General features: G+C 42.2%; 1 protein-coding gene across 5 annotated transcripts; it reads right to left on the bottom strand.

Moving 5' to 3' along the window:
- Window positions 1-13,065: 13,065 nt before the first annotated feature.
- Window positions 13,066-60,370, bottom strand: WAC (WW domain containing adaptor with coiled-coil). 5 transcript variants are annotated; one of them, XM_083466895.1, is made up of 14 exons: window positions 59,760-60,370; window positions 59,131-59,167; window positions 57,259-57,454; window positions 31,635-31,741; window positions 30,769-30,884; window positions 30,580-30,692; window positions 28,574-28,891; window positions 27,064-27,309; window positions 25,385-25,507; window positions 23,415-23,563; window positions 21,678-21,796; window positions 18,450-18,630; window positions 15,033-15,160; window positions 13,066-14,537 (listed from the first exon to the last, which is right to left on the bottom strand). In XM_083466895.1, the coding sequence occupies exons 1-14, from the start codon at window positions 59,852-59,854 to the stop codon at window positions 14,468-14,470; spliced, it is 1,998 nt and encodes a 665-aa protein (XP_083323021.1). In that variant the 5' UTR covers window positions 59,855-60,370; the 3' UTR covers window positions 13,066-14,467. The 5 variants fall into 5 exon arrangements, with proteins under 5 accessions (XP_083323021.1, XP_083323020.1, XP_083323022.1 ...); XM_083466894.1 differs by having other exon boundaries at window positions 18,450-18,633; XM_083466896.1 differs by having other exon boundaries at window positions 18,450-18,633; window positions 59,316-59,793.
- Between the last annotated feature and the right edge of the window lie 1,713 nt (window positions 60,371-62,083).

Genomic DNA, 62,083 nt, shown 5'->3' on the forward strand with positions numbered 1-62,083 from the left:
ATTGGCAAAAAGCAAGTGATAAATTGGGAGCAGGATGACCAAAAAGAGGGTAGAAGGTAAAGGTTTGCACAAAGCAACAGTAATGACATGTTCAGCAGCCCAAAGGAATGCAAGATAATAACTCTGAGGATGAGGAAGCAACAAGCAGAGGCCTGAAGCGTCATCCTGTGTCTCTGTTACAAGGTCTGTGAGAGCAGCTTGGAGACTTAACTTGGACTGATTGTGTGGCCCAGGCTAAGCACATGCAAGGGCCTCTCTCTCTGCCTGCCTCTCTTTGTTTCGCTCACTCCCCGCCAAGGAACCCACACTCAAAGCAGCAGCCCAAAGTGGATGCTGAGGAAAGAACGCCAAGGCTCTCAAAGGCTCCTGCAGCCTCTCCTCCAGGCCAAATAGCACAGCCCTCCCAATCTCTCCTAGACTTGGGTGAAGAATGCAGCCTCAAGGAATCCCACCCTAAACCTTAGACGCAAACATCCACCTAGCAATTACGGTGGGGGATTTCTGTGTGTTGCGGGGGTGGGGGAACGGCTTAGCCTTGGTCAACAGCAAAAAGGAAAAAGAAAGAACCCAAGCCAATAGCTCACTTGCAGCGCTCTGTAGGTTGATAAATGTGACAGCCTGGTCAGAGACTTAAGGAGGGGGAAGATGGCAGGCATGGCCACCCTCTGGACTGGTGAGAGCTGGCTGGGCTTGGTGGGGCAGTGCTCCATTTGCTCTCATAGGCCAGCCTCTGCTGCCCAGTCCTGTGCAGTTTTTACTTCCAGGGGTAGGTTTGTACAACAGGAATGGGGAACCTCCAGGGGTTGGTTCAGTACAGCTCCCATAATCCTTTGCTATCTGTTGGGAGTGTGGGTCCAAGAATATCTAGAGGCCCACAGGCTCCTCACTTTGGCACTAGCCATCCAAGAAAAACTTTAGCTTCCTGGTCTGAGGGCTCTGGCATTCCCATAGCATCAAAGAAAATGAAATTCTCCCATGCAGTGCTATTTTCTTCTCCATGAACACCTCCCTCATTCTCTTGGAGCCCACCTGAAAGGTACTGAAACTGAATTCCGTTGAGTTCTGGCTGAAAAAAAGCCCTGCTTCCATGTTGACAATGGGTAGCTGATACTTCCTTGCCCCGATGAAGTGGACTGCAACCCATGAGAACTCCTGTCAGAATAAACTTGTTTGTCTTTGAAGGGCCGCAAGTCTCTTTTTGTTGTTGTTGTTGCAAGCGATTCACAAGGCTGAATCTGGAAGGTTTTATATTAAGAATGAATCCATCAGAAGGTCTGCGATGTCAAGATTTGGTCAGAGGGGGACTTTCCTCATCCAACCTTCTTTTAATACGCCCATGAGTTGAATAACATGGCAGAAGGCTCAGGAAAAGTATTGAGAGGGCAGAAATGCTTTAAATGTACAGGGGACACCTAGCCTGAGCCTTACAACCAGGGCTCAAAGTGGTCGTGGGGTGCCACCCCCTTTCTTTCCAGGTGGGCATATTGACCGACGGCATTTATATCCCACTTTTTTCTCAAAGGAACGCAAGGAGGTGTAGCTGGTTATCTCCCTCCTCACAACAACCCTGCGAGGTAAATTGGGCTGTTGAGGCAGTCAGTGACTGTCTGAAGGTCACCCAGTGAGCTTCATGGCCATGTGGGGATTTGAACCCTGGTCTCCCAGGGCCTAGTCAAACACTCTAACCACTACGCCACACTGGCTCTCATAACTGAGGCAGGCCTAACCAGCCCAAATCCTGTCTCTCCTCCCCTTTGAGAACTGTGAGGAATGTTAGGCCAAGTCGCCCAGTGGCCGCCATAGCTGACTGTGGGAGGGGAGGGGGGTTCTTGGTTGTTTAGTTTATTTTTATTCTGTACCTCATTTTGTATTTTGCGAGCTGCCCTGTGGCTCTTCAGATGAAGGGCACTATACAAATTAAATAATTAAATAACGAATAAATAATTTCGATAACTGCTAGGCCTGTGCGGGATCAGGTATCAGACCTGTGGGGTGTGGGTGCTGCTTCTCTTTCCTGCAGGAAAACTGCTTGCGGGAGGATACAATCATGCACACTCACGGCCCTTTCTTCAAACCCTATTTTCACTTTATGTTAAAATAGGGTTTTTTTTTTTAAAAAAAAAATCATTTAAGAACACTTAGCCTCATTCCCAAATTGCTTTGGAGACTGATCCAGAGTGGGATGGATGGCTCAGAGGAAATCTGCTTGAGAGATCCGTGCGCATCCCTACTGCCGCACAACATTGAAAGGCTGGAGGGCTTTTCAGTGGCACCATTAATATACAATGACTGAGTGCCAGGATCAGCTGCGAGATGCAAGGGGGAATTTCCTGGCTTGCTCACTGAGGACACTCAAGGCCACTTCTGTCCCCTGCCTGACAAAAGGACCTGTGTCTTCTGACTGGAGCTGGAGACAGATCCAAACAAATGGTGGCGTTTATCTGTTTTCAAGGGGACAACAGCCATTGTTTCCTTGTCCCAGTGACCCTTCAGGCCACCTGAAATCTGCTCCCCCACGCAGTCTAACCTCATTTTCCGCAGAACGCCTCCTCTCCTCTAAAGCTGTGGTTCTTAACCATTGTAGGATCACAGACCGCTTTGAGAATGTGGTGAAAGCTATGGGCCTCCTCCCCAGAAAAATGCCCATAAGCACATCCAAACAAATCCCTGAATACAATTTATTTTATTCCGTTTGATTTTTGTTTTTCTGTGCCTGGTTCATGGGCTCCGTGAAGCCTGCCCAGGAACTCCAGGTAAAGAAAACCTGCTCTGAAGACTGCTGCAACCTTTTCTTTTACAGCATTTCTCTCCCCCTCTCTTCCCTCCTCATTTTTGCTTTGCTTTGCTTAACATACAGCCTCGAGAAGCATCCTGAGGAACTGGGAAATTGGCTCACGGTGGCATTTTATTTGGTCCTGATCAAATGCGCCTGCATCAGTTGTTGCGCATGAAAGCGAAAGGGGACTGGAGTCTGCAGCCACACCATACAATTTAAGCACATTTCTGCCCAAAGATTCATGGGAACTGTAGTTTGCCCCCCACAGGGTTCCAGTTCTTCACGCTTTCACAAACTACAGTTCCTGGGATCCTTTGGAGCAGGTGGTGGAATATGCACGTTGTGTGTGCAGCCATAGTGGAGCAGCAGGAGAGACAATGTGCACTGACACCTGCTCCTTAGAGATGAAAATGTAATAGCAATAACACCCACTTTTCCTTAAAATTGCAGAATAATATTACTGTGTTATTATTAATAGCTAATACGGAGGGGAGACATCCTATTTGCTGTGCCTTTTCATGGAGCTCAGACTGCAGAGCCCCCAAATATTGCAGAAAGGAGAGAGGGGGGGAAACACCTTCACCCTGCAGATGTCTAAGTGGCTCTAAGTGCCTATAAATGTTCCTCAGCCAGGTGATCAATAACAGGGCGGCCCAAGCAGCAGAGCTCCCATCCCTGGCTCGCCAGTGAGCCAGAGAGACAGAGAGAGACAGAGAGACACGTTTGCATTTGCTGCTGGGATCTGGGCCAGGGGGAATCGATAGAGCAAGTCAAGGTGGAAAAGAGGCAGATATTCACCCCCAGGGAGAATTGGGAGGGAGGGTGGAAGCTACACACAAGAAAGAGGCAACTATTATGGTAATTGGAGGTAATGAGGCCTAGGCGCCAGCTCCAGGTCTGCTTAACATCACTAAAGGGAGGCATGCAAAAGAGAGAGAAAAGGGGAGGGGAAGACTCCTGACCCAGACCCAGCTCACCTTCTGGCTCCCTGCTTCCAGCCTAGCTCAGTCCCAACTCTGGTCCCATTTGCCCTCCAGCTGAGTCCCAGGCAGTCACCTGCTCAACCAGTCGCAGGGCAGGGTTTGCAACACATTTGCACTGATTGAAGAGCAGGCTGCCCCATGCAGGGGTTTCACCTGCTGCTTTAAAGCAGCTGCAGGGAGAGGTCATAGAGTTGTCCAACTCCCTGCAATGCAGGAATCTCAGCTAAAGCATCCATCTCGGTTCAAGGCAAAATCATATTTCTTAATGAAGATTGACACCATCGCCTGCACCCTTCTTCCAAAGAGCAGGAGAAATTCCCCTGTTATCCTCACAACGGCTCTGTGAGGTAGGGCAAGGCTGATAGTGACTGGAAGGAGGCCACTTTTGCTATCACAAGATTGCAGACGAGTGCAAGCGTTAAGCCTGGGAGAACAGTGGCATGGCCATCGCCTCAGAAATACAAATGAGAAATTTGAATGCATGGCTTTCCAGTTCACAATCCCTACAAGTTACCAACCAGCTTGTTACCACCAGCTTTGCCATAGATTTCAACTATAGTTAATCAAGCATTTATTCATTTACCACCATGTAAGTGAAATGGCACAGCCTTTTTTAATATAATACTGAAGCATATTTATTATCTGCACTTCCGAAGATTAAATTTCCTGCACATTTACGTATACATGCTGAATTTCCACGCACTTAGATCTAATTTAGGACTCATTCTGGATACTGTGCCATTTTGGTCCGTTCCTTTTACATTGCATTGGCCTCCTTGATGAAGGAACCACAAGTCACCAAGAATTACTTAAGGCAGTTGCCCCATAAACATTGGAGGTTTTCAGAATATGTGGGTAAAAAAAAAACCCTACTAGATTTAAACTCTTGGTTTTTTAAAAAAACAATAAACCCTTACCATCTGATTTTCTGATCTCCTTATACAAGAAGCAATAATTCCCTGCATTTAGACTTGCACTTTTTGGTATTGCAGAAGTCAACACAATTGATGAATTGAACTATATTTCCCCATGCTGAATTCGGAAATGCTTCAAAAATTCTAGTATTCAGAAGCCAAATTTGTAGGACACCAAACACTTAGCTCTATGATATCTACATGTTGACATCTTCAGTTATCTTTAGGGCATCAGGCTTTGCATAAGTTAGAATTTGCAGTCGGTAGCTTTGCAAAGTATTGCTTCCTAATCCCTTATATGTACACACAAACAAGTGGGCTGGTTAATACAGTTGAACCTGTCCTACAAGGCCAGGCAAAGGGCATTTCAAAGCCCCGAGTGCCTCCTAAAGGTCAGTGCTTTATCTTGAGTATGAGCATCATCATCAACAAAAAGCAAGAGAAGAAGCCTCCAGGTTATATTTCAAAATGTTAATTTTGCCTGACATAGGTGCTATTTAGTAATGCCTGAGCAATTAGTTTTTATTCATTTTAATGAAAAAGACTTAAGGCCGCAGTACAGGACTTGCCCTGCCTTGGAGTGTGGGGCCATCTGCCTTCAAGGGGCTGGTGCTTTTGTAGCTTTTGCACAATCCAGTTGAGGACCAGAGGTGTTTCAGTGTGAAGTTCTTTGGAGGGTGTTTTCTCACGGGAGCTTCTACTGCACCTTTTTTGCTTCACTCCTGAAATCTGTGACACCCAGGCAGATTGCTCATCGTAGAAATGTAGGATTTGGAAGGGACCACAAGGATTGTCTTCAGTGTGGGATGATGGGTGGGAGAGGAATCAAAAATAGATTGTAGCCAAGAGCCATCACAGATACGATACGATGCAAATCTTTATTGACATTGTCCCATACAGAACAACGAAATTGAAAAAAAATCTACAGTGGTGCCTCGCAAGACGAAATTAATTCGTTCCGCAAATCTCTTCGTCTTGCGGTTTTTTCGTCTTGCGATGCACGGTTTCCCATAGGAATGCATTGAAAATCAATTAATGCGTTCCTAGGGAAACCGCTTGCCAGGCTGGCGGTGCGGAGAAGGGCTTTTCTCCGCACCGCAAGCCTTCAGGACAGGTACGGGAACAGAGGGGAAGGGGCGCAGCGCTTTCCCTCTGTTCCCGGGGCTTGCGTGGGAGGAGGGTTTTTCCTCCCCACCGCCAACATTCAGAACAGCATTCTGAATGTTGGCGGTGGGAAGGAAAACCCTCCTCCCACCCCAAGTCTTCAGGAAAGCCATCCGATGCCGGGCGGCGGGAGAAGGCTTCGTCCCGATGCCGCGCGGCGGGGGGAGACGTTCCCCCTCCGCCGCCCGGCATCGGGGCTTCGTCCCGATGCCGCGCGGCGGCGGGAGGCTTTCCCCCTCCGCCGCCCGGCATCGGGGCTTCGTCCCGATGCCGCGCGGCGGCGGGAGACGTTCCCCCTCCGCCGCCCGGCATCGGGGCTTCGTCCCGATGCCGCGCGGCGGCGGGAGGCTTTCCCCCTCCGCCGCCCGGCATCGGGGCTTCGTCCCGATGCCGCGCGGCGGCGGGAGACGTTCCCCCTCCGCCGCCCGGCATCGGGGCTTCGTCCCGATGCCGCGCGGCGGCGGGAGGCTTTCCCCCTCCGCCGCCCGGCATCGGGGCTTCGTCCCGATGCCGCGTGGCGGCGGGAGGCTTTCCCCCTCCGCCGCCCGGCATCGGGGCTTCGTCCCGATGCCGCGCGGCGGCGGGAGGCTTTCCCCCTCCGCCGCCCGGCATCGGGGCTTCGTTCCGAAGCCGGCGGCGGGAGGAGGTCCGAGGACAGTGGGGAAGACGCGCTGCGCTTCCCCGCTGTCCCTGAGATTTCCCTATGGGCTGTCGTCTTGCGAAGCAAGCCCATAGGGAAATTCGTTTTGCGAAGCGCCTCCAAAACGGAAAACCCTTTCGTCTAGCGGGTTTTCCGTCTTGCGAGGCGTTCGTCTTGCGGGGTACCACTGTACATCAGACATTCAAAACCAACAAGCCTGCTATCCCAGCTGTTCCAGCCTGGTTAGCCCCCTAAAAACTCTGATCCCCCATTTTTAAAAATACAATATACTCCCATAGATTCCTTACGGTAAAGGTAAAGGGACCCCTGACCATTAGGTCCAGTCGCGGCAGACTCTGGGGTTGCGGCGCTCATCTCGCTTTATTGGCCAAGGGAGCCAGAATACAGCTTCCGGGTCATGTGGCCAGCATGATTAAGCCACTTCTGGCGAACCAGAGCAGCGCACGGAAATGCTGTTTACTTTCCCATCGGAGCGGTACCTATTTATCTACTCGCACTTTGACATGCTTTCGAACTGCTAGGTTGGCAGGAGCAGGGACCAAGCAACGGGAGCTCACCCTGTCACGGGGATTCGAACCGCCGACCTTCTGATCGGCAAGTCCTAGGCTCTGTGGTTTAACCACAGCACCACCTGCGTCCCTATAGATTCCTTACACTGCATTTAAAACCAAAATCGCATTTAGATAGAAACTGTTTCTCAGGCGGCTAGTCCTAGTCTTTATAACCCTGTACCAGAAAGCTGAAAGAGATCATTTCTGGGGTGTGCACTATCCTGCACTATCTCTGCAGCTTTCTTATAGCACCTGGAAGCATAGATTTGATCCAAGGTGGGAAGAGTGCACCCAATTATTCTCTCTTCAGTCTTTACAACCCTGGACAGCATTGTTTTTTCCCTGACCATGCAGCTCCCAAAACACACAGAGAGACCATAAGTTAATACACTCTCAATGTCGGACGGGTGAGATACAGACATAAATAATAAAAGAAAAGAAGTGGTCCCACAAAGCAAAGGATGTGACCAGTCACCAGAGGAGGAAAAAAGATGGAAGGTATTTTGCTTCATTCCCTCCCAGTGCCCAGCATTTCCAGATAAGGCTTGGAGACCCGAGTCTGAAATCTGGGCAAGCCCCCTGCAAAGTCAGCATAGGCAATGGGATCTTTTCCCATTTCTTTTCTATTTATTCCAAAGTGGAGGATCCAAGAGGTATTCTTGCCACCTCTTTCTGCTTAGCGCTACACTTGCGGAAGAAGTTGCCATTTGCACTTAACGCCAGAGGGAGCGCAGAAATCTCTGCACAACCTGCTGCAGTCTGTTGTTCTGAAAAGGAACAGTAGGTTGAGCATGTACGTGTTTCTTGCCCTCTAGCGATGGGAAGCGAGTTAGCACTTAAGTAGTTGTCTTTTCCTTGTAAGGATGTTAAAGCTGTGAGCACACAGCCGTTGAAAGCAGATTTGGGGCATCCCATGTTTACAAGACTTCTTGTTTTGCCCTCATCCAAGTGGCAGCTTACACTCTTTCCTCCCCACCCCAATTTAATTCTGATTTCCCCAGTCCACAGTGAGGCAGCGGGGTGGGGGTGGGGAGAGAAATCCAGTGTAAAATTGTATGTTATCTGACAATGACATTGCATTGAGCTTTTTTTTTTTGTGTGTGTGTGGGTTTCCCCCCCTGTGAACTTTTATTTTTTTCTCACAGATCGATAAGGATGAGTTTGCTTAGGTTCCCCTCCAGCTGCTATTATAATCCCATTTGAAATGGTTTGTTGCATGAGTTGCTGGAGCTGTTCTTAATCTGGCAGCTGCCCTGAACTCTTAAAGTGCTTTGTGTGGATTTATTTTATCCATTCTGGGCTCCACTGTTACCTTGCGCTTACTCCTAACTACTTGGTTTCTAAGGCAACTTCTGATTTTTTATTTTGAATTATGGAGGCTGAAGGCTGTGGTGCAAAAACTCACCTCAATAGGTTTGACACCCTTCTGCCTATTAACTATGGATTTAAAGGGCACCAAACCACAAAAAGACACTTTGGAGATTGATTTGCAAGAGCTGCAAGGACCTTGAAGTCAACTATACTCTAGCAGGGACTCCATATGTTCTTGGACTACAACCCTGATGTACAAGCTTAAAAAAGGATCACAAAGAAAGGGGCTGGGGGAAAAAACACTGCAATCTAATGCGTCATTTAGAGGAAACACTGGCAAGGGATAAGCATTCAAATATGGTTTAGGTTTTTGTTTTATTTTACATGTTCTGAAATAAAAACAGAAGTCCAGGAACACTTCCCCAGGAAAATCTCCTCTTTACTGTTGAATCAGAACAAACTGCAGCTCCTATCCCTATAAATGAGGCACCAAATGAAGTCTGGATGAGTCCTAAGATTCAACTGGAAATTCCATCTGACCTTCTGTTGGCAAGGAGTTCCACAGGGCAGGTCCTGCCACACTAAAGGTTTGCTCTCTGGGGAAGATGGACTGAACCTCAGAGGACCAACAAACCTGCCCCGTCAAAGGATCTCAGTGATCAAGCATAAGGAGCATAAGGAATCGGATGCGCCTTGAGGTACCTTTGGCCTAGGTTGCTCAGGGCTTTGTGAATTAATGCAATAACCTATTTTACATTTAAGAACACTTGGATTTTTGGCTGGCTGGCAGACAGAGGGGTCTCTACCCTGTAAAGGAGAGATGGGAAGAAACACGTTAAAAACTGAAAGCTGTAAGAGCAAGGGGAGAAAAGGAATGAGGAATGGGGTTTGCTCTCCAAACACATACCAATGAAGATCTCCAGTGTGTTGCTGCCATCTAGTGGGGTCTGCTAGTTCTCCCAAAATTAACAGCTATATTGCCCTGTCGGGGATAAGCTTCTGAATGTGCAAGTACCCACTACCTCCTCTCCAGGTAGCAGCTCCTTGAATTGGCACCTGTTAGAGCCAGTGACATCACCCTTGGGATTGCGTCCTGCATCTATATCCCCCTGGAAAACTGGTGCTGCCTTATCAGTGGTCACAGTAAGCTGGCAAAATTAAGAGGGGACAGACAATAGGAGGAAGTACTGGACCTGGTGGTGCACGTAACATAGGTCCGTGGATGACAAATGCAAGGAGATAAGGTCTCTGCAGCCATAGCTGCAGTTCAATGGTAGACCAAATGCATGACCCACGTTCCACATCTGACATCTCCAGTTTGCTCTTAAAGAACCAAGTAGTGGAAGATCGTGGCATGAGGCCATAGGAAGCCACTGCCAATCGGAATTAATGCCAGGCTAAAGGGACAAATAGTCTGGGTAGAAGCCTTGTTCCAGAGCAAGCCCATGGGAAGCATTTCGCCTCTCATTCCTGCCATCTGCAAACACTGCACAACAAAAGCAAGCATAGAAACCAGAATCGCAGTAGCCGGTGCATGGAATTGGTGAACTCCAGGACAGGCTGTCCTACATGGCAATTTGAGTGTCAGTGTTTAGAGCAGAGCAGCTTTCACCCAAGTCCTGCCAGCTGGGAATGGTGGGAGTTCAAAACTGCGAACCGTCTTGCGACCTCTGGGCATAGAGTGGTATATAAATTCAATTCAATTCAATTCAATAAAATAAAATGTATGGAAGGCACCAGATTGGTTACGACTGGCTTAGAGGAATGCTAAAACCTGAGTAATTACTGATCACAATTGTTGAAACAAATGCTTTATTGTGTTTCATTTCTCTTGGTCTTCCTGTATCAATTAATATGCCACTGCAAATTATACTGAAGTTTACCAAAATTGTAATGATGCTCTAATAAAGTGCCTCAAAATTGTGTGGGCTCTCCTCTCCCACCCTCACTATGAGAAAGGGGCAGGGAGCCCTTCTGTAGAGGGAGGCATTCTGGGAAAGTTGGCCAGCAGCTTGAAGTTCTGTTTAAAGTAACTTCCCAGTTTTCAACAGAACTTCCAGCCATTGTAGCAAAGCTGCTGTGCCCAAAATGCTTCACTCTGAGGAAGAGATCCTCTCCCTTGACAAAAGTAAAACAGGGGGAAACTGTGGGGCAATGATGACGAGAGCTGCCATCACCTGACTGAGGCAGTGCATTTTCTTCCTCCATTTGGGTATCAGGAGAGAAATTATTGCAGAGCGCAGACAGGACAGGATAATGTCTTATCCAGGATTCACACCTTACTTTTCAAACTAACCTCCAGTGCAGGAACGTAAGTGGGAACAGCTAAACCAAGTGCCTTTGCAGACTGGCAAAAGTACACCTAACTGAAGTTTAATGCTACTCATTTGAATACATAGGAAGGAAGCATCCACTCTGACTGGCTAAGAGTCTCCACCAGCGGCAGCCAATGTTCAGCATTCTAGCTGTTCTGCACTACAACTCACACCAGCCCCATGCATAGCCAATGGTCAAGGATGATGGGATTTTGTAGTCACCAACCTCTGGAGAATATCACATTGTGCAGACCAGGGAATCCAGGATAATCTCCAGTCATCTCATTTCTACTACACAGATGGCTGGAAAGGTAGTGAAACGAATTTCCATCTTGTGGGCTTCCTATTTGGAATCCCACTTCACTGACCATTGAATCCTTATGGGATATCTTGCTGTGACGGCCAGTAGATGGCGCAACAACACACACAATCTGCTGTTTAGGCAGAGACCTCATTCATGGATCTGCAACTGAATCACCTCCAACAGGCTTCTGTTTACCAAACTTCCATCCATAGCCAGCTAAGTGGTTTCCAAGACTGAAATGTCTCCCAGGTCAAAAGGTCACAATTCCCCTAAAAATATGACTTTGCCTCTCAATGACCAGGGCGCACTAACAAAAAAAACTGAAGCGTCCCATTCATTTGTAGGATGAAAATGGGAAATAAAATGAATACTTCATTTATTTGATTTGCTTTCCATTAATTTCTGTTGGAATGAGAAACTGAAAGTGAAATTGCATCAACAGGTTCTGGGGTTGGAAGCCGGGGAGCACACAAGGAAATTGACAAGCTGGAAAGCTCAGCTGAGTAATAGCTATCCATTTGCTTTTTCGCGGGGATTCAAACCACCGACCTTCTGATCAGCAAGCCCTAGGCTCTGTGGTTACCCTCATAGCCCTTATCCTCTAGGAACAGCAGATGAGAGAGAATGTTACATTAGACTCTCCCCCCTTCCAGTTAAGAGAAAGACAAGGAGATATTTCCAATGTTTTCTACACAAACATCTAGAATGCTTGCTTTCCCCCCAAAACACACACACATTCAAAACAGGTTATCTGGACAATGTTACTGTCAGTGATGATTCAGTGCTTGCACAGCAAATGTGTGTTTACACAGAATCAGCAAGCGTGCATACACAGACATAGCTCTGCTGACTACTTTGACATGCATATAACTGCTCTCACATACAGCTTTTTTTGTTAAATTTCCTCCCAACGGTATATAAAAAGCTCTAGCGAACTTTTAAGCTGCTGATTTGACAAAGCTCATTTCTTCAAGAAACTAATTCAGTGCATCAAAATAAAGTATTGAGTGGCTTACAAGCAGCTCGGAAGCTTTTTAGTACAAGAATAGTATCCATGGGTCATGCCAAAGATTCATATAGTCCATGAACACCTGGTATCAGATATTATACAAAGATAGCAGGGAACAACAAGTTAGACCAGCAATGAGAAAAGCACTGTTAGGTGGGGTACTGTATAAATTCATAGTATTTCTTGGGGGTGAATACTGTGTATTTTAAATGTCAATTGCTTTTTAAAAAATGTTTCACCTACAAAACTGAGTTTGTTCAGAGAAAGTGGACAGGTTGGTGAAATGAGTAACAGAAGGCAAGTCATCAAGCCTTGTGGATGTGTAGCCAGCAGTTACTGAAACCAGTGAAAGGAAGTTCAACTTCATTTCCTTTGAAACACATGGAGGTTGAGTAGATGCAAAGTGAGGTCTTACACAAATTAAAAATTCCTCACCAATTTCTCAATACAAAACTCTTTTATTATAGGCAAGTTAACAGCATTTAAACAAGTCACTTACCTGGTTGCCAATGGACAAGTAGTCAAATAGCCAGACAAAATAATTTGGCAGAGTTGGTTCTTTTTTTCCAGGCTCGCAATGTGTCACAAATGATTCAACGTAATGAACTTCCACAATACTAGGCTTATGCTGTAATCTTACTATGTAATGCTAGTATACCACCTTTACCATACAATGCTAAAACTTAGAGGGTGGACATGATTCCTGCATATGGCAGACAACACAAACAAGAATGGGCAGTCCCTAGTTTATTCAGAGGCCCCCAAAAGAAAAAACAAAATTGAAATTTCTTATAAAATGACAAAAGCAAAAATGTAAGCAGAGATTACTGAAGATAAAAGGCAACAGCATCACAAATCAGGAGGCAAACATATGTATCAAAGCCAAGATTCTACCGAATCTATTAATGAGGTTTCAGCACCTTTGAAGGAGTTTAAAGCAACACATGAACATTAGCCAACTTTGCAATTCCTTCATCTTTCAGCATTAACAAGAATTCTAAACAGACAAGTTTGGGAATGTACAAAGACTTGTGGCAGTATATTATGACTAACAGTTTTTTGCAAAGAAAACCCAAGTTTATTTTGTAGTAGCAATAGTTTCTTTTTTATTTTTAATATACTTTAGGAAACAATATACAAAGCTGAGCCTTCCCACCATTTTCAAATAGTGAGAAACTCCAATTACACAAAGTCAGCGTTTTGTGATGGCTAAGAACAGCAGTCAGCACCAGACTTGAACAGTTAGCTACAACACAAACATCCTTCGAAATGAAATGTCATAATAGCAAGACAGGTAAAACCAGGAGTTAACATATGACAACTGTTGGGGAGGTGTCAATGATCCTTGTTGAATGTCATTAAATATTTTATACACAATTTTCTGTTTACAATTTTTAAAATAAAGCCTCCCTTGAGGACTTATTTTCAGATAAGTAAAAAAGTATTCAACAAGAATAGCTTCGGTAAACAAATCCCCAAAGAGGCCAAATTCGAATGTTTCGACCAAAGGAAATGAAAACCAGTGTTTCTTTGTTTTAAACATGTTTATTACAACAGATACAATTCACATCTGACTAGTTTTTTTTTCCTTCTTTCCCTCCCACAACCATGTTGACATGTTCATTGGGCTGTTTCCTTATAATTTGAAAAAGGGATGTACTTTCAGCACACATGCCCAGCAGTACTACCAGTCCATTCTTACAGGGTGCAAATGGAAATACATTTCAATAATTTATACAAACAAGTGGGTTATGCTCAATCACTGCAATTTTAAGCTACTGTACACAGGAATGAAAAGATTATAGAAAAGTGCCATAGCAACAGTGCTTTAGGAAAGGAGGAAATTAGAATTTAAAAAAAAAAGCTGATAAAATCAGATCTAGGATTTTAAGGGGGAAATGAACACAGAAAATGAAAAACACTGCTCTGTAAAACAGAAATGGAGAAGCACTGCTCTTGATTCGGTGCAAGTGTGGAAACAGTTGTTTCATGATATTTTGTACATTACCCAAACTGTTTCAAACTGTTGCAGCCTTGAGACACAGATCGCCTGGCGCTTGCATTGAATTTTAGGAAATGCAAGATTTCAGAATGATAAATTAACTAAAAAAGAGAGAGAGCTAATTTTGCAGACAGGTTTACATGTAAAGGCTAGGTATTTAGCCACCTCAGCATTGATTAGTTTTGGATGTCTAAGCTCTGATACACATGGCTTCCCATGGCTTCACTCTACAAAACATATTTACAACGTGAAGAATACATCTACAAGAAATCTACATTTCAAGGGTTTTACAAATCATCCTCGTTTCCTTCCCCTGAATGACACCCCTCCTGTCCCCTTTCCCATGTTATCTTTTTTTATTTTTGCCCAACTCAACGGTCCAAAGTCTACTCAAATGCAGCTCAAAAATGTTAAGACTGGGCAATCAGTTTTACAGTTCCTGTACTCAAAACCCATGTGCAATTATTCACAACTTTTTCACACCATGAAGGAATTCTGATTCTTTAGTTTTTCAAGTTCTTTAATTTGTTGTCTCAAAAATAGTATCCTACAAAGGGAAAAGAAAGCAATTAGTACTGGCATGTCAAATCCATTCTTAGATGAGTAATTTACTCCATGAATTAGTACTTTAATAATGACATGCACATTCTTAAAGTTAGTTATTCAATCTACAATAGGTTGAAGGGATAATACTGTGATTAACACAGTTTTGTATGCATTTTATTTTTTATTTTTAAAAAGGACAAAATTGCTGGGCCTAGAAATAGTTGACCTACCTTAATGGTACACATAATGGACTAAATAATTGTTCAAGATCCAGGAACACACAAGGGCACCTTCAGTAGTTCAATGGCTGTGGAGGGAGGTATTATTCCTGTTTAAGTCAATGTCATCCTATATGTTAAGCTGTAACAGTTTTTAGCCCCTGACTGTACGCTAGGGAAAGTTGCTCAGTAGCTCTTAAGTTTATAAAACATTATGAAACAAAAACACTGATGAAAAAGGATTTGGGAAATCAAGATGAGAAACCCAGAATTCTTACCTTTGCTCGCGCAAAGTTGCTTGAATTTCACATACTCGAACTAAAGATCTTAAGTTTTTTAATTCAGTACAAATTTCTGACATGTGGACACTTCCCATGTTATGAGCTTCTTCACGTAATCTCGATGCCTAAAAGAGTTAAGAGGAGGAGTTGGAAAGTGTGTTGCAGCTTTTTGAGTAACTTCTGGACGTAAACACAAAGTATGGTATTGGTGTCAAAAGAATCTCAGAACCCTCAGTTTCTTGCCATTCATTCAAAATGGTAAAATCCCAGTCCTGTTATATGCCAGCAACATGGTGCTTCACCTACTTAATTCAAATGGGTATTTAAAGTGTGGTGCTGTCTGTCAGCAAGAACCCAGAACTGTCCATTACAGCAAGTAGTCTGAATGTAAGAAGAGCCCAACAGATCAGGCCAAACAGTCTGTTTGTCCAACACTGTTCTCAAAGTGGCCAACCATATACACATGGGAAGCCCATGGCAGAACCCAAGTTCAACAGCATGTTCCCCACCTGCACTTAAGACATTTAAGACATCTTTTTAAAATACCTAGGTATTTAATGAATTTGTCTGTCTAGGCAGAGTAGCTATACGAAATGTTGTGTCTAAAACTGACTTTTCATAGGGAATCGGTAAAAATTTACTGGCCTCAACCATTGTAATTTTTATTTATCAGATCTTTGCCCAAATACAGTGTGAGGTAAAAATTTGGAGTTAAAATGCCTTGGAGTAATCCAAAACCAATTCTTAAAAGTCCACCTGTGCCTACCAAATGGTACACTGGCTGCAATGTTGCATGTGGAAGTTGGGTTTCCTTCCATCAGAGTGCATAAAGCACTTCTCCTGTACTGGTTACAACTGCAAAAGATGGGCGAGAATCGGTACCCTAAAAGTAGAGCCATCAAATGTGGATTAGGCAACATGAAGAACTGCTATCCTACTAAGATTTAACAGAGTACACTGACTGAAATTGATTCTGGGATTGGAAAGAGATTGACTGAAAACTCAAGGATCTGGGCAAGCATTTTCCCGAATATGGAAACTAGAAGAATGACGTGGGAGCTGCCACAAAACACTACAGCATGGAGTGCTCCTGTGATCAAGATCCCAGCCAGCGATGGTCTCTTCTGAACCTCTGCTGCCTTGTGGCTGCCTTCTCACTCATCAGTGAGAAAGGCTTCGGCCGTAAACCTGAGGAAAACCCAGTGCCTTGTGGAACATCCTCAGGAGAAGAAAAGGCTAAGCATCAAATCCTACACAATCTGGAGTGCAGTCCCTAAAATGGTTGTATGGTGTATTGGCTGAGAAGAGAGTGGGTGTTGTTGTCTGGGCAGCCCAGGACCTCCAAACATACTGCCCAGGCTTGGGAGGCAGCAGTTATGAGTTACCAGTCTTTGCAGCCACAGCAGGCACTGTGATTCTCCAATGGTTTGACTTCACTCCTAGAGGCACATTCCATTGTCTCTCAAGACAGACTGATACCAACAATGCTCTCTTTCAGCATACGCCATTCCATATTCCACCACACTGACAAAAAACACTCATTAGCATTCTTACCCCCCTGAGCATACTCAGTCCTCACTGGATTGTTTTTAGAACGCTTCCCTATCCCCTTTCATGGTGTTTTCATCATGTTTTCATACTAACTTTTGCACAAAGCATCTAGATCAGAGATGTCAAACCTGTGGCCCTTCCAGTTGTTGTTGGATTATTAACTTCATTACCCCCGACTATTGGCCATGTTGTCTGATGCTGATGGGAGTTGGAGTCCAAACAGCATCTGGGGTTCCCTATCCCTTATCTAGGTAAGATATTCGTGTTGTATGGCTTTTTGTGAAGTTCATGTGCTCTGGTAAAATTTGTTGTCTGACCAGAACAAATTATAAACTGACAGTACTACATTATATATACACTGTAATGAAGTTTCAGTCCTCTCTGCTACAGGATGTTTCTGTTACACTGACTAGAGTTCATGTTAAAACTGTAATATTTAAAACACTGCATCTGTGCTGCAATGCCTTATCTTACAACATTATCAAGAATTACTATGAAGTCTGAAAGGTCAAAACAGAAAGGCCCAGTTAGCTAAAATTTAAAAACCACAACTAAAAAGAAATTTTATTCTTTTATACTTTACAGTTAACTGGTTATTTTTTCATTCAACGTTATAAAACTGACTTGGAGAAAAGGGTTATTGGTTTTGAGAATTACAGAAAACAACGTTTAACTTTTAATTTGTACAGCATTGGATTGAAAAGTAAGTATTTTTCTGTAAGCCTTTCTAAACCTCAACAATGATTTCTAACACCACTGTAATCTTCTCAGCTTCTTTTCTGCTTCAACAGGCATGCAAGTTTGCCTGAAAACAAATGACTGAATCTGAATAGCTAAGGCAGCCTCAAATCTTATTAAGCCATGAAACAAAGGGGGCCATGTCTATATAACTCTCAACTTAAACTTCCTTCACAAGGTAAGGTTGCTGGATAATAGAGGAATATATTTTAAACCTGCAAATACACTCACTCATCCTCTGCTCTACTTGCTGTGAATAGGAAGGCTCCTTGCTTCAAATGACAAAAACAGTGACTAGTCCTATTCTCTGCTCGCCATCTACCCTCCCAAAAAGGGAGAACAGAACCATAAACCTGGCAGTAACAGTGCATTGCTATGTAGCCTGGTACATAGAACTCTCCCCTCCCACATTTTTGCCTTAAAGGGCAAGTAATCTTTTAAAGCAGGAGTGAAAGTGTCACTGAATTTCCAGGTCAGACAGTCCCCGGTCACCAAGGTCAATTGTTGCAGACAACCATGAACCAGGTAACTGACAAATTATAAAAGCTTATCTAATGTAACACTGCCCTAAATCACGGGATTAAAATGAGGAAAATCTAAATAAAACAACATGTTTCTTGGCTAACAATTTTAAGGTACTTCAATCTCCCAGTATATAAAAAATCACTATACCTATTCTACAACATGTTTCCCCCACCAAACTGTTGGGATACCCCAACACAAACTACCTACAACACTATTACACCCATGCATAAGAACAATTCCAGTGCTTCCAACCTCCATGGAAATGGAAATGCAAGCTGTGAAATATTCACTAGCATTAAATTATTTGCTTTAAAGATCATTGGTGTTCACAAGAATTTGAACAGAGGAAATTTAAAACACATTCAAAAGGAAGCTAAAGTGCTGTAATCCAAAGGGTTGCAAGCAAAAAAGTATTTCATCTCCACCTCCTCCTTACTGAAGCCCCCTTATGTACTGTCAAAATCTGCTTCCAAAAGTCTAGATAAGGCAGATTTTGGAGGTGTGCAGGGGATAGGAGAGGAAAGTGAAATCCTATTGTGCAAGCAGAAATCTACTCAAACAACACTGGATTCTGCCCAACACTACAAAATGTACACTCACCTGCTTTTCTGCATGATCTGCAGGCCACCCTTGGACATGCTTTATAAGGTTTTCATTGAAATGTGCCGCTAACGTGGGTGTTAATGAACACGTAGGTCGTGCGGATGCATTCTGTGGTGCTGTCGTATTAGAAGCACTTGTATTGGAGGTATGATTTGGACCAGGAGATGGACTTCTCTGACTACTAAAAGAAAAAGAATGAATGAATGTTTGTTGAGTTAGCTTGTCAGGGATGCTTAATCTGCACCCTGCACAGTAGATTCGGCATAGATTGGATTATGTCCAAGGTCCCTTCCAACTCTATGAAGACTATATAGAATAGTTCCAATCTCTTCCATGGGAAAATGCCCACCTGAAAGTTGCATAGCCAGTAATCGTGAGATTAAAGGTAAAGGGACCCCTGACCATTAGGTCCAGTCGCGGCAGACTCTGGGGTTGCGGTGTTCATCTCACTTTATTGGCCGAGGGAGCCGGCGTACAGCTTCCAGGTCATGTGGCCAGCATGACTAAGCCGCTTCTGGCGAACCAGAGCAGCGCACGGAAATGCCGTTTACCTTCCCGCCTATTTATCTACTTGTACTTTGAGGTGCTTTCTAACTGCTAGGTTGGCAGGAGCAGGGACTGAGCAACGGGAGCTCACCCCGTCACGGGGATTCAAACCGCCGACCTTCTGATCGGCAAGTCCTAGGCTCTGTGGTTTAACCCACAGCGCCACCCGCGTCCCCTAAATCATGAGATTATCATTTTGCAAATTGTCTGTGAGAAGACAATAACTAAGTCATTAGTGAGGAGTGTTTTCTTCATGGCTTCAATGGATTTCAAACTAATTCTGTCTCAATTGACATGGGTATGGGGGGGAGAAACCAAACTCTCCTGAAGTTTATTTAAAAAGGAAGTTTATTTAATGTCTTCTATGTGCCTCCCAGATGTCATTAGTCCCAACAGCAGGTAACCCCATTCTTTCCCAAGAACACACCAGTAACTTTCTTCCTATGACAAGCAGGTGCCACAGGTTTTATAAATCACTTCCACAGGCCCACATATTAAGTGTATGTGCCTAGCACCTTTTGTCTTTTACAACCAGTTTCACAATCCACATCACACTGCCTGTCAATTCCACAAAAGGCATCCTAACAGTTCTGTAAACCAGGATATTATACTAGTATACTGATAGTGGCACCACCTGCATTAGTTCTGATTGCAGAACCCACACCATCTTAAACACAAGAATTTTCTTCATATTGGCTAGAGTGGCAAATAGGAACAGCAAACATGGAATGTTATATTAAGCAACAATTCTTTTGATAGAATTGTTCTCTTTTACTAGTCTCCCAGACTCTTGTTTCAGGGATTTGCCCAAAGTCCCACTTGCCCCAAATTGGGAAATGCCTGAAGTGAAATGAAAGGACACCATGCCTAGTATCTATGCTTCTCCAGTGCTCAGTGGTTGAACATTTTTGTACTGAAGACACTTGACTAGTCACCTCTGCGAGTAACAATTACTCCAGGCAACTGGGTTATGCTCTGATTCAGAACAGAGCTGTACATGTGGCCAGTGGCCTGGGGATCACATGTCACACTAAGTCAATTATGGCTTAGCACACACATGTATTCTACACCAACCAGAAGCCAATCCAACAGTAGGCACAGAGCAGAAAATAATCCTGAGAAGCCACTTGCATAAGATTAGGAGTTGACATTATGCATCAATAGTGAGCCTTAATTCAGACCAAAGCACAATATTGGGTATACTAGGACAATTTAATGAATAGCATATTCATCAAGTATGCATAATTATTTCTGTCAGTTGCAGTCAGTGTATTTGTGCACGAGTGTACTTTTGTTCACATTAAGCACTTCCTGACCCTATGATGGCTGTTGAAACCTTGCCCTGCACACATAAAAACTGTTTTGCTCCTAGTATTTCTTTGGCAACCCTTTCCCAGGGGGTGGGAAAAAACACCACCTAGAAACCAAACAACTTTGAAGCAAAGCACTGCCAGAATTTGACTGCCTTAATCTTAACCAACAATGCCAATAATAATTTTATCCCTATTTTTATTTTTAAACATGATATTTATGTCATGTAAACATTTCCTTTTAGTCTCCAAGCTCTAATTTTTTTTAAAAAGCACCTTTTTTCAAGATATGATGCATTCTACTGGACAAAATGTAGCTCAAACCTGAAGATCAAAGCTACGTAAAGAACAATTCAGAACTACCATTATTAAAAATCTGAGCTGATTCATCTCAATGAAATCATACACTTAAAAGGAGGGCTCAACAATGACAGATTTCCTTTAATTCAAAATTTTAGTGTGCCTTCATAAGCTTATCTGCTACTATCACACAACCAAAAAAGCCACAACTGTTTAAAAAGCACCAAGCAAATTTCTGAAATGCAACTGTATTCAAATTGTTTACTTGAAATGGTAACATACAGGTTTTAAAACAATACTAGGAATTTCATATGGAAATTCTGTCCCCGTACCACCTTCTAATAATGGGACTAAGAATTTATCTTTACATTCACCAACAGCAGAGATGTGTTTAAGCACTGCCACATTTCTATCTGTTAACATGAATAGCTTATGCTGGCTTCAAAGACAATACACAAAAAGCCCCCAAGATTTCCATTCATGTCTCAAAACTGAATACACACATTTGTGGTGAAGAAGCAGGTTGTGAAGTCCTTCCTGTTTTTCCTGCATAACTTAAGGCAACAGAATTCCAGGATGTACAGGTGTTAGCTCACCTGTACAAACATAAAACTGAAATCTAGACACTACAGTTAATAGGCCACGAACTCCAATAACTGGCCATGTGTAAATAATCTATCCTGCAATTGCACTGAGACTGTAATGTTCTCCCCAACTTTGAATGCAAGAATACTGTACAGTGGTACCTCGGGTTAAGTACTTAATTCGTTCTGGAGGTCCGTTCTTAACCTGAAACTGTTATTAACCTAAGGTACCACTTCAGCTAATGGGGCCTCCCGCTGTCGCCACGCGATTTCTGTTCTCATCCTGAAGCAAAGTTCTTAACCTGAGGTACTATTTCTGGGTTAGCGGAGTCTGTAACCTGAAGCGTATGAAACCTGAAGTGTATGTAACCCGAGGTACCACTTTACAGGCAGTATTTGCAGATGAGAGCATGCAGCTCCAAAAAGCAACACTTGGTAGAATAGGATATGGTGAAGTCAAAAGCCAATACCAATGTAATATATACCTTGAACGCTGAAGACTTCGAGGAGAAGCAGGTTCATGACCTTGTTGTTTGTCAGCAATCACTTGCTGCTGAGATGCTGACTGTGAAACTGGTCCTTGCTTAACACCTGAAGTAGTAACCTGAAAGTTCAAAATTTGACCACATTTCAGTATTACTTCAAATAACCTTAAACTGAAGAGCTATCAATCAGGATTAGAAGTGGGATACCTCCTGCAACTTATTTCAGGCATAGTACACAGAAATGGAAGGAAGGATGTCTTCTAATTTAATTTAACTCAAATTGCATGAACAAAGATACTCAAAACTGTACACACACAATCCCCATACAAAGAAGGTATCAGAAGACTGAGGCTAATCCTAAGGTTAGCAGAAGTACCCCTACAAAAACAAAAACTTTATTACAATATTTAAGGGACCAAGACACAGTTCAGTACAGACTAAGCATGTTCAGTGTTGACGGAATGCTGACCAAATGTTGGGAGGATAAATCTGAAAACTGGAATGGAATAGAGCTGCTTTAAAAGGAGGACAGAGGAAGAGACAGATATATAACAAGGACAGCGGGTACTTTGCTATTGTTATTGGTAACTTCCTAGTTGAATTACAGCAGGGACCGCCAATAGACACCTTTGCAAACCCCAGAAACTGTTGTGGGCAGCACACACCCCACAACTGAGCACACACCTCAACCTAGTCTATTGGCTACAGCAGAATGCTTCTTTTAAGTCTAATTTCAGCAGGAGGAGGGAGCCGTATAGGCACCACGTTAGTGCATTATACAAGACTCCAACTTTCAAAACAGCCCATGATCTTCAATTATCCTGCAAACAAGGCTGGCAACATCAATCCTGCCATGTGGGAATCCCTTGCAGACTACTTCAGTGCCTGGAGACAGACCATGGTGCATCTGAAGCACCACAACCACACACATCTGCCCTAGCTGCAACAAAACATGTCTCTTCTTTATTGGTCTCTACAGTCACAGCAGATGCTGTAACTCTCCAAAATTTGACTTTACCCCCAAAGGTGCACTCCTCCATTGTTTCCCAAGATAGATGGATGCCAACAAGGACAGCTAGATTAACTGGGACTGGCTGATATGATAAAATTTATGCTAGACTTTGTCAAACTGCTCAGAGAACTGTGGGTGGTATGGAAAGGACAGAAGTGAAAGCTGTCTATTAAAATTATTGTAGAGAACTAATAATGTAATAGATGGACACCAGTTTGTCTAAACCTCCTCCCACAAAGCCCGATAAGGACTGTGCTAAGTAAGCACAGAATATTGACTAATTTTTTTTGGAAAAGAAATCCTGCTAACATTTAAAGTAAGCCACTATTATTATGCCCATGTTGAAGGTAGAAGAAGATGAGAGTGGTTTGCTTGAGGCTGCCTACCAATAAAACGAAGGCAAGATCTGTACTGGGAATTCCTAGCTCACTCTTAGCCACTTTGTTACCAAGTCCAACCAGTGACAGTTATAGACTAAAATAATAATAATTAAAGCAACTTGTTTTTTTCCACCAGAAACTAGAGCATCCATTAAAGGTCATCTAATGAAAACTGTTGAAGTACTAAACATTGAGATTCTTATCCTTTGGGTTTCTTGTTTAATACAAGAAACAGCCAAAAATATTTTTTAAAAAATATTTAAAGCATTACAATGTTGGAGTCTTGTGTCTGCTTTAACAACAGAAGCAGAGTTTTACTCCTGCTGTAACTCATTAAAATCTTACCTTTGGCTGTGAGGATACAGGGGGTGTATTTATCAAAGGTTTCAGAGGAACTGTGTTAGTCTGAGGCGTGCTTATCCTTGGAGATACGTATGACCTTGGTGATGAGGCATCCGATGTTAAAGACATTGGGGATTGATTAGATGGCTGAGCTGTAAATAAGACCATGACAATTTTTTAAAATCTTACTCAATCTAAGTATTATTTTTTTTAAGTATTCTTAGGAAATAAAGCTTGGAAGACTTAAGCAATGGAAGGGGGAAGAGGAGCTGTGACCAAATGAGAAAGCCAAGAGACATAAAACAGTTGCTCCATGAAGGACTAAAAATTACAAACTCAGCAACTTTTTATGCTGTAACAGGAGTCATATCCAGATGATGCCGTTGTATTGTTTGCTGAAACTAGGTGCTGAAGGGTTTAAAAGCTTTGGACTATCTTTTGCTACTTCAGCACCTAAATCTGTATGGAATTTTCACTGCTGAAATGGCTTTACTTAAAGTTAACTATTTAAAGCCTCACACACCAATTTATATAATCGAGTGTAAATCCTGTACTTACATACACAGATGCTTCAGCCTCAGACTGACCAAACTATTAAACAAGCAAATTAAGTACATACTGTCCTTGTTCTTTTTCACTCCTGTGCCACACTAAGCTAAGTCATGGAACAAACCTTAGCTATAGTTTGTGGTTAGCAAGGAGAGCACTTGACCACAAGCACTGGTTTCGATGCCACGCTAAGCCAAATCTTGATTTAGCTTAGCATGGGAATAAAAAGGGTTGGGGAGGAGCAAAACAACTGAACTCCTCTTTAGGAGACCACATATTCATGTGGTCCCAGCGAGCCATAGTCTGGCTTATCACATGGCATGCATAGTCAAATATATTTGCCCATGAAGAGTCTGAAAATATACTGTATATCATGTGGAACTACACAAAAAAGCTTACTTTAAAGTAGCAGGCAGTCAAGTTGCATATGAATAATAATTGATGGGCATAAGAATTCCCACTTCACACACTGAGCCAGTTTTAGACTGGGGGGGCAAAGGGATCTTTTAAATGGCAAACAAAATATTTATATACCTGCAAATGCAAAGTGTATTTTCCAATATATATTATTAATTATTCAATTTGTTAGTTGCAGCCTCTAGGCCATGCACTACTTAATTTTTGACATCTACCACTGACCACAGAGCTCTCTTTAAGAAGTTCTAATTTCAGCTCTCAATTTTTTTCAGTGAGGGCATTTTGTCCCTAGATAGACCCAGAAGACCAAACAACAAAAACTAAAGAAAGTTAATTTTAGTCAGGATCATTTTCTGCTTATGATTATTAGCTTTTAATAGAACTAACCGAACTCCCAATGCTTCCACTAAGTTCAAAGTAATATAGCGCATAGCAGGAGTTTTCTAGATAACCTATTTTAGGTATTCATAGTAAGTACCGCATAGTAAGAACTTGAACTAGATCACTACAGTATTAGCTTTCTTATAGTTGGAATAGATTTGGTCTCCCCTTCCGGAATCTGAATAAGCAATAAAACTTGTTAAGAGAAATAACAACATCTTCACACATGCAGCTCAGTCCAACAGAATGTATGCAGTGTCAATTTTGTTGGCTTTAGTAAATGCTGATTATTTTTAATGTTATTATGCTTGACTGGTCCAGAAACATTTGGACTGAATGCACCAAACAATTGAATCTCATCCTCCATAAATATGTTCAGAATAACAGAACAAAAAATTGTTGCTGCAGTGGAAGCTACCAGCTTTTCTGAACACCCTTTAGGAATCTGACTTTAAAGGTTATATCTATATAAGTTAGTTATGTCCATTATTTTAATTGGTCTACTCTGACTAGGACTAACACTTGATACATTTTTCCTAACTGAATCCCTCTACAGTAAAATGAACCGAAGTCTCATAGCGTACAAGGCAATTTTACACGGAGACAAAAAGAAGCTTCCAAAATACCTTGTGTGGAAAGCTGTGCTGCTTGAGAAATCAGGGAAGTTATATTAAAAGCAGATGGTCCAGCAGTGAGAATTTTATGAAGTATAGATTGTAGAGAAGCTTGTGTCACAGCAGCTGTAAGAACTAACAGACAAATTAAGATTACCACTTTCATTCCCTGAAAAGAAGCAACAGTGTATCTACAGTACTTATTTTTGAAAGAAAATACTACAGTGGGGCCTCGCAAGACGAAATTAATCCGTTCCGCGAGTCTCTTCGTCTTGCGGTTTTTTTGTCTTGCGAAGCACGGCTATTAGCGGCTTAGCGGCTATTAACGGCTTAGCGGCTTTAAGAAAAAGGAAACAAACTCGCAAGAACTCGCAAGACGTTTCGTCTTGCGAAGCAAGCCCATAGGGAAATTCGTCTTGTGGAACGACTCAAAAAACGGAAAATTCTTTCGTCTAGCGAGTTTTTCGTCTTGCGAGACATTCGTCTTGCGGGGCACCACTGTATTCCCTAAAACTAAGTTCCTGATCCAGTTTCTCATAAGAACCTAAGAGCACCCCTGCTGCAGCAGACCAAAGGTCCCTCTAGTAAAAATCCTGTTCTCTCTGTGGCCAACAAGATGTTTAAGGAAAGCCCAAAAGCAGCACATGAGAGCAGCAGTACTCTCCCCGTTTCTGTTCTCTATCAACTGGTATTCAGATGTATACTGGCATAAACAATAGAGGCAGAAAGTAGACATTGTGACTAATAGCCACTGATAGTTAAATGACAAAGTAATGGAGGATAAGACTATGTATTATGCAAAGTGACACTGTGTATTATGCAAAGTGGCACTGTTGTTTTTTTGGTCCTGAATCTTCCAACATTTCGTTTCATTGAATGTTAAGTGAGAAAAACTTCTCTCTATCCACTTTCTCCAGTCTACACATTTTTATTCTCCTCTATCATGACTCCTCTATCATGACTTCTACTTTCCATTTCCCCAAAACTAAAAAGTCCTGAATATCCCGTTTTCCAGATCTATCTTTTGAGCTGCAGTGACCAGAATTGTACACATTATTCCTGTAAGTGCAGCAGCAATTGTAGGAATCTGCAGGGATCTGCAGTAGTGCAATCCTGTGTATGTTCTACTAAGATGTATGTCACGCTGGGTTCAATGGTTAAGTTCAGCACTGCAGTTTAAAATGCACTGTACTAAAATCAAATTTAAGATGTTAATCAACTTTCACTGGCTGAAATGCAAGTAGTTCCATTTGTTGCCCCCACTTTCCCCTAAGCTCAATGCAAATAGTACATTGAAAATAATTTCCAATGCATTAATACAGCCAGTATTGGCTTCATGCAAGATAAAAGGCAGAAAAACATGGAGGTTCCCAACCCCATTTGTCATGTTACACGAATACAGTGGCAGGCATTTATAGCAGGGAATCACCAGCTGGATTCTCCCCTACAAATGCCACTCCCTCATATTTTTCCAAGTCAGTCTCTATGTCTCTAATTCATCCCTGTAAATCTTTCCTTCCTGCCCATCACCTTAGTAAATGTTCGCTTGGACACATATTTGCAAAGTGCACAATACAGTCATTGCATTAAACTAACACTTTAAATCTACCTTATGTAGAAGTGTAACTTCTAGATATGTAGTCACTTTGTTCAATACAGTATTAGGACAAACTATTAAAAATCTGTCTTACCTTCATTTATTTTGGATATATCTACACTTGAATTGTTAAGCTGCAATGTGGCTTGAAGAGCAGGTAGTAACTGTCGAAGGAGATTTGGGTCCTGAAGTAATGGAGGAATTGGGGATTGTGAGACAGGTGAAACAGGAACTGTTGAAGCCGATGAAGTTGGTGCAGAAGCTGGATTCAGCCCAGAAGCAGATGATGTGGAAGGAGTTGTGCACGAGTGGGATAGAGACTTGTCCATTGACATAGATTCTGAAGAAACAGAGATATTTATGTTTCTTCCCATCATGACCCATATTCTTTCACATACTCTAAATACAGTAATAAATCAAACTTGCCAAAATTATACAAAATTTTGTGGCTGGTTTTAAATTTCTCCCATTATATAGGGTTTTGTTTTTTTAAAAAAAAATGCATTACAGAACACTTGAATTTCCAAAGTGGTTAATGAGATAAAAACAATGCTACAAAGTAAAAGCAAAGGGTGATATTTGTGGCAGCCCACTCATGCAACAGCCATTCTACTTCTCAGCACATAGGAAATTCAATGGGTGTGTTGTGCTTGTGAAAGATATTGTGCACACCCTAGGGCATCTGCTAAACTTTGTGCACTGTCAGAAAAAAATATCTATCAAACTCTCAAACATCCTGTGCTCAAACTATTAATATTTAACATAAAAATCTAATAATGCCTGTAGACAGTATAACTGATACAGTTCCTGAATTTAGACCCAAAGCCTGTTTCGAATGTCTTTATATCACTCCTGAAAGGGCAAAGCACCACCAATGTTACCTGCAGAAGTGAAACTTACTGGATTTGGTGGCACCTGCAAAACCTTAATGTATAGGTTTGTACAGTATTGTAAGCATACATAATTTGGATGGTACCAGCAAGGAACAGGACACACAGTTGTCAAACAGGTTCAAAATTAGTTTATTTGGTCAGGTATCCTGATGTTGGAGAATATCAGAGACTTCAGAATACACAAATGAAATTATGTACATACAGGTGGAGGGGGGAAGGGCCTAGACAAAAAGCTCTCGTTCTCCCCCATTATTGGACACCTGCTGCTGGATCAGACCTTGTGCTTACACAAGAGCACCAATCATATACATCCCACAGTATTCTAAAGTTTCAATGCCAGGTGTCAAGATCTCTTAACACAGTGGCTTCAGAGAGGCTGTGTAGGAATACTAATCACACAAATATGTCAAACAAGCTAGTTATACCACTTATGCTTTCCTGAAAAGGCTTGAAGCAATTTGATGTTTAAGCATACTTTTCAGATATAAGAAAATGAGTAAATCGCTGAAAATGTCATGTCAAAAAAAATAAAAATAGCAACACATGTCATTAGGTGACAACCAAATATATGAGCTGGAGCTCTAGGTTTAAAATTCGTGGTTAATGTACACCTCAACTCCTCGGCATAGGGTAAGCAGGCTACAGCTCTAAAGGTTGTGTATTCTATAGTCATCTGACGCAACAACATGGAGAAGCCAAAAACGTTTTTACCTGACAAACTTTTTCTCTCTGTTTTCTGTGAAGGGATGGAAGAGGTGGGTGTAGGCAGTTTTGATAAGGAAGATGCTCCATTTGCATCAAACGATTTCTTTGGCTGGTGGTCAGACTGTAGAGAAAATGGACTCGGTGGAACAGAACTTGGGGTAGTAGATGGGTGAACCACTGTTTTGATGGGATGCTGTACTGGGGTCGAACTACTGTGAGTCTCTGTTCTTGGCAGTCTGTAGTCTCTGTCGTTGTGTCTGCTTGTCTGAGACAAAATATTCTGTGGGAGCATATTAGCGGCATCACTGGAATGCTTCTCTTCCACTTTTGTTTATCATTCACAATGTTGCAATGAGAAACGGAAAAGACCAAATTAGAGCTCCAATACTGACCAAGTAAATATATCTGCATTTACTGAACTTTAATCCTATTCTAGCTGCGATTGTGAAGAATGAACATTATTTCATAAAATACTCAATGCTGTGATGTACTTATCAAATTTAACTTTTCTAATATTCATATTATATCTACAAATGCCGCACTACAAAGGTTTGAGTGCTTCAGTACCAAATTCCATTATTTGTTGTTGTTGCTGTTGTTAAATTTATTAGCAGTAGGTCCCAGGGAGGGTTACAACAATATAAAATTAAAAATAGTTAAAACAGATTCCAATCACAGGAATTGAGTGGGCCAAAAACACACTTCTTAGGTGTCAAAGGCACCGCCAAAACAGAAACAGCCAGCGACAAGAAACAAAGACCAGTAGTAAAGAATTAAACAGAAGTAAAACACTGAGCATAGAATAGCAAAAGATATTTAGCAAGGAGACAAAGGTTGTTGTTTTTACCTCAGTGGAGGACAAATAAAAGGACAGAAACCAAACAGTAAAAAAAATGGACAGACACCAAACAGTAACAAAGACAGGAAAAAGTATCCTACAACTAAAGAAGAGGAAGATTACTAAGTAACAAAGAATAACAAAGCAAGGAGTTAAAGAGGACTCAGCTGACTAACAGCCAACAAAATAGTGAGAGCTCTGTCCTAGGCAGGAGGAAAAAACTGAGAAGCAGTCTACCTCACACAATTATGTGCTCCTGCCTGAGTCTTTTGCAAGAGGAACAGCCCAATCTGAACAATTCGTAATAAATTTTAAAAGTTAAAACAGATTCCAATTACAGGAAACGCACATCTCAGGTGTCAAAAGGCTAGGGTAGTGAGATGTATCTTCAACATTTGCAAAAAGCTACATAGTGAAGAAACCAAATGCAACTGTGGGGAGGAAAGAGGGGCTGCCACAAAGATTGCCCTCTCCCAGGCCCCCCTCATCTTCTGAGGGAGGTGGAACTACCAGTTCTGGGGACAAGCTGCTAAAATATTCTTGAGAAGCAATGACATTACTGCCTTCAAGGGTTATAGGGAGCTAAACACACTTGCATCTCGTATTCCAGCATGAAATAATAAAAACTAATGACACATCTCTAAATTAATTACTCCAAGGCTGAAAACTCAGAAGCATTTGTATTCAAACCTACACAACATTGAAGTTGTAAAGGGACATAGGAGAATATTTTTAATATAAAAACGAAAGGTTTCATCTTCAGTATGCTTTAATACTGACATTACAATTGTGCTTGAAATTCATGAGAAAGGTGGAATGTGCAATATTTATAACAATTCCTAAACTGACCCATTTTTGAAATTAATAAATGCACAAAGCAACCTTGATTCTCAACCGAAACAGAGAACTTTAGACATGCTGGTGAACTTGTCATTGAAGAAAAGGGGGAAAGCACCAGTTTATGGTGCTTTGTGCAAGGGCTGTGAGTACAATTCATGCTCATAAAATAAATCACAGGAACCATTTCAGTGTCTATGCAAGAATCAGGCACAAGTACATCAAGAAAACACATATAAAGTCTAGCATATCTGTAAAATTTGTTTTGATGTGAAATTACTGACAAAGCATAGAAAATGGATAGGCAGATTTTTTTATTGTATTAAAACATACATACTTCCACTAGCAAACCCACTAGCAGCAGTTGCCTGCATCACCTCTCTCCTGTAATCTCTGTCTTTTGGGAAACTGTTGACAGATATTTTGCTTGCTTCTTTTTGTCTCTGCTCTCTGGAGAGGAAAAAGCAAACAGTTAAATCATATCAAGTGTACAACACTGCATTTCACCTATTATATTAGTACTTACCTTTCAAGCCATTCTTTTGGTTTTTCCCACTGGGAAACTTCTGTTCGGCAGTTATAGTAGTACTTTTTGCCAGAAGAACTAATGTGCTCAGACCAGTCATCTGCAGAATCATAGGACTTGGGGAAGGGAGGGCAAAAGTGATGGAATCAGCTTAATATATTATACCCACACACACACAAAAACACCACCCCTCTTTCCAGTTTATCCTTTAACATATACTTTAATTTAGTAAGAGGAACCCTTGTGTTCATAGAGATTTAAGGTCAGTGCAGACAATGCCAACTAGGCTTCCAGCACTGGATCATGTTTTTGTGCATGCCTTCCCAGCTACCTTGGTTTTAAGTCTGATCATAATTACTTCTAGCTCAATCTGAGGACAATCCAAATTCCGTTTCCAAACTGGGTTGTATCAATGTTGTGAAAAGGAATCTGGGATTGTCCAAATTTCTTTAAATTGGAACTGAACATTCAATCAGACAAACCAAGGGACAGAATGCACAATCCCACAGTCTACTCCCTAAACACACGCCAATGTTACATCTGCAATGGGTATAAATATTTCCAACAGTACACCTACATCTTCCTTCATGGCTCTTAGAAATGTTCTATTTGCCAGAGTTTTGAAACCTACTGCCATACCAGACTTGAAGAAACAATGGGTTCAAAACAATATGCAAGAGAATAGCTTTCTGAAATATGTATTTATCACTCAATTCACATGCTATGAACTCAAATACTGAATGTGTAACACAGTCTGACCAGTCTTGCTCTAATAATTTGCATTAATTGAAAATTAGCCAGAGAAAGCACTGTCTGTGGGTTAAATAAAGTAAAACAAAGTTGCATAATTCACCGTAGATACTTACTGCATCTGATGTTTTACTTGGATTATTGCTAGGATTAGAAGAGTGTGAATTTGAGCTATGAAGAGCACTATGGTTATGAGAATTTTCTTGTGGAGAGTAACTGGTCCCTAAAAAAATAAAATTAAAGGTTTATATTAATTTTCAGATACAAGTAAAAATGCTTACTATATCATGTAGCAGATGACAGACCAATATAAAATTATAATCCTGATATGTATTGATTTGAAGTGTTTCCTGTTCCCTTAAAAATTATGCATGGCTCTGTTAGCTCAGCTAAATAGGATTAGCCTGTAAAGTTGCTATATAACCAATGAAAAGAAAGGATTTTACCTAAATATGACTCAAACTTCTACAAAACACAAAGAGAAACTTATTGTTCAACCTATATCTATATTAAGGCATTTAAAATCCATTTAAGTCTGTTTTTCATACATAATAATATCTGAGACTACCTATTTACAGAGATTTCAAAGTAGGGCATTTTCACATGATCCAGAGTGCTGAAGTATATACATCATTATCCAAAAACCCCGCAATTACTATAAAAGTAGGAAATGTGCATTTTCCTCACTCAAAATGGGAGCACCTAATTCAAAAGTAATCCTAGTACCACATTGACAGCTAAATTACAACAATCCATGAAATACTACTAGGCAACCTATTTGCACAAAAATCCTTCCAAATGAGAAAATACTATGTGTACTTCAAAATGGCCAGGCCATTTCTATTCTGACAGCTAAAAGTTAGCATAAATGTAGGTCAACACATTCACCACTAGAACAATCTAAAATCGGAGCATTATAAAATCTGGGAGTCAAATGTAGAATATTAAGTATGCCTTAAAGACCACCACTGCAATATAAGTTCAAAGACACACTCACAAATGCTGGGCTGTAAGAATTAGGGTGGATAAAAATGGTGTGTGTTGCTTTTTAAGTATATATACGAAGGGTGATATTCAGTTGTGTATCTGCCAACGTTACAGACTTCTGCTTGAACAACACAAATTTCCTTTTCTCTCTTCCCTCTGCAGCTAACCCTTGACACTATGCCTTGTTCAAAACTCTGGAGCAGGTGGGTGGGGGACTGCAGGCAGACAGAAGAGGAAGGGGTAGTCAGATTGCAGATGCCAACTCACATTGTGTTGGATTTCAGCCAACGTTTCTTTTAAATAAGTTAATATTAAATATCTAGATATAAGCACTACAGTTAATCTCTAAGCCAAATCAAGACCCTCTATCAGATACATTTGAGCCAAAGGACTTTTATGCAAAAGAGCCAATTTGATCATTTCTCACATATGAATACTTAGGATTGTATTCAATTTAGTGCTAAGTAGTTTCATCAGCACAAAGCTGTCTGCTTGCACAGAAGAACTCTCCCCCTTCTCGTACACCACCCCTTTAAATCTGTTCTAGATTTTCCCCAACCCCCCAGAACAGATTCAGGGAAATGGTAGGGTGGTGGGGTGTGCATAGAGGGGGATGGGCAAAGTCTCATTGTGCTAGTGGCAATTCTTATGCTGATGGAGAAGTTGGTAGAATACTGCCCTTACACTGTACCAGCTAAACATAACCACCATCACCTTGTGAATATAAACTGCTCTAGTCTGCCAGTAATTATCAGTCACTGGAATTTCATTTTTGGTTGCTACTTTGCAACCAAAGGGTTGCAAAGCCAAGGCAAAGTGAAATATAAAGGAGCATAACTGGAAAGAAAATAAAAATAAAAATAATCTGATGTACTTAATCAATTGTCATGGCTGCCAGTCATAGGAGAGACTTGTACAGCAATATTTTGAACTATATAGGGGTTGTTGCTGTTTTTTATTTAAAAACAAAGTCTGTAAGATGTATAACATGAAATAAATAGATGAAAGGCTGGTTGTAAGAAAATGTATAAGATGTATAAGATGCCCCCATGTATAAGACAACCCCTATTTTTTTGAACCCAAAATTAAGAAATCAATATTTTAACTTCAAACAGAGCAACTTCGCTTTTTTAATTAAATATTCAAAGCACCAATATATTTACTGCATCCAAACTTGTTGAGCTTTTTTGGGAAGATTGACGGTCTTATACACAGATAAATACAGTAACTACTGTTAGTTGTAAAATAAAACACCATTGTTTTAATAAATATTTGCCGTATCAGTGGGAACTCCAACTTTTTCTCTTGCTGATTTAAATCATTATTTAATTTACATCAATTCACCCTGGTAGAATTCAAGCACTTATCTCTAGATTTGAATCAAGACTTGGATTTGGGAAACCTCTGCTCATATTAGCAAAATGGAAGTTTCATTTGCTAGCATATAAAGATGACAAGGTGTCACGCACTCACTGAATCAAAAAGATATCAAATTTGATCTTGACATAAAAAGTTCAAGTTTGATACCTACTTTTAACAAACATTTTATGAATAAATTTATAAATAAATATATAATAGGAATGTGAAGCTCTAGGGGTGGGGAAGAAGAAAAACAGGGCAATTCCACCCTGTAATTTAATTCTGGGTTTCTCAAAGCAGTTTATATTGACCTCCTGGGGTAAATGGGACGATGCAGGATGTGAATAAAGACCATGAGGTCATAAAGGGCTATAAGAACATAACAAAACTGCTGGATCAGGGAAATGATCCATGTAGTCCAGCATCCTGTTCTCACAGTGGCCAAGCAGATGCTTGTGGGAAGCATGCAAGCAGGACCTGAGTCTAACAGCACTCTCAGGGGTGCAACGTAAGTTTACATAGTACAGAGCAAAAAAATAGAAACTATGAAGCTCAGAAATAAAGGGCATGTACAGAATGGCATGGTTTCATCGTTCTTTTCACTTCTTCTATTTCCTTTTCTTACATTTGATATTCCTAGTCATAGTGATGGGTAACTAATAAAAGTTGTATATATACTGTTATTCCTTTGGTTTATTTCCTTTACATTCCTAGTAATTGAAGTGTGGGTTGATGGCAACTTTAAAAGTTCAACAAGGAGACAATGAACTCAGAAGTTCAGAAACCCTGATTTAAATCAATGTAAGAAACGCTCCACTAGACAAAACAGGAGAAAAAGAGGCAACAGTCCAGAAGCTCTTCAACAGGAAAGTCTTTCTACAGGAAGCTTGCCTATTAACAGGTTCACGCCACCAGTCTCTACTTTTGCTAACATACAACATGGATTTAAGAAGCTCACAATACTAAGATGACGTAATCAAGGCATGAAGACCCAGAAAACAGGCTGGACACTGTGAATTCCAGATTTCATTTACCAAGCACATTCCTTAATATTGAGGAAAATATTAAGAGAATACCAACTGCTATCTGATAAGGTACAATAGAAAACACTCTGTGCTCTTTGCAAGCAACAAACATAATCCCCGCCCCCCTTGGTGTACACACCTGATACAGTCAAGCCCATTTGCTAACAGGAGTGGGTTTTCTCATTCCTTCTTAGGATTTCAGCATAATATATAATTAAAAGGTGTATTACACATACAATACAGAGAATTAAGCCCTATACCAAGCTATGATTTCACGGTTTTAAAATTGAATTTAAAATTGTTCGAACTCACCCTGGAACCTGATGATGAAGGGCAGGTAATAAATTGAATTATTATTATTATTGTTATTATTATTCCAGGAGTTCCTTTAGCCAGGGAACTGAAACTCTGGTAAAAAGAGAGGTGATTATGCCACTGAAATGGATAAGACAGAAGCCTCATGAAAGTTGGGATAAAAACAAGCTCATCTTTAATTTTTACTTAGCAAGGTAACTGCAAGGCTGTTCTTTAGGGAAACCCTTCAAACTCCTCAATAATTCACAATGTAAATTTATTCATTCACTCATTTTGGACTGCAGCTATTCAGAAGAGCAAACTGGAAATCTATTTTGCTACACTTAAAAAATGCTTCCAAATATAAATATCACAGAGACATTAAAAGAAACCTTACATCCTCATGAAAACCCATGAGGCAATTCAAATTTGACTGGAGCTCTCTAGAGGAACCAATGGGTTCTTTTGCTGTTGCGTTTGGAAACATCCCACTGGCTTTTGAGGCCCTGGAGGATAGACCATCATTGCTCTAATAATACGGATCCTAAAACTCTAGTGCCTTCATTAAAAAAAAAGCAAGCAAGAAACTCTTCATCTAGAAGACTATACAATCTTTCTGCCAAAAGTGTTCTTAACCCTGTCTGTTCTGATAGGGAAAACATCTAACACTCTCCACAGCAACTGAAGGGGAACGAGGTGGCACAGTTATCCTCTAGTGCAGAGGTTTTCAACCTTTTTGAGTCCACGGCTCCTTTGACCAACTACAGTGGTGCCTCGCAAGAAGAAATTAATCCATTCCGCGAGTCTCTTCGTCTAGCGGTTTTTTCGTCTTGCGAAGCAACCCTATTAGCGGCTTAGCAGATTAGCGCTATTAGCGGTTTAGCGGCTATTAAAGGCTTAGCGGATTAGCGGCTAAAAGGCTATTAGCGGCTTAGGGGCTTAGAAAAAGGGGGGAAGCGGGGGGAAAGCGGAACACTTGCAAGACGTTTTCGTCTTGCAAAGCAAGCCCATAGGGAAAATCGTCTAGCGAAGCAGCTCAAAAACGGAAAACCCTTTCGTCTAGCGGGTTTTCCGTCTTGCGAGGCATTCGTCTTGCGGGGCACCCCTTTCTGCGGCACCCCTGTGGCACCCCTGTGGGGCTCAAGTGCTCAGTTATGTCACCCCTTGCCTGCAGAGCTAGCAGCCTCTCACCCTTTTTAGAACACCCTCCCTTGTAGAGTATTCCCTCAGCCTCTGCTCCTCTTCCCTCTCCATGGGAGTCCTCCGGGCAGCTGCTGCTACCGTCCCTGGTCTCTGCCCCAAAGAAAGACGTCTCCTCACATTGCCCCACAGGGGCCTGGGACTTGTCTGTCCACTTGCTTGCTTACTCCTGACAACCAGCACCCCTGGCCAGCCCCCAAGGCACCGTTTGCCTGGGGAGCTTGTAGCCAGAGCTGCTGCAACAAACAGCTGTGCAAGCCTTTGGAAGGCAGAGATGCGAGATCACAAGGGGGGGGGACAGGCTAGTGTTGGCCGTGGCACCCCTGACCATCATTCAAGGCACCCCAGGGTGCCATGGCACACTGGTTGAAAATCATTGCTCTAGTGTGAGAAAGTTTGAGGGAACCCTTTATAATCTCTCAAGACAGCAGGAAAACACCAGATAGCACCAATCTCACAGTGTCTATGCTACAGAACTCAGTTGCCTCACTCTTTGATCTAGATCATGGGTAGGCAAACTAAGGCCCAGGGGCCAGATTCAGCCCAATCGCCTTCTAAATCCGCCCTGGGAACAGTCCAGGAACCAGCATGCTGAAAAAGGTTGCTGACCCCTGAAATTTTAGGTTTGCAAAGTGAAAAGGGTGGGGGTCTTATGCATCACACCAGATTGATTGATTGATTGATTGATTGATTTAATGTCACCCAAACCCTGATTAACACCCATTTCATCCAGCTATTGGATTCTGGGTAAAAGGATTAACAATAGCCACCAAAGCAGGAACAATGGCTGTTCTAGAACAGAAATCTCATTTGCATATACCACTGGACACACCTTCTGTAAAGGTGCAGACATAGTTTCTGGAACAGAAATAACTCCTCTTTTAAGCTTTATTTTAGGAAGCCAAACACCTCCATGATGTAGATGCAGCAGGCTTCACACCTAAGACTGAGAACCAGGAGTGTCATAGCCTTACAAAATGAGAGTATGCAATATTTTACCTGAAAAATGCCTATTTCTTTCTTTATACGAAACCATCAACTTCCAGCATTTCTAATGTTGTACTGAGCTGCAAAGCCCCCTGATTGTCTAGCGGCAAACTGTCCAGTATCGGACATACTGGAAAAATTATGCATTTGCAAGACTAGGACAAAATAGCAATGCCTAAGAAGCAATAGAATTCCAGGAAAAGCATTTTAAAGCAGCAAACCATAGATTAAGATCCATTATGAAGTAGAAGCTCTACTGCTACTCAAAATATAAGCGTGGTTTGCATAAAATGCTAAACCATGGTTCAGCATTATATGCATGAACCTCCACCAACCAAGGGGAAACAATCAGGTCCATGGACTTATCTGCTCCTTCTGCAGGGTCAGGAAGTCTTCTGCAGAACTTAGTTTCACTTTCAAAGAATCTTGGCTTTAGTATGAAAGTATGAGCTAAGCACCACAGTTTACATCAAATAGTATGTCCTCTATCCGAGAATTTCAGGGCAGGCTACACCAATCTTGTAATAAAGCCAACAATGAACCGGGAGTTGATAAAATAAATAATCTGAACATACAATTAACAGTCAATACAAATTAATCAGCGAGATTAACAATTACTAAAAGCTTAAGCAAATAACCAAGTTTAACCTGGTGCCGAAATGAAAACAAGACTAATGCCAGTCAAATATAAGTGAAGCAGACGTTCTACAAGCAGGGTGCCACAAGAGAAGGCTCTCTCCCACATCACACTATGTGCAACACACAAAGATGGGATGCTAACAAGGGTCAGAAGCTCTCCATCAATGCTTCCAGGGTGCTTCTTCAGGTATAAACGCCCCAAGTCATTTATGGTTTTGTAGCTCATTGCCAGAACACTGGTAATCACTGTTAGCTGAAAACCACAATCCTCAATTCATATGTAACACAAAACCAAATTTCTTTGAAAGTGAATCAAAACTTAACAGAAGACCTACCTTTCAGCTATATGAAAGAACGAGAAGAACAAGCAAGCCCAAGCTATGGTTTAATACCACATACATAAGCTGTGATTTATTAGCTACAAAGCAGCATGTTCAAATAGGAAAAGGAAATTGTTCCTCTTTGTACACTGCACTGAAATATATTTCAAGCAAACCTCTTTCTGGTTCTGTATTATCTTTAATCTGCACGCACAGTATTCAAATTCTTGTTAGAAAATAAATCCAGTATCACTCCCCTATCACAGCCTTAGCTGCAAGAGATTTATTGGTGCTAATAAAATGGATAAGGACTACTATCATATATAATAATTAAGCTCAATGTCTGTATTATGTTTCTGTGGCCTTAAAAGGTACAACAGTATTAATTCTAACCAATGTGAATGGTTGGATGAGGGAGGAAGTGATGTTTTACAATACTATCACATCTTAAACTATGTAAAGCAGACGTGGAGAACCTTTGACCCTTAAGATGTTGTGAAACTACAATTCCCATCAACTCCAACCCCTGGACATGCTTGTTGTGGCAGATGGGGGTTGGAGTCCAACATTTGGAGGGCTACAGATTAGCCACCCCTGGTGTAAAGAGCAACTGGATCTTTTAGAGTTTAGACTTCCCAATTAGTATCAAACTTCATCACTAACAACTCAAATAACTAATGTTGAAAACGTTTTGCTTAATTTAAACTTTCAACCACAGATGCTATACAGCGGTACCTCCGGTTACGAATTTAATTCGTTCCAGAGGTCTGTTCTTAACCTGAAACTGTTCTTAACATGATGCACACTTTCACTAATGGGGCCTCCCGCTGCCGCCGCACGACTTCTGCTCGCATCCCGGGGCAAAGTTTGCAACTAGGAGACCTACTTCCAGGTTAGCGGAGCTTGTTACCCGAAGCATTCATAAGGAGGATGGTAGGTAACCCAAGGTTCCACTGTAATAAAATGTCAATCATTTTAAGTGCAATATTTCTTTTTCTTTCAACAGTAAAGATCTGAATAAAGGCTTCTTCAAATGGTTAAATGTGTTCTGAAGCATCTTCATATGAAGACACGATGCATAGCAGAACACCGTGCATAAGTAAACCCAACTGTGTTGCACAAGCTTACTTGTAAGTGTGCAGATGATTGCAGTCTTAAATTACTTTAAGCTGATTTCTATACACACTTCTATAGGTTTAATATTGCAGTCCCATAAAATATCAGAATACTTAAATGATAAAACCTGGAAAATCATTAAAAATAGTACAGAAGTAAAAAGGTACATGTGCCTGCTTTTGTACAGAAGGTATATAAAGAGTTTTATGAAACATAGCAACCACTAGATAAAAGTCCAGAGAGCACAACGTTGTATTAACTAGCGTTCCCACTGATTCCAAGAAAAAGACACAAGAGTTAGTAGAAGCTTTTGGTGAGGCTTCTAGGCCAGAGCCAAGTCAGGTGATCTGTTCAAGCCACATTTTCAAGACTACCAGTTTTTCTTTATTATTTGTAAGCATGTCTAAACAAACTAGTATTTTTAAAATGTTAAGGTATCGTGTTCAAAAACAGAAGTTATAAAAATGAATTTCAGGTAGGTAGCTTTTATATTTCTTCTCCAATAATTACTGGAAATGCTGAATATTAAACCTGCTAATTGCTAAACAACATTACAACACACTGTTACTGAAGCAATTGCTGAGTCATCAAAACAAAAACACTACAGAAGCACTATCATCATTTCTCAACTCTGCTACATTAACTGAATACAAAGGGAAAACAATACTTTATGCTCTACTCCAATTTTTTGCGGCTGACGGAGCCTCCCACATCCCCTCTGCATTGAAGGTATACCACGCAAAAGTGGTTTCCACCCTCTGCTATGCTGCCCCGCTCTGGGCCCCTGGGTCCAATTTAACATCGCTGGAGACATTGCAGAATCAGTTTCTCCGTCGCCTCCTGAAACTCCCCATGTGTGTGAGCAACGCAGCCATACGTCTGGAGTTAAGGATTGCAACATTGGAGACTGTCATCTGGAAGCGAGTCTTTGGCTATTGGCTGTCCAGCTGGCATAGGCTTCCCGACCATTACCTTTTTCAGTGCCTCTGGCGGGACGAATTTGTTAATCCGTGGGTAGGAAAAATCCATGCCAAACTTCTGAGCATCGGAATTTCCCCAGCGGACTCCCTAAAGATGAACTTACGCTCAGCTAAAAGCCTCATTGAGCAAAGATTAGCAGACATTGAAAATCAACACAACCTTGCCAGAGGTGGGGGTGTCTGCTCCCCCAGGTATCACGGAATAACCCCACCACTTGACCTTCCATCATACATGTCATCTCTTTCATCAGTACCACACCGACTTGCATTTATTCGTGCAAGGTTCAATGTCCTTCCATCGAACCTGCTGAGCCACAGATTTTCCAAGGGTTTGGTGTCTCCGCTATGCGTGTGTGATGGGAAAACTGTTGAATCTCTTCCACATATAATGTTCAACTGTCCCCTACATACCATAGCCAGGACTAAATTCCTGGGCCCTGCTTTACTGCGCTTGGTTAGCAGGCCTGTTGAGTCACACGCCGCACTGCTTTTGCAGGATACAGATCCTTCTGTTACTCTGCAGGTGGTGAGATTCCTGAATGCGGTTATCTCACACGCAAAAACCACCAAAAAACAACAACAACATCAAAATCTAATCGGACAGTTATGATGAGAGTGCATGTCGGATCTCGTCTTCAGTTTTCCTTTTCTGTGAACCGTCCCTTGGAGCTCTCCGGGCCACATCCTGTTACTTGGCTCTGCCCAATGACCCACCCTTGCATCGCAGTGCTCACCTTCTGTTGTCAGATATTTCGGTTTTTAAGCCTTTGTGCTTTTTTATGTTTGTACATATTTTATGGGCTAATAGCCGTAAATAAATAAATAAATGAAAATAAAAATGAAACTGAATACAAGTCAACCATATTTGCTTGCATCTTATTTTCTGTGTTCCTACACAACTTTCATCACATACTTATAGCGGTATTTTTTAATCAAATAACTTAATTAGTCTTGTAATCACCAATATAAAGAACCCAGTTATATGACAAGCCTATCAAATAATCAATTCAATCTCAGTGTAGTGCAAAGGGCTTCACAAGACCCAACGATCAGCAGACTATCAAGTCTTGTGAAGTCTTGCAAAGCTCTCCTCAAGACCAGACAATCAGCAAGCACCTCTGATCAGCAGTGCCTTCAAATCTCATTTTGGCTGAGCCAGACTGTTACTTGCTGCACACCTGATTTGATTGCTGATTCATTGTATTTCTATGCCACTTTCCATTCAAATGAATCCCAAAGCGGCTTAGAAACAGTAAGTAACAGTAACATCCTAGAACATCACAATTACAGCATAAATCATATAATTAACAAATCATCAGTAATACAATTGCAATTTGTATTATATTTACATTATATATATATATATATATATATATATATATATATATATATATATATTATATAAATAAGCAAAACATCAGAATTACAGCATAAGTCGTATTATATGTTTAACAAATCAATAAGACATTTATAATTGATAAAACATTAACAAAACTGAAAAAATAAGCGAATGAACATACCTCACGTTGCTTATGTTTTCTAATTTTGAATGCCTATCACATGTAAACTACAATTTTGTATTATTTTAGTAAATAGTGTTTGTATTGCAAGCATACATTTCCTAAGATGTGACATCAGGTATAGGCCAAATAGGCATGGCTTGCCCAAAATGGCATTGCAAGTGAAACAGAAAAACCTGGCAGGCCTAATGAGGCCCATAGGCCAGACGTTCCCTACCCCTGCATTAAATTATCCAAACTTCTAATTTTATTTTTTACCACCTTATGTAGTATCCAGAAATGCTTTTATGCTATAAATACAATGGTACCTCTAGATGTGAACGGGATCCGTTCCGGAGCCCCGTTCGCATCCTGAAGCAAACGCACCCCGCATCTGCGCGCGCGTGGGTCGCAATTCGCCACTTCCGCACATGACGTCATTTTGAGCTTCTGCGCATGTGCAAGCGGCAAAACCCGGAAGTAACACATTCCGTTACTTCCAGGTCGCCACGGAGCATAACCTGAAAACGCTCAACCTGAAGCATATTTAACCCGAGGTATGACTGTAAAACAAATGCTGTCTGTTGAAAGAATGAGAGCAGCATCTTGAGTTCTCTCAAAGTAAGCCAATGCCAAGAACTAGGAGAAAAAACAAAAGCATCCTCTCCAAAAGTTTTGTACCTCATCAAATATGGCCTTCGAATGTAATAGCCAACTTTCACCCTGCATGGCATTTAACTTCCACAATCACAGCTTTACACACTTGGTGGCTGGCCAGTTAATATTGCACATATTAAATGCACAAATGTGCGGACAGTTTAAAAGCTCTCCACCTTGCATGGAAGGGCAAAGGCCTGTTCATACCGCCAGCTTCAGAAAGGTAGGGATGCTTGGGTGGGGGCAGATTCAGGGTTATTTCAGTTTACATGCCATACACGGAAAGTAACTCCCACAGAAGTTGCGAGTCAACTATATATTAGTAATCCAAACCTAAAACAAAGCACTTATTTTAATACTTAGCTTAATAAGCATCCCCTTCAGATGATCACAGCAGTTCTGTCACTGTTGCACAAGTAAACTTTCTCTTGGTAGAAAAATAGTGAAAGGATACCACTATGTTTTATCAGTGGCTGTAAAGACACCATTTACAGGGCTCGAAATTTGCATTGCTCTGGAAATGTGGGAGCCATAGTAGCACTATGTTTTCCTGTACTGCTGACTTTTACAAAAATGCATGAACCATAAATGTCACCTCACCCCGTGAACGCTAACCCAGTTTCCCCAAGAGTTGACACCAACATGGAAAGAGGGCACAGCAAGAGCTCTTAACACTATTCTATACTGAGGGGGTGGGGAGGGAGAATATAGCTCCTACACTACCATAGGAGTGAGAGGAGAGAGACTTTCTGCAGGCAATGGATTTTCCATCTGCCTTGCCCCACCCTCCAGCCCTGGAAGTCTATCAGACCATGACTTTTGAGAGCAGAAGAAGCAGCTGGGAAAAGAGGACTTCAGGGATATTTTTAAAAAATAATTTTGTAAGTTGTGTGTCCTTGTTTCTCAATTTGATCATTTTACACCGTTTTGTATGTTTTGTTATTTTATGCATTGTGATTCGCTGTTATTTTTTAATGATTATAGATTAGTAATTCTTTATTGTAATCGGTATATTGTATTGTATATTTATTGTATATTCGGTAGGTGTAAACTGTTTAATTATTATGTGCTGATGTTTAATTTTACTGTTTACTATTGGATTCTATTGGATTACTGAATATTGCTTTATTTGATATAAACTGATTATTTTAAAGTTACTGTGACTTTTTATATTGGATTAGATTGTTACTATTCATGTTTGATGTTTTATTATTATTTTTATGTGTGTTGGAAGCTGCCTACAGTGGCTGGGACAACCCAGCCAGATGGGCGGGGTATATATGCATGTATGTATGTATGTATGTATGTATGCATGCATAATTAAATAATTGTAATGCTTCTCTTCAGGATGGAGAGACTCCACCTAAACAGTTGTTTAGAAAACACAGTATATTTCTCACAGCAGCATGGGCTTGTTCTTCCCTCTGGCTGTGTACATACATGCTTATAAGAAGTGCAGGGTAAAGATTAAGGTTGGGAGGAGCTTCAACAGAGAACAGGCAAGGAAACAAAAAGATTCCCCTGAATTATATATAAGAGTTATGCTTGGTACAGGTACCCTTGGTAAAGCAAAGGCTACAAATTTTTGCCAAGCATAAAGGTAAGAAATACAAGAATGGAAGAATGCAAGTGGCCCAGTTTCTTTCCCAAGCAGTACTACATCTAGTCAAGTAGAAAAATAAGTGACATTTTAGTATTGTGCTACCACTTCCTACTTTCAACCATCTTACTCTGTACCAAGTTCTGCCTCACATGCATCTGCTGAAGCATTTCACCTTACCAGAACCCAGTAACATAACTTCCAATTCATGAATGGGATGATTTCACCAACTTCTTAATACTGGTCGCATGGCTCACTGATAAATGTACAAGGCAGGAAAACATTCTCAGAATGCTTATTATTTATATTACTGAACCATGCACACAAGGCTGCTTAAACATAACACAGAGATAAAATATTCACTGGCAGCCACAATAAATTATAGCAAAACCACAGTAGAGCATTTAAAAATAGCAGCAAAACACTAGATAAAGTCAGAATCTTACAAAAACTTGCTTAAAATAATCTTCACTGCCCACTGAAAGGGGTGCGGTGAGGCTTTTTGCCAACACCACATTTTCCTGGGTCCTCATGTAACCTATTTCAGACAGCAGCAGAACCAAAAGAAATCTATGAAGTGGTGTTAAAGTCCCAAGCAGGTTCATATGGAGGAATGTGATTCCCAATAGTTGGTCCCACATTATTTAGGGATTTTTAAAAGATCAAAGTCAGCACCTTAAATTGAACCTGAAAGCAATATAAACAAGCACTCTGTCAGGATCTGGGCAGCCACATTGTGAACCAACAGTAGCTTTCAGACTGTACTCAATGGCAGCTCCATGTAGACTGCATTGTAATAATAATTCAACAGGGTGCTGACAAGAGCATGAATGATTGACACTAGATCTAATTTCTCCTGGAAATGACACAGTCTGCATTCAAGACAGAATCACTCGTGGTCATTGCCTGCTCCTTAGCATCCAGCACATATCTGAGCCTAAGAGAACTCTTAAACTTCAAACGTGATGCTTCAGTGGGACTGCAAGCACCTCCAGAACAGACAGAATACCTAATCCATGATTATTTCATCTTGTCCAGATTGTCAGTTTGTTTACCCTCATCTAGGCCAAAACAGCTGCCTGTCTACAATTCAGTATTTCCATTGCTGCCCTGAGATTAGAAAGCATCTTCCATCTGTTTCATGTAGATGTTAAAACACGGAAGACAGGCTGAAATACCATCCCACAGGCCAATGGTCATGTTAGCAGTCTCCCAGCATGATGTTCTGGAGCACACACTTCAGAACAGGGCTCCCCACTCCTAACCTGGAGAAATAACCCAGAAGGATACAATGGCTGATGGCATCAAAAGCTACCAAGAGGACTAAGGGAATTAACAGGGATACACTTCCCAGAGGTTTGGGGGAAGGGTATATAGGGCATTAAGTGAGAGATAATACCTATTGTAGGGGACAGGTCATGCTCCTTCTGGGGTGTCTACCTTTGGTTCCCACCTGGCACTCTACTCTCACCTCTGGCTCCTAGAAGCTGTCAGCATGTGGCAGTGGCCACACCCCAGGAAACTGCTTCAACAGGCCGGCTAAACCAGGTGAACTAGGGACTTCCCCTGCATGCAAAGATAGGCTCCAGTGGATTGAGCGGATGAGACCAATAGTGGGTCCTACAGTCAAGAAGGAGGTTTCTGCAAGTGCTGCAGAGGGAAGTGAGGGGCAGATGGGACTTGTCAACCTGGGAAGGTAGTCCACCCAGGAGAAGGAAAACTCTGATCCTAAACCTCTACTGCTTTGTGAGATATCTTTGAAAGAAAAGGCTATGGAATAAATCATACACAAATCTGGAGTGAAGTCCCTAAAGCAGCTGGATTGCACCTTGTACACCACCTCCTAGCAACCCCTGTAGCTAAGCTGGTGCCAAGCGTATTACTTTAATTCCTTTAGACCACATCAGAGGTTCTGTCTTCTGGATAGCCCAGGACCTCCTCCATACACACTGCCCAGGCTTGTGCCCCTAGGTCACTTCTGTGTGGTTTGACATCAACCCTGGAGGTACACTCCATTGTCTCCAGACAGACGAATGCCAACTCCCCACCCCCCATTTTATCACCCAGTAAACAACCACTACCAAGGCAACCAAGCAGTTTCAGTTCCAAAACGAAGCCTGGAAACCAGATTGGAAAGGATCCCAATTATCAGTTTCATCCAAGAAAACCTAGCGCAATATTGTCATCGCATGTTCATCACCTTAACCAGGTAAGAAAAATTCAATACACAATGGACCAAAGGTAGATAGGAATTTACTGGTAGATTTCTGGCAATCTGAAGTAGACAATTAGGAGTCAAATCACTGCTAAGCAATGGCAACAAAATGACACACACACCACAATTATACTGATAACATGAAGAAAAAGCATGTGGAGGGGAGTAAATTATGTGTTAGATGGTTTTTCACTGCAGCCTCCTTCAGGGTCATTAGAACTTCTCCCTCCCACAATAAAGGATTTACTATCTTATCTGAACCAACTGCCTGACAGATTTAATAAGCCAGGAAGGTTAAGGATCAAGAGTGCATGTGGTAGCTCTCATCTTTCCAAATAACTTGTCCATTTCCTCAGGTTGCACAAGCTGAAAAGTCCCCAACAAGACCAACCAGAGAAACCTTTTGGGACCACCACTCCTGAAATAGCCACTGAATCAAAGTGTGATTATTTGTACTGTTTATTGCAAACTTGGCACAGCCAGACTTCTTCGCCCTGCTGGCAAGATTGCAACAGATCTTTTGCCACACAGGACAACTCCTCTAGACAACATAAAGCAAACACAATAGTGTCAGAGATACAGCATGTTATTTGCCATCAGTTTCTTACAGATTTAATCTGTTCTCCATAATTGCTCTCTAGCCAACAACGTGCTTATTTCTTCACTTTCAAATCCTCAGAATACCGAGATGAATAGGGTTTATAATACAAAAGAGGGCATCTACAAACCATGATTTCCTATGGTCTAACCAAGAGCACCAAGAACATTAGGAAAATCCCAAAATATGTCAGAAAGCAACCAGATCCGTAAAACTCATGGGGAAGGCCATCTTAATAGCCCCCACCGCCATCAGCAGAAGGTAGGGGCTTAAACTTAATCAAGTTCACGAGAAAGGAATGAACTGCAGCTCCAGATTTTGCTCATCTGTGTTCTACTTCTAAAACAGGCAAGGCCCTTGCTTTAAAAATTATTCTAGTTTAGACAGCAAAAATTGTAGATCTGTCTAGCTGTATATTTATTTATTGTTTATGTCCAACTATTCTACTATTAAAGGCTCACTCTCATGCAAATTTACCTTGAATTAGTACATTCAACATGGTGTGACTTACTTTAAGGTAAACATGCATAGGATTGTACTGTTGAATCTGCATGTCTATGCACATTTACATTAATGTATACTCCTAACTCAGCAGGTATTGTTTTTATGAAAACCAACACAAAGGAGATATAGAACCCAAGCCAATTAAAATGTCTTTATTCAATATCTGGATTTTAATCATAACTTAATTTGTTTAAATGCAAAACTAAGCAAAATTATTACAGGCACAGCAAGCAACATGTTCTGCCAATATTTTGTTAATTTTATTCCCCCAATCCATGGCCAAACACCCATGCTTCTGAATGGAATGGTGGGAAGATGGCCACAGGTGCCAACAGTATAGTTTTTAGGCATGCCTCTTGTTAGGCTGGTGAATGTTGCACCACACCCCTATGTTTCAGGTCCTCTTTAATACCTACCTCTGTACTGCCATTCCCTTTCTCTTGCACAAGCTCCCTCCCAAACACAGAAAGATGTCTGTTTTTAGGTTCTTTCTTTTGCCACTGCTAGGGCTCAGCTAAATGGCACAACCTCCAAATAGGCTGTTGACAATGAATGACATGTTTTGGACACAACATTAAATGATGGCTTGTTGAAACAAATCAGAATCAAACTGTGGTTTATGATTTGTAACAAAACCATGTTTAATCAGTGTTTCCCCAGTTCAGACATGATGTAGTGCAGTTAGCTTAAAACAGGAAACAGATGCTTCCAATCTCCTTCTCATAGCAATGCTGGAAGAGGGGTGAATTTGTGAGCTTGCATTTTGCTTCTGCTAGTTTATGTAGCACTTTGCATTATGTGCAAAACAACTGTTTTGAGGGCCTGTCTCTTGCTGTCCAGTTAAAATGTCCGGTATCCCCTCCTCCTACACCCTAGATTCAATGTATGGGCTACTAACTGCTTCTGTCTACTAAGAGAAGGGTAAAGCTCCCTCCTGACCCAACACAAATGCACACATTGCTAACAGCCTCCATCACCTGGCGGTGCTAGCAATCCAATCCTATGCAGATTAGGTGCACCTAAAACCACGGTTCCCAACACAATTAAAAGCATAATAAAATACCAAACATTAAAAACCTCCCTAAACAGGGCTGCCTTCAGATGTCTTCTAAAAGTCAGACAGTTGTTTATTTCCTTGACATCTGATGGAAGGGCATTCCACAGGATGGGCGTCACTACCAAGAAGGCCCTCTGCCTGGTTCCCTGCAACCTCGCAGGGAGGGAACCGCCAGAAGGCCCTCAGAGCTGGACTTCAGTGTCCGGGCTGAAGGGTGGGGATGGAGATGCTCCTTCACGTATAGTAGGCTGAGGCCGTTTAGGGCTTTAAAGGTCAGTACCAACACTCCGGACCATAAAGAAGGCTGATCGCCGAAGAATTGATGCTTTTGAATTCTGGTGCTGGAGGAGACTCTTGAGAGTCCCATGGACTGCAAGAAGATCAAACGCATCCATTCTTAAGGAAATCAGCCATGAGTGCTCACTGGAAGGACAGATCATGAAGCTGAGGCTCCAATACTTTGGCCACCTCATGAGAAGAGAAGATTCCCTGGAAAAAAAACCTGATGTTGGGAAAGATGGAGGGCACAAGGAGAATGGGACGGCAGAGGACGAGATGGTTCTTGAAGCTACCAGCATGAGTTTGACCAAACTGCGGGAGGCAGTGGAAGACAAGTGCCTGGCGTGCTCTGGTCCACGGGGTCACGAAGAGTCGGACACGACTAAACGACTAAACAACAACCACCAACACTTTAAATTGTTCTCAGAAACGTACTGGGAGCCAATCTAGGTCTTTCAAGACCAGTGTGATATGGTCTTGGTAGCCACTCCCAGTCATCAGTATTGCTGCCGCATTCTGGATTAGCTGCAGTTTCCGAGTCACCTTCAAAGGTAGCCCAACGTAGAGCACATTGCAGTAGTCCAAGTGGGAGATAACTAAAGCATGCACCACTCTGGCAAGACATTCTGTCTAATTCTGCATGGAATCAGGCTGCAAGCATTGTTTCCTAGTTAAGGAGATGTGGAGAGTTCTAATTTACCAAACCGAAAATGTTGCTGGCAAGTGCCTTAGTTCAAGCCTGGATAGATCTCACAACTAAATACCAGTAAGAAGTCACACGTGGGAACTTAACCTTCCTGCCTGCCCAACTGTATTCCCAAATAACCATCTATTCCATTCCATTTTCTCCAAGGGGGGGGGGGAGTGAGTCTGGCAGCTGTATTTTGTTCTAAGTGAAGTCTCTGGTTTTCAAAGGCAACTCCACATAGACAGCATTACAGTAATCTAGTCCGGAAGTAACCAAACTATGCTATGAGTAACTAATACCAGGCCAACCATCTTTAGGAAATCACGCTAGTGAACAAGCTGTAGCTAGGGAAAGGCACCCCTGATAGAGTTTTCCTTGGATGCACAGGTAGCAGTGGCTATGTTAGAGAGTATCCCAAATTTGTACATGAGCTGCTTCAGAGGGACCACAACTCTGCCCAGAACAAGCTGCATATTCTGACACTGCAGGAACCCATGATCACCAGCATCCTGTCTTCCCTGTGTTTAATTAAAATAATACACACTCTACTCTACAGCTGTTCAGCAACTCAAGTGCTAGACACAAGTATTTTTATAAGCAGAAGTTTTGATTGCACAGGCAAACCTTGTCTGTTTTTAAGTTATTCTTCAATATAACAATTGAAAGAGTTAGTGAAAATCAATAAAAATTGGGGGGGGGACATTTCAGAAAACGATAATTTCAAGACCACTTCTGTAGTAGAGCACAAAATGCTTCTGCTCTTGCACTGGGATGGGTCAAAGTTTTTGGAAAGGGTCTAGATGTCTACTTGCAGGACAAAGAATATTATGTCCTTTTTATTGTAAGTCAAATATGTTCTCCATTATATTGAGATGCACATTATAGATCATTGCAAAATGGCAGCTAGCACCAGAGGTAATAAAACATATGCTATATGAAATACTGAGGAAAAAACAGAACCGCAATGGAACCACTCTGCAAATCTGCTAGGCATAGTAATACACTGGATTAGTTGAAGAATAAGTGACAGAAGTTTTGGAAATTGAGGCCATGATTTACCAGATACAGATGAGATTTCATTGAACCATTTCCAACATATATAGAAGCGATTTTACTACGAGTAATTAAAGAACTGTGAGATGGCAAATTTCTTAATTAAAATCAAACCAACCATCTTCATTTTCAGAAACATCAGACAAACCAACACGAACTTTTTACTACCAAGACTAAGCAAAATAAACACAGAGTTTTTATACAGTTACAGTCTACTATGATCCTATTACTTTAAACATATGGAGACAGTCCTGGAAGCCAATTAGTTGAATTTCAATTTGGTTTTGAGCCTTAAAATCCACACGAGATGGTCCAGGAAAGCTTAGGGAACACCTTTTCTAATATGAGACTTCTCCGGGATCAAGCCTGTAAACATCCTCACCAGATTCCTATTTTATACATATTGATCTCTCTGTGTGTTTAATAACTGGTAGCTTTAATGATGGTTTGGACATTATAATAGTTTTTAATATATTACATGTTTAATCTCTGGAAGCTATTTTAATTTTATAGAAAAGCAATACATCCCTACTTCTATCTTGTATAACCTTCTGGAGTTGGGGGGAAAATGGCACAGATCAATGTTTTGCCAAAGCAACAAATTGGCAGCTCTTCTTTTAGGGAATGCTTTGTAAGGGATATTATTTGAAATTGTCCTTAAGTGTATTTAATACTCATACTCTTTTTGCATTGGAGAAGAAAATATTGCTGCTGATCCAAAAACCTTGAAGAATGTGCAGCTATATCCACTGCTGTACTTGCCTATACAACCTAAAATGTGATTAGCAGCAGCCACTCTAAAAGTTCTCATCATAAGAATGCTTTTCTCTAAACAAGTGCTCTTTCCTTGCTTTTCTCTCTAAACAAGTGATCAGTCATCATCATATTTGATGGACCAATAACAATCATTAGTTAGTGCAACAACACTGTATCAAACACATGTGCCTGCCAGATACAAGGTTTGCACATAGAAGCTTGTTTTTACTCGTGGATCAATACACACACACACACACACACACACACACACACACACCCCTTTACAATATTCAACAGCTATGCATCATTTTTAATATAAATGATAAGAGTTTGAAAACATGAGATTAAAAACCAAACTTGGCATGAGCAAAACTGCTTCTGCTCTTGCATTGGGGTGAGGGTCAAAACCACATTCCAATAACAGCCCTCCATACATTTTGGGCTGTGGCTCTAGGATGGGCCTCTGAACTTTGTTAGAGGCTTTTTATGCGTATGGATAGCTGCTGCTTGAAAGGAGTCCTAAATTTCCCATGCATATACAGTGGTACCTCGGGTTAAGAATTTAATTCATTCCGGAGGCCCGTTCTTAACCTGAAACTGTTCTTAACCTGAAGCACCACTTTAGCTAATGGGGCCTCTCGCTGCCACCGCGCCGAGGGAGCACGATTTCTGTTCTCATCCTGAAGCAAAGTTCTTAACCCGAGGTACTATTTCTGGGTCAGCGGAGTCTGTGACCTGAAGCACCTGTAACCTGAAGCGTCTGTAACCCAAGGTACCACAGTACAGACAACTTGAACCTGGAATCTTGCCTTGGGACAAATTATAAAGATTTTCAAGAGGTCTACATCATTTCCCAAGATTAAGCAAAAATGTTAAGTTCAATGGCACAAAAAGGCATTGAGGCTTAATATTTCCACATTAATAATTTGTGCAGTAAGAGTGGGAGGGAAGCTAGGCTGAGAATATTAGCTGTGTCATAAACTGAATCTTGAGTTTGAGAACTCTCTAATTCTAAAAGTTTAGCTTACAGAAGGGCAATCTCTATGATTCAAACTTTTTAGTCACTAAGTGACAATAGCTACAAAACTAAATTTGCCCAGCAGAATTAACTTACCTGATTTACAGAAAGCAAATGCTACATCTATTTTCCTGACAGAATAATAAAAATACAAATAGCCCAACAAGTGTTAATTTGTCTATTTTGTTTGGTCTGTGCTTATTGGCAATTATGTCAATATGAATTTATGAAGATTACATTTGTCTTTGTTTTATAATTTTATTAATACTTTATATTTAGTTTTCAATAATATTTAAAGGATGGAGTTAACTGAAGACAATATATTTTTCTTTATATGTTTATATAATCCATTTTAAAAATTAATTCAGCTAAAGCCAAAATCGAAAAATGTCTGACAGCTAAATCCTAAACATGTCTACTCTTACAATTAAGTTCTAACAAGTTCAATGGATATAAAATTAGACTTAATTCATTAAAGTGCAAACGAAGACCAGAACAGCCATTTTAAACAACTTAACATTTCAAAGGATGACCTCCAGATTTATCAAACTTTCCTGCCTACTATTATACCTACCATTCTGTTCTAAATTAATTGTGTTAGGAATTATGAAAAATTAAATCTAGCATTCAGCCTGGACACTGAGATTGAGCTCTGAGGGCCTTCTGGCAGTTCCCTCACTGCAAAAAGTGAGGTAACAGGGAACCAGGAAGAGGGCCTTCTCAATAGTCGCACCAGCCGTGGGGAACACCCTCCCATCAGATGCCAAGGAAATAAACAACTATCTTACTTTTAGAAGACATCTGAAGGTAGCACTGTACATGTATAGGGAAGTTTTTAATGTTTAATGTCTTAGTGTGTTGTAATTTGTTGGAAGCTGCAGAGTGGCTGGGGTAACCCAGTCAGGTGGGTGGTAAGCAAGCAGACAGACAAACAAATTAAATAATTATTATCATCATCATCAGAAAGCTAATCCACTAGGAAACCGCCCCATGATCAGGCATTCAATTAGTGTCTCTCGTGGTTTTTATATCACACAGAACTTTCAGGGACCCCACAAAGGTCTCCAAGAGGCAGTAACATCAAAGTCCTGCTTTTTTACACCCAACATGGTCACATACAAAGCTTCACACTCATTCCTGTCAACGAGGAAACATGCAAGAGCCCACTTGGGTACTACTGCACAACCAAATGGATCAATATACTTCTGGAGTGGCTGTTCAGCCTAACAGCTTCTGCTACCTTCCCCCAATTTTCATATTTTCAAGTTTATACCCACCTACCCAGTACAGTACGTTCCTTCCAAGTTCTAGCCAAGGAAAGGCATTTTCAAGAAGGACGTGCCCCTGCTCCAGGTACAAAGTGATCATACCAGTATCTCAGTTTCAAAACGGGGTTCAACATTAAGAGCAAGATCTTTAAATTGTAAGCAACTGAAGTTTAGGCCTTACGTTATTTTCTCGAAAGGATGAATACCTCCAAGATTAAATTTATTCTACAATTTTTAAAATGACAAGCACACATTTACTACCTTTGAGTTTACTTCCAAGCAAATTGGTCAAGATGATCTGTATTAATTTCTACATGGACTATGGGAGCAAGATGATTCCCACGGTGGTACTATATACAATGGTGACTGCCCACTGATTGAAGGGATCCATCGGCAGAACAGGGAGGGAAGTAATTTTGGGTGATCTTCCTAAATTTGCTCCAGAGAGTTACTCAACTCCCTAAAAATTGTCTCCCTGCCCATTCTACTGATGCTAGTAAAGTCACAATTGCATACCATCCTTTAAAAATGAAGCTCCCCGCAGAAACATTCTTGACGTACGGTACTAAGATATTGGCAAATATAACACATTACCTTATATTTTAATACTGCTACCCCTATTTTCTAACCAAAGATGAACAAGTCACTGATACTGTGAATGAAGAATCCATGCAAGTCTAAACATCTAATACCCTGAAGCATGGATCTGTGACACAGGTGCATTTAAAAGGTAAATACTGGAGATGTGCATCATCTCTGTGTACCTCCAAAATTATGAGTCCAAAAGAGGTGATTTGTGTGAGCTTTTCATAGTCCCAAGTCAAATTGAACTGTTAATGCACTTTGAGTCAGATGACAGACTCCCTAAAGTCTCAACTCACTTTGTGGACTCAGTTGCCCTTAAAGCACTGCATTTTTAAAGTGCATGTTGTTGTTGTTGTTGTTGTTATTTTAAGTACAGCGGTACCTCGAGTTACAAACGCTTCAGGTTACAAACTCCGCTAACCTGGAAGTTACCTCGAGTTGAGAACTTTGCCCTAGGATGAGAATGGAACTCGTGTGCCAGTGGTGCAGCAGCAGCAAGAGGCCCCATTAGCAAAAGCACGCCTCTAGTAAAGAACAGTTTCAGGTTAAGAACGGACCTCTGGAATGAATTAAGTTCATAACTAGAGGTACCACTGTAAAGCCAAGCTGACTAGAGAAACACTAAGCTCTGATGGGGAGGGAGCAGGAGGGCAAGGAGAATCTTTCAGTTTGATGAAGAGGTCTAGATTTTAATCACAATTAATTGTTTTCCAGAGCACACCAATTTGGGGGGGAAATGTTCAAGAAAACATTAAAAATTGCTGCTCATTTCAATCTATGCTGTTTATTTTAACCTATGCTATTTTCCCCCCAATGCCAACACCCCTTCTCTATGCAAGTCAATGGTGGTATGTCACAAAAAGAAAAGGCTATATCCCAAAAAATCATTGATGGGGGCAGAAGCCCACCCCAAATCTACCAATGACCCTAGGTGTAATAAAATCCTTTCAGGGTGATATTTTACCCACTCCAGTCTTTCCTGGGGGTGTTTCTCCTCCACAGCTACCATGTTATGATTCCTACCACAACCACCCCAAAATAGTAAAAATCATGGCTTTGAAGGGGAATTACTGCAGCTGAAATTTGGCAATTTCACCCCCACTAAAGTGGGGAGCATGCCTGCAAATTGCAACCACACTTGGCAGAAAATAACAGGATTTTTTTCTTTTAACAAACTTTTAAAATTCCCGGATGCATCTGCCTCTAAATTGGCAGGCTTAATCCACTCTGGATCCACTCTTCAAAGTGTTTTAGAGAGTATCTTAGAGGGTATAATAGTCAATTCAACTTACAAGTAGGAATGAACATATGAGCAGCAGATAACATTAAATAAAGGAAGATTTGAGAAGAAATTGGGTGGAATAATAGATTATGCAGCCGACAAAAGACTACCTAGAATGCCATGGAGAGATGGACTGGGAAGTCCAAGGACAAGAGAATGATGAGTATTGTATGATGTATTTATAAGTTGTAAAAATGCATTAAAAATACAAAAAAATCCACTCTGGAGGGGCTGCTATGCCTGAAAACCCCATCCACTTCTGTGAAGGGGGAGGTGGTTATGGACATTTTTTGATTCCCCATAATAGTTAACAGAAAGAAAAGAGAGCTTGATTTTTTATCATATCCAATTTAGTTCTGAGTAACAGAATTGGCGACTTTTCAAAGCTACAGATACAAGTTGAATTTTGTGGCAGTTGCACACCTGTAGTAAAAACTACTAAAGGCCCATTACTCTACTAGTGTGGCAGAAAAGCATCACAGGCCTGTAGGCAGATGCTGCCTTTACCAGATCAGCAGCTTCATCAATGCTATTCCAGTACTGGAGGAAAGTCCTAACACTACCCATGAATATAACATGAAAACCTCGGGAACAGGGAGCAAGGGGCAAGGAGAAGGTGGGGACATGGGACATACACAATCCCATAGTTTCAGAAGCAGCCCCATTCATCCAGCATTAGTGAGAATCTCCAGTGGAGTATTGGAATGAGACTTTCTCTTTTTAGACTTCTTGAGATGTAGTTATACTTCATGCAAGATGGCACTGTAGTTGTCCCTTCATCACAACAGCTATAGATAAGAACAGGATTTGGGCTGTCAATTACAACCTTCAAAGTGCAGTGGCGAATATGAAATATGACAGAACCTGAAAAGTTTCTTCTTCTATAGCACTAGGGTGCAGTCATTATCAGAGCACTTAACTACAACAATATGATAGCTGTGTGACAGTAAGGATACCTAACATGATAATTTGTCAAAAACAAAAACCTCCTCACTGTCCCAAGAAACTTAATGCCTTAGCATTAAAGAAAATGCTTCATGGAATTACTGTTATTTCTATTCTTACAAATCTCAAATAACCACGTAATAGGTTTTATTACAATAACATGGTATATAAATTTTGTTTAATAAAACCAAGACACAAGAACTGTGTTAACTCACTGCATTAAGAACTTGTTTTATATATTGTTTACTTCAATAATTGTTCACTTTATTTTATTCATAACATTTGTATCCCTATCTTTCGACATATAGCTCTTTTCAGAGTATTTATGGTAAACCCCATTATCTTCATAATTTCCCTGAATGCAAGGTTTGGCTGAGTGAGATGTGTAGCTTCCCAAGACCATCCAGCAAGCTTTAAGCTTGAGTAAATGTATCTGAAGCCAGATACCTCCAGTACAGGGGCATTACACTACGCTGTCTCTCTTGTAAACTGTACTTAACGGGAAGAACAAATTTTATATCAGGCACATGAAGGTCTGCCTACCAAAAGACACAGTATCATTTCCTTCAAACGCCACCATGCTAGATTGCACTGGAGGGCAGTTTCTACAAAAAGCCCAGGTTTATGAAGCTGTCCTGACTAGACAACAAAAGCAGCCAGGTCTAAAGCCCCCTAACACAGGGATAAGGAACCTGTGGCAGTGTTGTGAATGAACTGAAATAATGGTGAGGTAAATTCTTCACCTCAATGAATGTGCTTTGTTTTGGTGCAAGATTTATTTCAATTACTAGCAGTATTTTGAATACAAATCAGTTAAAGTTTAACTCACCACCATCCCTTTCTCTAACTCTGTGAGTATGCATGCTTTTAGCTTTACTGTGTCCAGTGTTGTCACCATACTTGTTTTCAGGGCTATCAGATCGCCGCAACATTTTATTTGGTGGTGAAGGGTCTGTGGTGTCTCGCATCTTGTCATGCCGGTGATCACCACCACTGGGGTGACTCTTTGATGAGTATTTAAGAGCCTGAAAGAAATAACAAGAACAGATTTCTCAAGCTGTGTTTTGAAATATATTTTTAAAAAAGTTTGCCATGCAGCATAGAGAAGCTGCTGTCCAAAATAAATCAAGCCTAGAAATCCTCTTAAGTCATGGAACTAGTTTCACATTTGTCTAGATCCTAACTAGTGCTATGTCATTTTACAAACTTAATAGCAAGTAATTCTGGGTTTTTCAACCCTAATTCCAATTTATTACAAACATTCTATTTCCAATACAGTATTGGGATTTATTCAGAGTAGTACAATTAACACGATGCCTATGTTCAACCAAGTCAAGCTTCTTTTTGATGTGCTACATCATAACTATGTATATTTCATTGTGTTTAATGGGAGACTATTCTCAAATAAGTCTTAAGTACCACCTTGGCTGAAACACCTTGGACTATGCACACAGTCCAACAGAATTATTTCATCTGCAGGATGCAGAATGTTTTTATTTATTTACTAAATGGAGAATACCTTTTACCATATACAGGTGACACTGAAAAATCTTTAAGGCATTTGATACCAGTTTCAATAACACATTCTCTCCATTTCCCCCCTTAAAAATATATCCCACACAATCTAACCAAATAGTCAATGTTAACCAGTGGTACCGCTCATCTATGAACGGAGATTAATTGTTACGCACTTTAAAGAGCGGGGAGATTTCTGGCAAAAGAATCAAAGGGCTTGATAGATTTTGTAGTAGTACGAGTGGAAATATGCAGCTTTGTAGCATCCACACCACCTTGTGTTATACTAAACACAACAGAGCCTTGTCCAGAACCTCTCTCCATCTGCCCCTTTTCACAAGGCTGTGTGATGAATGTTTACATTAGATGTGCTGTCACTGACTGCAGCCTCCAGTTGTCAAAGCTGCCTCTTTCATCTGATCACTCAGGTATGTAAGTGTAGTGGTCAAATAACCCCCTGTAAATGACCGTATTTACACCTCCAGCCCTCCCTAGCCTTTTAACACTGGGGAGATGACAAAGGGAAAGCCTCAAATGTTCCCCCCCCACACACACACAGCTTCACTCCGGCCATTTCCCAAATTTTTTCTGGGGTACCTTCAACATGGTCCCAATTTAAAGTTTTCTCAGTTGACAGAAAGGGTTTGAGGAACTAGAATTCCCTTCGGGCTTTACTACAAGCCCAAGGCCTAGAACCTATCCCGGCTCCTATCTCGTCTCCTACGGCAAGGGAAGACGGTCAGCGGCACTCGGGAAGCCTTTTCGGACTCGGGTTCCGGCCGCTTACCGCCATCCCATGGGTTTCGCTGGGGGGGGGGGAAGGAAAAAAAGAAAAAACAATGCCGCCCTCCGCCTCCTGCGGCCCGCATCGGGCCTAGGCCTCTCGCTTCCTTGCCCCGCCGCCAAGCGCCTCTCGCCGCCTCAGCTCGCGCTCAAGCCCTCGCGGTCGCGGGGGTAAGAGAGCAAGCAAGAGTCAGAGTCGCCGCCGCCCCCTTGCCCCCTCCCGGCCCGCCGCGCGCGGAGCAGAGCGAAGGGAAGCGGTTGGCTCCCCTCCCCCGCGGCCTGCAGCGGCGGCCGAGGCCTGCGCTCGAGTAGTTTCGCTCGCCCTCCCACACTCCAGTTACTGCCGCCGCCGCCGCAGGGGCCTATCGGTGTGTGGGGCTGCGGCGGGCGAAGAAGTCGGTACCTGGTAGGGCTGCGAGTCCCCCTTGCGGTCGTGACAGCTGGAAAGAGAGGAGAAAAAGACGTTACGTTAGCGAGCGACCGTTACTGGCCGTTGGTATTGAGGGTGGGGGTGGGGGTAGGAAAAAGAGAGAGAGAAGAGAGAGAGTAAGACGGGAGGAGGGCGGAACGAGAAAGGGGGTTATTTACCCATCATTGAGTCTTTGCTTATTCCTCGCATACATTACCATCAATGCCCGGCCTGTGTGTGAGAGACTGAGGGGACCAGGAGGGCGCGGCCGGGCCACGGGCGCCGCCGAGGGGGGAGGGGGAGGCAGCGCTCCGACCGGGGACAGGGAAGAGGAGGAGGAGGGGGAGGGAGGGAGGAGGAGGCGGAGGAGGGGCGGCTCAGGCAGCTCGGCTGTGAGGGGAAGCAGCGCTCACGGGCCCATCTCCTCCTCTCCGCACCAGCGAGAAGGAGAGGCGCCCCCGCAGGACGGACACACGCGCACAGCGGGGCGCGGGAGGCACAAGGCGGCCGCGTCCCCTTCGCTGCTGCCACTGGCCGCCTTCGCTCGCTCGCTCGCCCTCCGCCGCCGCCGCCAACACCTCCTCCCCCCTCCCTTCAGCTACAGCTCCAGCTCCCAACACTACCGCCGTCCGACTACATCCGGGAAACTCGGACGCCGCCGCCTTCGCTTAACGTCGGCTGATATCGGCTCTTTCCGCCAAAGCTCCTCCCATTCCATCCAGTCCTTTTTTCTTTTTTGAACCCACCCTCTTTCTTAAGTCTATGCCCCGCCTCCTCCCTTCCGGATGCTAAGGCGAGTTCCTTCGGGAAACATCGGCCATTTCCGTCAGGCTCCGACAAGCCCTCCCTTGGGTTGTTTGGTTTTTTTTAGCCTCCCTTCGCTCTCTGTTCGGTCGCTGCAGTTTCGGTAGTCTCCGTGCAGCCTGCAGCCCTCGCATTCGGGCGGCACCGGCTGTCTCCGTCACGGATCGCTGTCTCCACTTCGACTATTTCCGCAAGGGGAAGGAGAAACGCCGCCACAATCGGTTATTCCCGTATCTCCCCCCCCCATCTTAATCCTCCGAGAATGAGCTCCGGAAATACGCTCGTAAAGTGGTGGATAAATTCAAGCTAGGTGGCTTGGAGTTTTTCTTTGGTTCCTGTTTCGGCTGAACGACGTTCTCTGCTGGGATAACGGAAACGCGTTTTGTTCCATCCCCGACGAAGCCGAAGTTACCGAGTGGGCGTTACCGGAGGTGAGGATGAAGAACTAGAAAAATGTAGCTATGAATCGGACTTTCGTAGAATTATAGAGTTGGAAGAAGCCCGGGGGTCATCTAGGCCAAGCCCCTGTAATTTAAAACAAAACGTCACCAGAACCATTTCTGCACTGTGTGTAGTTTGTGCAATAGTTTGAATCTCCAAGGAAAGCCTTCTGGGGTGGGGACACGAAAGCGTCCTATTTGCATGCCTATCCAGGAGTAAAACGCGTTCAGTTATGCGTGTTCCAGGTAACTAGGTAGACACGCTTCGCCCAGAGCCCTCTGTGGACACTTAAGACGCGATCCCATCCCGCTTGCCCGAGAGTGAGCGCCTATGGACCTAAATGGGATTTACTCCAAGCTCCACCGAGCTGAAGCGGGGCACAGATTTCCGAGCGAGCCTTTGCAGAAGCTACAGTCCCGGGCGGGCTTATTGAGCAAGAGGCGCCTTTCCTTCCAAACTAAGCGCCGCGCAACGCTTGACTTGGGCGGGGCTGACGCCGCATCAACCCGCCAGGGCGTTTGCTTGCGGGAGGGGAAGAAGTAAGGGCCGCCGCGACCTCAACGCTCGCAGTGCGCAGCCGCGGAGGTGTTCGCTTCCCTGTTGTCCGCGCCGAGGTGCCCAGTGGCTGCTGCGGGCCCCGCCCCCTCTCGGCGCCTCATTCCGAGCGATCCGCGGCAGGAAGGAGGGCGACAACGGAGCTATTCTGGGAGGCACGTGGGCGGCCGCTGGTCTATTCTGGGTCCGGGGGAAAACAGCTGCCCGCAGCGCGGAGGCGAAGCAAGGAGGGCGGGTTGCCGGGGAGGCATCTCCCCCAACTGGTGGCTGGGCGCCGCCGCTGCTTGCTTTTCTTTTGCAGCTTTAGCGGAAGGTTTTGAGGGGAGAGAGAATACAGTGGTACCTCGGGTTTAGTACTTAATTCGTTCCGGAGGTCTGTACTTAACCTGAAACTGTACTTAACCTGAAGCACCACTTTAGCTAATGGGGCCTCCCGCTGCAGCCGCGCTGCGAGAGCACGATTTCTGTTCTCATCCTGAAGCAATGTTCTTAACCTGAAGCACAATTTCTGGGTTAGCGGAGTCTGCAACCTGAAGCGTATGTAACCCGAGGTACCACTGTGCAGCCAGCGCGAAGCTCCCTTTCCCCTTTATGGATGTGCAGGAAAGAGTAGGGATCTTCTCCCTCAAGGGCACTTGAAAAGCTGCGCTTTCAAAAGCCAAACTTACTCCTGCGCAGGCGCCTGTGCTGGAGGATTCCTCTAGCAACAAAATCAAAAGTAGTAGAGTCCCTGTTTGCAGGCTGAGATTGGATGAGTTTGGGGACTACTCTCTTGTGGGTTGCACAGGAAGGGGCCTCTCCCTCGAAGGTGAGATGCCTGAGCCCTCCAGACAGAAAAGTTCTAGTAGCTGGCCTATTTCTCACTCCCCTCCTTTCAACTCCAGGGTCAGAATCCTAAGGCAGCCGTTCCGGAAATTGTGGGAGAAAAGTGCCCTGGAGACTTGCTGTATTACCCTAAGTGTATTTATTTAGGAGTTAAGCACAGTTGAGCTTCTACTAGTACAGGTAGCCTTAATGGTGCATTACCTTCTATTACCAGCAAACGTACAAGTTAAGCAGGCGCTATAGAGGTAAGGAAGCAAATGCTTAGGCAGGCTTGGATTCTTCTCAGCACCCTTAAACCCTGCAAATCTCCCCAGAAACCTTA

This window comes from Podarcis liolepis, assembly GCF_965112155.1.
Source record: "Podarcis liolepis genome assembly, chromosome: 12".
Classification (NCBI taxonomy): domain Eukaryota; kingdom Metazoa; phylum Chordata; class Lepidosauria; order Squamata; family Lacertidae; genus Podarcis; species Podarcis liolepis.

Coding starts and splice junctions, on each gene's coding strand:
- WAC (XM_083466894.1), bottom strand. CDS start 59,854: ATGGAATGGGAGGAGCTTTGGCGGAAAGAGCCGATATCAGCCGACGTT. Junction 30,693..30,768: donor CCAAAAGAATGGCTTGAAAG/GTAAGTACTAAT, acceptor TTTCCTCTCCAG/AGAGCAGAGACAAAAAGAAG. Junction 23,564..25,384: donor AGCACAGCTTTCCACACAAG/GTATTTTGGAAG, acceptor TCTTATTTACAG/CTCAGCCATCTAATCAATCC.